The 72,089-nt window shown below is 31.7% G+C and overlaps 1 protein-coding gene across 2 annotated transcripts; it reads left to right on the top strand.

The window, feature by feature from the left end:
* Positions 1-17,813: 17,813 nt before the first annotated feature.
* LOC134695189 (cyclin-dependent kinase 14-like) lies at positions 17,814-69,531 on the top strand. 2 transcript variants are annotated; one of them, XM_063556400.1, is made up of 18 exons: positions 17,814-17,977; positions 34,064-34,129; positions 44,399-44,439; positions 45,302-45,488; positions 46,851-47,002; positions 48,993-49,078; positions 50,598-50,677; positions 54,094-54,188; positions 55,350-55,412; positions 56,044-56,105; positions 57,543-57,604; positions 58,347-58,467; positions 59,274-59,367; positions 59,815-59,878; positions 61,401-61,501; positions 63,377-63,467; positions 64,440-64,462; positions 66,676-69,531. In XM_063556400.1, exons 1-18 carry the CDS (start codon positions 17,929-17,931, stop codon positions 66,703-66,705), a joined length of 1,467 nt encoding a protein of 488 aa, XP_063412470.1. In that variant the 5' UTR covers positions 17,814-17,928; the 3' UTR covers positions 66,706-69,531. The 2 variants fall into 2 exon arrangements, with proteins under 2 accessions (XP_063412470.1, XP_063412469.1); XM_063556399.1 differs by lacking the exon at positions 64,440-64,462.
* The last annotated feature ends 2,558 nt before the right edge of the window (positions 69,532-72,089 follow it).

The raw sequence follows: 72,089 nt of genomic DNA, 5'->3' as shown, positions 1-72,089 counted from the left end.
ATACCAGGTGTTAAGACAACCCACTACAATAACATGAATTAGTCATTTATAATGCATCTAATCTCCATCCTTCACATAAAGATGGCTCTGTACCAGGAGCATGACAATCACTTTTAAAATTACCCTACTTGACCAATTTCTAGACGTTTTTTTTTTTAATTGATTTTATCGGTCATTCTATTTGAAACGGAATTCGCTCATTGAATGTTTTATGCTTGTTGTATTGTTTGATTTCGATTCAGCGTACTTTTGAAGAATGATTATTCCATAAAAGGTGCACATGCAGTGCATCAAAATTGATTTTAGTCACGGTTATTAAACTTTTTCGACTTCTATCACTATTCAGAGAAACTGTAACATTTCTTTGATATGATTTTTTTACACAATACAAAAAAAAATAATCAGCAGAAAATCCACACAAATTAAAACAAACTAAAATTTGCATAAAAGTATGATTAACGCGGCTTAAATGAAACATTGAAAGCATTTTACATGCATAACACAACGTGCTATAGCCCCTCCCACATTACACAAAAGAAGCGACGTCACTGAAGCCTTTTGTTCGACGTCAAGAAAAAAACATCGGCCGAAATCGACCCGTGGCAGTCAACGTAGTATATCCAAATCGGCCTAAAATCTGACCATGGCACAGAAAACGTTAAATTCGGGACCTCGGGATTTCATGTTTTTAAGCCCGGGATTTCAGGATAAGGACCCCTTCGCTAATTTTATTTTGTATTCACAAAACTTCCGTAAAATAACGCATCCATAAACGGGCACTATACGAACATTTTCCACAATCAATATAGTGATTTTTTTTAACTTTTGCAATATTTTAACATGTGATGGTTATGGCTAGTTTTCGAGAGCAGCCGGGGAAAATAATATTGTGCACAAAGGTACCCTTTACAATTGTTTACAGAAAAGTGCAACATTTTAATGTATGTCCTTGCGACTTCTTGTCGATCTTGATATTGTCTATATATCTCATGTCTATCAGAATTAATGAAATATACTTTCAAGACCTCTTTTCAATGATTCCAAAAGATCCGTAGATTGTAACACTATAACGCTTAAATAATTTCTCTAAGAATACATGTAAATAAACTTTTGATAAGGGATTCCTCTGACTAACCTAAGGGGGCCCGCTCCAGACATGCTTCAGTGATTCCCTATATAATCAACATTTTTTTTCCAGAAAAGGGGGAGATCACGCGAACCAACCCCCCCCCCCCCCCCCCCCTCTTTGGGTGCACATATGCATTTGATTTTTCGGTACAAAATTTTACAATTTTAAGACGAATTTAACAACGTTTTACGTCGATTTTGTTTGATTTGTATACACATCTTCACCTATGCTAACAGATTTCAGGCAGTAATATTTCAGAAAATAATATATAGATCTATAGTTGAATGTATTATTTTTCCGATTTCTAGTTATAATTAAATGACCCCGATTTGTATGCAAAAGTTTAATGAATTAGGTTACTACATGTACCTTGACCTCAAAAGGTTGTATATACATATAATCATACTTTTTCACGTTTTCTCTTTCAAAGAGAAGACCGCGAAATGAAATTGCCATTTCACAATGAACGATCGAACAATCAAATATTTCTTGCACGTTGTTCTTTTTACCGATTTCACGAAACACGGTGAATAACGAACCTTCTTCACGGCTGGTAAAATGGTATATCTATAGACACCAGTTTAATAGAGCACAGCTGAAGCAAGCACCGCGTCACAAATGTCAGCGTGACGTCATATTCATTTGACGTCACTCAGCTAAGAAACACAATCGTAACTACTCGGCCATTCTCGCTACGCAGTACAATAGCTATTTCTTCGTGCAACCAGAAAGGCCGAGTTGTTCCGATTGCTAAGAAACATAAGGCTTATAAGTATTTTTGATTTATATTTCCAAAAATGCCGTACGCCCAAACAGATGTTCATTTAGTCTTACTTATAGTGATAGCACATTCAACATTGACGACAATTAGGTCAACATGACATCAGTCTTACTTGAATTTTAGTAGTTACATCGATTGTAATTTAATGACATTTTGCACACACATATATATATATATATATATATATATATATATAAACGAGTCTAAATTGAAAACTACGTTCAAACCTATGACTGCGTTGGATAAAAACCGCAGTTTTTATACGTGTGCATGTCAAACAAATTTCGTTGTAGAAGGGTCTAAAAACAGCACAAACAACATTTTCCAAAAGACCAAAAGAGTGAAAAAGTATATTTAAACAAAACGCATTTGACTAACAGGTCGAACAACTGATGTTCTTTAACCCTGCTGACTGCCATTGGCGATTGACAAATAAAATTGATCACAAGATGTAACAAAATGGATCCTAATATAAATTTAATACGTCACAGAAAAAAAAAATTGTTAACTTGTGGACAGGATGTTGTGCCACAAACATTCGGTGTCAATATTTCTTTAGTACACCATATCCGGATTTCGACAATAAATGTCTCTTCAGTGATGTTAGGGATCGAAACGGTATTTGGAAGACCATATAAAAAGTATCCTCATTTTTAGAGAAAGTACCCTCATTTTTAGATTAACTCTTGAATTTTAAGAGTCAATTTATAGGATGAACGGATCATATGAACCGGAGGGAAAATATGATACATGCCCAAACAAAAAATATAAACGAGTCTAAATTGAAAACTACGTTCAAACCTATGACTGCGTTGGATAAAAACCGCAGTTTTTATACGTGTGCATGTCAAACAAATTTCGTTGTAGAAGGGTCTAAAAACAGCACAAACAACATTTTCCAAAAGACCAAAAGAGTGAAAAAGTATATTTAAACAAAACGCATTTGACTAACAGGTCGAACAACTGATGTTCTTTAACCCTGCTGACTGCCATTGGCGATTGCCAAATAAAATTGATCACAAGATGTAACACAATGGATCCTAATATAAATTTAATACGTCACAGAAAAAAAAAATTGTTAACTTGTGGCTACGATGTTGTGCCACAAACATTCGGTGTCAATATTTCTTTAGTACACCAGATCTAGATTTGGACAATATATGTCTCTTCAGTGATGTTAGGGATCGAAACGGTATTTGGAAGGCCATATAATTTATATATATACTAGTATACAGGAAATAGCCTGTGGAAAAGACGGAAAGATCAATGGTGACAATATAGACATCTATGTAACCACAAATGATATACGGATGACCAACAAAAACAAAGACTACCATTTCTTTGCCTCAGACTGGACTGCTGACAGAGTAAATTTACACAATATTGATGACAAAAAGCCACTTTTAGATGTTCCAGTAACACATGATTTGTTTCTATTATCAAAGGAAGAAACCTTCAGATACAAAAATTCTTTGAAAATTATGCTTGGTCGCATTGTTTCCCAATTCATTGATGCCTTTAGTTGGATGCATTCTATCATTCCAAAACACATTCCACATATGACCTAGAGGCTTCTATGTTATCAAAGTCTTCAGTACACTGGATGGGTGTTCTACTTAAGAATGAAGCTTCATATTCTGATTGCATTCAAATTATGGAGGAGTATGAAAACCTAATATCAAGATATTACACACAGGCAGGAAGAGGTATATTTACCTTTAATATAAAGGTAACATATGCAACTATTCCAGTCATAATTAGGTTCGATAACTCTGTATGTGACTGGTTTAATTATGGTTATGTAAAATGTACTGGTTACCCAAGTAATAATTTCAAAATATATATATATAGATATTGCATCTTTGTTTCAATCCATCCGTGGTTTCCTTTCGTTGATATCAAATATTATCATACAATTATTTCATAAACAATCGTATAATACTAATATATATATTAAGTCTTGTCAAAATTTACATCGTGATTAGGTCACGTTGCCATGTTTGTTTTGTTTGATTACGTTGATGACTTAATTAATATCTCCTCAATCGTGCTTTATCCTTAATTATCAAATGAGTTACAATAACGTGTCCGTTTATATAAACGACTTAGCAGAACATATCAACGCGCTGAACTGTGGCGTACGTATAGACGATACTATGTTGAGCATTTTACTATATGCTGATGATATAGCATTGATAGCACCGGATGAAAACAGTCTGCAGCAAATGCTGAACGTTGTTACGGAATGGTGTGAAACATGGAAACTCTCCGTTAATGCAGATAAAACAAAAGTTGTTCATTTTCGTCCTCAATCAATAGCGATATCCGAGTATAGTTTTGAATGTAGTGGACACAACATAATGAAAATAGATTCATACAAGTATCTTGGAATATGGTTAGACGAGCATCTAACATTTCGGAAGAACGCGAGAGAACTGTCAAAATCAGCCAGTAGAGCATTAGGTGCATTGTGCGGTAAAGTTGTGGCTGCTGGTGGAATGACACATGGCGTTTACACGAAGCTTTATTCAACAGTTGTTGAGCCGATACTTTTGTATGGAAGTGGAATATGGGGAACAAAGACTTTCAGTGAAATAACATCTGTACAGAACCGTGCGTGTAAATATTTTCTATCCGTCGGTAAAAACACTTCAAATTTATCCTCTCGAGGGGATATGGGTTGGACATCTTGTGAAACCAAACAGAGGAAGTCCTGCACACGTCTATTGTGCAATTTATATAGATTGGACGAAACGAGAATGTTGAGCAAAATTTGGAAATATTCGGCCCGTCGACGCAAAGGATGGACATTCATGGTAAACAAAATGATAGACAAGATTGATATGGACTTATTGGTACAAGACACTACGCTATCTACTAAATTAGTGATGAAAATTGCAAATGAAAAACTCTTAGAATTAGACAATCAGGAGTGGAAAAAAGATTTATTCAATGACAAAGCCAACGAGATAAACGGCAATAAACTGCGCACATACAGACTCTACAAAAACAATGTATCTGTGGAACCATGTGTTCGGCAAAATTTACCAAAATCGCAAAGAAGACTTATGGCTATGTTCCGCGCGGGTTCGCTACCGTTAGCGCTTGAAACAGGACGTTACTCCAGGCCGCCAGTTCCAGTTCAAAACAGACTTTGTCAATTCTGTAATTTAAGCGAAGTTGAAACCGAAAAACATTTTCTGATGAAATGTGACTTGTACAGTGATTTAAGATTTGACCTTTTTTATGAAGCTTCAAAACATATTGTTAACTTTCAAAATATTAGTATGGACGAAAAATTTATTGAAATAATGAATTGTGATACGATTCAAAAACTATTATGTAAACAACTGCATAAATTTTTCACTCGAAGGAAACTGTATGTAGATATCTGATCTAAAACTTTTGTAAACAACCTTTTATCGAAGAATTTTTATTCAAAAGTAAACAGCATATTTTTATTAACTTATTAATCTTGTTTAGTATTTAACTTACTTGTCTATGAATTTTTATCATGAAAATACTCTGTCAATCACATATTTTTAATATTTTACTTTTTTTTTTCTTTTTACATTTTATTCTAAACCTGAAAGTTTGTTTTTTTACCCAGAATTTTAAAAAGAATTTTGATGAAACAATTCAATGAAATGAAAATGGTTATTAGTATACATGTTTATAACTTTGTAATATATTTTTACAGTGTCTCATAAGTCAATTTGTTTGGCTGGGTGTTGATTATTTTAAATATTGTATATGTTTTACTGTATATTGTTCAGATGTTAATCAATACGTGACACTTTAAATAAATGATTTATTATTTATTATATTATACATATTTAATTGCAATACAAACAGTTAAATCTTATTGAATTATTTGCATGTGTAAACTAAGTGTCGAACATCCTCTACGTTTGAAATTATTTGGTCGCCATTTTGTTATATGTAACTTCGAAATTTTATCAAAACAAATAGCATGTATCCACTTTCAAAGAGGGAAATAGTGTTTAAATCTATGCTGCATTAAGGTAAGACAATTATTGAAAAGACATGCATCTAACAATTTTACGATTTTCCTCGTACAAATCTTCAAAAATATATATGTCCATGTCGCCCCACGCTATCGAATGTAGAAAAAAAAATCACAGGAAAAAAAGTCAGGGAAAAAAAGTCACAGGAAAAAAGGTCACAGGAAAAAAAGTCACAGGAAAAAAAGTCACAATATATATATACGGCTTGCTTTGGAAATTTAGATATAAATCGCAAATCATCTAGATGGAAAATGTATATGCTGGTGTACTAGATTGATACATGTTTTCAAGGATTAGTTGTAATTATTTTTGTTTTATATCTCTTAGAGATGTGAGTTTAACAGCAACAATTTCCTTCACTTTGAATACAAGTTAGAAGTTCAGTATATAACTTGACCACATGTTTTTTTAAATTTTTATAAAGATAAGTATTCTGTAATTTAATGTTAAACAAACTACTCATTGCCATTAATAATAGCTTAGCATTTTTATACAGATATATCTAGGGACTGTTGATATTGATGTGTGGCTTCTTGTGGCACCTTCCCCCTTTGTAGACCTTTCATTTCCTGTCTTCGTAAGAAGCCATATCAATGAAATACAACTTCTGTTCAATATATTAAATAAGTTTCACATGCATTCCAACATATTTCTGACAAATACGTTTACTTAAACAAATTGTGACTTTTTTTCCTGTGACTTTTTTTCTTGTGACTTTTTTTCCTGTGACTATTTTTCCTATAGGGATATTGTGACTTTTTATCCTGTGACTTTTTTTCCTGTGACTTTTTTTCCGTTTACCACGCTATCAATGTTCTAAACTGCATGGTCGGTGCATGTAAATCTTTATTTTTAGTGTGAGAGACTGTTTCTAATAAATATATTGAAGAACATGTGAAAAAAGAAATTTCTCAAGTTCAAAACGACACACTTTGATAAATATTTGAAATATTACTTTTTGATTTATAACTAAATGAATACCGGCATGTCGTGTCGTTATGAACCTTCAACAGTGTCCGCCATTTTGAAAATATTGCTGAAGACTGCCAAAATATGAACTTTTCAAACAAATTTCGAAGCAAAAAGTTTAATAACTGAACTGATATGGTTTGCCATTTACTTTAAATAAATATGTTGTCGATCTTTTTAGAGGTTGGAAGGATATAAGTAACAATAAATTAATTGAGAAAATTGATTTTACAAAAAGGTCCCATTGCAATTTTGTCGAGTTTTAACGAAGATGTCAACGGAGGCTGTGTGGCTATGTCACCTCAATTTTCAAACTTATTTCGAAGCACGAAATCATATTTCTGAACTGAAACTTAAAACATATTTAATTGTAAAAATTTATAAAATGTAAAACGCGGGGTTAGAAGGAAAAATATACTTTATAACAAAAAAGTTATGACCGTTTTATCTATGTACCCCGTTCACTTTCATTGATAATCTATCGGCCATTAATGATATACAACAGAAGTGTAAAAGTCACGTGATGACGGAGATAGTTGGATATGAAAGATGTGGTATGATTGCCAATGAAACAACTCTCCACAAGTGACAAACTGACAGAAATTAACCACTATAGGTCATCATACGGCCTTCAACAATAAGCAAAACCCATACCGCATAGTCAGCTATAAAAGGTCTTGAAATGAATTCAAACAAGATAACTTACGACCTGATTTAAGAACAAAATAATAAACAAAAAATTAATATGAGATACAGCAACAAATGAGAACCACTGAATAACAGGCTCCGACAGGGCCGTAACTAGCCTCTTGTAATTGTGAGGCAAAATATATTCGCCAAGCGAAGCGAGGCGAAAAATTTTAGGCGAAGGGTCTGGGGGCCGCTTAAGGTGGTATGGGTGTCTTTCGCCATCTTGGATTGTAAAAAACAGAGAATCTAAGGTCCATATTTTCTATCAAATTAGCAAAATTTGATGCAAGAATGCAGATATTTCATGTGTTTTTACATTTAAAAGATCCAATTTATAAGAATATAACTTATAAATATAAATATATGTACAAGTGTAGATTATTTTTGGTTGTTTTTAAATATTTTGAAATTGTCATTTTAAGGGGAGGTAACTCTAAAACAGTGCATTTTCTGTTGGATTGTTCATGGAATTTTCCTACTTTGTATTTTAGCCGGAAAAAACGCACGGTGACCCTATCTTTTCTTTTGATATTATCAAAGCATTGTTTGAAAGCTATATTTTCCTAATTTATCTTACAATTCTATCATTTCGTTTAGTTTCTATTCACAAAATGGTGTTTTTTCCTGTATAATCCATACAAAATGTGTCATTTTGTCACGACCCGTAGCTTGAAAAAATGCACGGTGACCCATCATTTTTATAATATTTTTTAACATGTATCAATAGATACTACATTTTGGCAAAGTATGAACAAATTCTATCATTTTTATTTTAGACTCCCATACCACCTTAAGGCCCCCAGAAGCTATGAGCGAAATAACGCAAAATCGTGCATTCTGAGCGTTTCTCGGACTCACTTACATTTAAACATATTGAATTTTAAGCTATTTTTTTCCGACAATATTCTGGTCTCCAAGCAAAAACAAAGATTCATTGTAATTTAAAACTTCAAGTCTTTTAGATTTTAGGGACACCATTAAAAGGCCGATATGTAGGATGAAGCAAATATCGTAATTCTGATGATTATCGTAATTCTCATAATCATCAATACCAGATCTGTCTGTCTGTTCTGGTCTTGTATTGTGCTTAGACTTTGGGGATTTTAAATGACTAGATTAAAAATGATAGTGACAGTGCAGTATTATACTTTAATATAAAAAAAAGATGTGGTATGATTGCCAATGAGACAACTACATTAACAATTATAGTTCACCGTACGGCCTTCAACAATGAACAAAGCACATACCGCATAGTCAGCTATAAAAGGCCCCGATAAGACAATGTAAAACAATTCAAACGAGAAAACTAACGGCCTTATTTATGTAAAAAAATTAAAGAAAAAAACATATATGTAACACATAAACAAACGACAACCACTGCATGAATTACAGGCTCCTGACTTGGGACAGGCACATACATAAACAATGTGGCGGGGCTAAACATATTAGCGGGATCCCAACCCTCCCCTAACCTGGGACAGTGGTATAACAGTACAATAAACAAAGAACTATAAAATCAGTTGAAAAAGGCTCAAACTCATCAGATGGACAAACATACAAGTAGACGTGGCCGGGTACTTATACATCCCGACACAAAAAGACACAATGAACAGATCTGAGAGTACTCGCAGTTATCTGACAGCTAGTCCAAAGCCACTAATAAATAATAAAAAATCATGCGTTTAAGTAATTAATACTTTTAAAAATATACTGCTTAAATCGACAATAGGGACCATCTTGACCGTGTTTTACGCTATTAATGGTTGAAGACCCTCAAGCAACTTTCAAGATAATGAACAGGAGAACAGGAATACAAACTTTGACTATTGAGCATTTGTATTTTTTCTATGCATTGATAATCTGTGGGATAAGGCCCGTGCACGTTTACTCCATATTTCTTAATTTTCTGTTTAAGGGTCTGAACACGACTAAATGCAAGTTTAACAGGGCTTCAATGTAAAAGGTCATATAGCAATACATTGGTTTTTTTTTTTCAAATTATCTGAAACCAGGAATTGGGTGACCTTACTTTAATTTAAACCATGTCAGCTATCTAGTCTTATCTGCAAAAAAAACAGTTTTGTATTCTTTGAAATCAAATTCAATTCCCCATGAAGGAACGACCATTTTTATTATCTGTCCTGTCAGCAGTAGCATCGTAAAGTCTTAAAATATTTTCTCGCATAATATCTGGACATCAATGGACATGCAACTTCGCAAAATCTGACGTTTACAAATGGAAGTCAACACCCAGACTATATATAGTAATACAGTACTGGACAATAAATGAACAAAGACAATTTTTTTTAACTTTTTTTATTTATTTTGAAATTTCAAGCATGAGGCATTTGCCTCATTTGCCTCGATGTAGTTACGGCCCTGGAGCCTCCTGACTTGGGACATGCACTTACAGAATGAGGCAGGGTTGCCTAGTTTGAAGGTGCCAACCCTCAGCTAAACTTTTGTCTTTCAATGATTACTTTTTATTATATTCAACAACTAAAAAAAATAATCTAGAATATCAAATGATAATTGTACATCTGATTATGACACATGTACTATACAGGGTCTGTGGGTCTTTATTTACAAAATTGATTTTAGAGAAGAAAAGAAAGAAAAATATTTCAGATGTATATGTAAATCTCCAGGGGTATGAGAAACTAGAGGTACAATTGCGTATGTATATAAAGGGTAATTATTCAAACTATAATGATAGAAGGAGAGAAGCGGAGTCACCCGAGGATTGCCGATTGGCCACACCTGTTCTCTGGGTTTTATATTCGGATTGTCTTTTCCGATCTTTGAGAGGATATAATTTGCTGAATTAATATTAAGGCTAATATCAAAATATCCCACTTGAAAATATTTGTTGGTATAAATTGTGATGAATGACTTAATGTATACCAATGCAAGCTAGGTAGTGTCGTCAATTAAACTTTGCACGATGCATCTAAAAATTGCATACAGAAGCTCTGAAATGTTGCCCTACCGTCAGATGAGCAGTGTATTAAACCAGGAAGATGTGGTGTGATTGTCAACGATGCAACTGCCTATCAAAGACAAAGGACATTGAATGAAACAACTAAAAATTACAGTATGGCCTTCAACATACTAAGCAAACCAGGTACCGTATATTTTAAGCAATAAATGGTTCCGGTATTACTTAATGTGAAACAGTTCAAAAGAAACGATAAACAGTATGCATACGGAAACCAACTATTAACTCTGCGTCTTAATAATTCTCAAAGGTACCAGGGTTCTAATTTAGTATGTCAGACGAGCGACTCATCAGTGACGCTCAGATCAAAATAGTTATAAAGCCAAACAAGTACAAAGTTGAAGAGCATTGAGGACCCAAAATTCCAAAAAGTTGTTCAAAATACTAGTAGACTTACTTGAGACAAATAAAGATTAATATTTCCAGAACCATACAAGGTAGCTAGGATGTTCGTCATGGAACAGTACAGTTTCTAAAGCAATACAATGATAAACACAGCGTAAATTATAATGGCCAACTGTCATCGGACAGCTGTAGTATTTCTGGCCAATAAAATGTTACAGGCCATTCTGATCGATTCACAATGTATTTGAAGGGACAATAGAATTGGTTAGACCATGACATTTTTTTTATGAATTAGTGACACACTACTATATGCAGCTTTCTGCGAGTTTCGAACACTTGTCAAATTTCAAATGAATAAAACTTTAATACCGAAACTGGATATTGCTATATGATATTTTGATATTAAGATAAACATGTCGGAGTGATGAAGCAAACATGTAGAACAAACACTGATCTTTTTTAAAGTAAAATCACAAAAGATAATGAATTCCAAGGAAAATTCAAAACGGAAAGTCCCCAATAAAATGTAAAATCTTTGATCACAAATAAACCCCAATGTACGGTAAAAATAAGAACATTGTTTTATTATTTAGCATACCAATTTTATAGAAATGTGTATCTTTTAATACAATATTGTGTTCATACTTTCCATTATTGTCATTTCAATTTTCTTAAGTTTAGCAGTAGTTGACAGCAATTGTTTTGAGTGAGAAGGTGTACCCATAAGTCCGAGGTGCATTGCTATCAAAGAAATAATACCATTGTACATTCTTGCTAGACGCATTAGGAGTCAGGTTACCAAAATTTTGAAAAAAAATCCGCACTTCATACCGGTTCCTTAATTTGTGTCTTTTCCTTATTCATACTGAACTTCCCCCCCCCCCCCCCCCTAACATTTAATTGGGGAACTCCAAAACACGTCCATTATTGAAACATACCCTGTCAACTACATATTTGTTACAATTACACTAATCGTCGGCGTAATTTTCAGGCCCGTAACAACTATATTGTAAAAATTTATATAAAATGTATGGTATTCATGGTAGAATCACTAATAAGGGTCAGGGGATGCTATTAAATCTTAACATTGATTTTCAACCAAAAATAGTTTAAACATATTTGTTTATATTGAATTGGGAAACAAGTTTTTACAACTTATATTAATTCCTTTCCACTTTGCTGTTGTTAGTGCTGGCTTGTAGCGGCTTAGCCTGCTCTTTTTCGAAATCTGCAAGGGTGTCTTTATTGTTCTCTCTCTCTCTCTTAACACGGTTCATCGATTTATCGTCCTTTTCCATCATCACTGGTATTAAAGAGATAATGGTAACTGCAATTACGATTATCCCAATATGGCGACGGTAGATATAGGTAAAATCTTTACACTCATTTTTCTTACATGTAGAATGCTTTTGGCAATAGTTACTCAGCTGCAAGGTTTATCTATACCATTACATCATATTTGAATCGTAACGGTGCACTGGAATTGTCTAAGCGCTGTGAAAATAGCCGTTGAAAAATTCGGGATGATAATCGTAACTCAATGGTATTTTTCTTCTTTGATAATCGTAATTTTCTTAATCGGATAATAGTAACTGAAACATAATAAATGTGTCTTTCAGCATTTCAATGGTATTTTGTGTGTTAAAAATGTAATTTAATAGAAAAGTACGAATTATATGGCAAGCATGCAAATACAAAAATGTTCCTTGTTTAGTACCTTCAATATTTTTCTCTACAATATATTCCATGCATATGTATGCAGCATATTTTTCATATACCGAGTATTTATGAATTTTTAATAAGTTTGTTTCTTATTTTGCGGAATATGGGTTATTCAATTATTCCCAATTTTGCAGTCGTTCTTTGAATAAGTATTTCTTGTAAGAAAATTCAAAGCCACGTCAATTTTATTTCTTGATTTTCGGGCTTTTGGCCAAACTATAAAAGAACACAAATCCATGTTTGTCAATGAACTCCACGTTACTTAATTTCATAATACACAAAGAATCCCATGTAGGGCCAATCTTTCTCTAATCTTATTTAAGAATTGAATGCTTCTTTTTGTAAATTTATTGGGGTGTAAAAGCGTTGAACGAAGTACATTTTGTATGAAGTGCGGAAGCGCTTCATTCTAAAAATGTACGCACGGTCAACGCTTTTACAACCCTATAAAGTTACAAAAAGAAGCATTCAATACTTATAATTACATTTTTTAGCTAGGATTATAAAAACACGATTTTCATGAAGTTAAATTTTTAAATTCACCTGTGCACTTTATTGTGGGACCTCGTGTCATCATGAGTGAAATGTTATTGTCTCATGCAACTGCTTACGGAATAACATGTGATGTGCAATTAGCCAATCAGAATAACGTATTATAATGAAACATACATCTAATGTAATTTTATAGCATTAAATGTTTTAAGGATGTCATATTATCATAATTCAAAATTAAATTTGATTTTTTTATAGTTTATATCTGAGATACTGAAATTTCAGTGACAGTCATGAAGTAGCCAATATAAATAAGAAGAAGTGGTATGTTTGCCAATGAGACAACTTTCCACAAGAGACCGACAGGACTCATCATTAACAAATATAGGTCACCGTACGGTCTTCAACAATGAACAAAGCCCATACCGCATAGTCAGCTATAAAAGACTCCGAAATGACACTGTAAAACACTTTTCAAAGTTTTCCCTTGTTCATCATAGCTTTTAAGTTATGATATAATCCATGAAAAATGATCGAAGTGACATGAAAACTGTAGCCACTAATTCCTCGGTTTTTGATGAATACTAAATGTCTTTCCTACTTCGTTATGGCATAATAGGGTATGTTCTAGAATTAAATCACGGGGGGCAGAAATAGCACATATAACCACCTGCAATAAATGAATTTAAACAATATTAACTATATTTACTATTTACTTCAGAAATTAATTTTTGTTTACTGTCTTAATCAGAAATCTGATATAAGGTGACACATGCGTGTTGCCTGACAATTATTATCATGTATCATAATTTCCATCGCTCATTCACATATTGTGTGGCTTACCTAGTGTTTGGAAATTTCTGTAAATTAACAAAGTTCGTGTTTTCCCATTTCCAAATTTCTTGAAGCTTGTTCACCCTTCCAATTGTATGATATACTAGTATGTAGCTGTTTTCATAAGAACTATTAATTATATATGCATAAAAAGAAATGCCATAAGATGTTGGTACGTTTCGTAAATAATTCATCGCCATAATTTCATAATATGCTATCAGATTTACGTTTTTAGTGTCAATATTAATAAAACAGTTTCCAGTTACGATTATCTTTTTTATTTTTAGATACATAATTACGATTATCTTTTTTTCCGAGTTACGATTATCATCCCGAATTTTTCAACGGCTATTTTCACAGCGCTTAGACAATTCCAGTGCACCGTTACGATTCAAATATGATGAAATGGTATAGATAAACCTTGCAGCTGAGTAACTATTGACAAATACATGCTACATTTAAGAAAAACGAGTGTAAAGATTTTACCGTCGCCATATTGGGATAATCGTAATTGCAGTTACTATTAGACATTTGCGAAAACTCGAATACACCTACGATTAGTATTACGATTACACTTACAGGTAACATTTAAACTTTGGTCGTCTCAAAGTGTAAATACAAACTGTCGTTCCAAACAAATGCTATCTCTTTTATAATGAATTGAGTTTTCAAGCAAAACATGTAACCATAATTAACATATTTAATACAGGCGCGGACCAGAAGGGGGGGGGGGGGGGGGGGGGGGGTCCGGGCCGGGGGTTGGAACACCCCTTTTTTTCGTCGATTAATGTATTTGAATGGGGACATGTAGTTGGAACACACACTCTCCTTGTTGTCCTGGGTTAGAAACCCATCCCCTTTTATAATGGCTGGATCTGCCCCTGTAATATTGGTCGTTGTGTTAAACTATAGTTTAAGTATGCCACTCTAAAGCATGCATATGTTGAAGGCCGAACAATGACCTATAATGGTTTACTTTTATAAATTGTTATTTGGATAGGGATTTGTCTCATTGACGCTGATACTACATCTTCATATATCTTTATATGGAAAAATGAACAAACATCATTTCATAAAATGATCTGACTGGCAACTGAGATTTTTATTTAAGGAGAATAAGAATCAACAAGTTGTTGTTTAAGAGCTACATGTACATGTATATATAATATTTTGTGCGTGGTTTTTCATTTCCCTTTCGGTAAATTTTTACAATCTAACTTTATCTCAATCGAGAAAACAGTTTGTTTACGTTTTCTCTTTCAATAAATCAAATCAAGTATCTTATCCCTTTCGTCATTTGCAGTTGATGGGCCAGGGACACTTAGATGATCTTTTGTCAACCTGGTCTCCAATATTTTTACTTTAGCAACCTCTTCCCTACAATTTTAACCCCAAAAAAATAAAAACATATTTTCTAAGAGGATAGAAAGTACAAACATACAACAGTTGAAACGTTGATTGTGTGCTAAATTTCCAGTGACAAATATTTCATGCATGTTCAAGACGATACAATAACAAAAATATCAGCAAGCGCAGTTTAGTCGCGAAATATTTTTTTTTAAATGTTACACAAAGATTTGTTTTGGTGGGGAAAAAAGTGGGGCGTAGAAAAAACCCATCTTCATTATATGAATTTCAATTGTTATAGCAAAACAGGTAGTTTAATAATGTTTGTTTCTGGTTTGTTTTTTTTAATTTAGAATTTGTCGGACGCTATAGCATATATCTATAACAAAAGATTGTAACAAGTTAGCATAAATACATACTTGACCATGATATTCTTGATCTTATCTGCCGGAAGGGCCAATAGTTTGCCCAACTTTACTGATAATCTAGTTCTGATTTGTTTTGGTGCAACTTTGGTAGAGATCTTGTGCATCAGTTGTCAGAGTATGGATGTTTTCCTTTACTGTGTCAATGATTCTTTAGACAGCAAAGTGTTAGAAAACCCCGGAATATGCAGAGAAAATGTAGAAAATTAAATAGGCTGATAACCCACTATAGAGTTAAGGTTGAACACGCAATCGGAGAATTAAAAAATTATAAAGTTATGGGGACTTTGTGAAAACATCCAAGACAGAGATTAACATCTGTTGTGACCATATGCGCTGCCTTCGTTTGCCGCCGTAAAGACTTATTTACATAATAAAGAAAATCATTTTACTATGTATCTTTATTTTTATTTTTTTTTCATTTTGATATGACCCTTTGTTTTTGTTAACTGTAATCGTAAGTCTAAGGTGTAATCCTAGGTGTAGACCTAGTTTCCGCAAATGTCTATTATCTCTTTAATACCAGTGCATCATAAAGTTGGTACAGAAAACAAGGTACGTACTTGACTACTTCATGGATTAATGCTTGTTTCAATGTTTTCAACCACAAGAGTGAATTTCAAAACTATTTACCTTGAAAGATATAAAATGCAAACCTGGTATTCGTCATCGCCATGCAAATAAAGAATACGTTCTGATGCAAGCACTGGGTACCTTGGAATCATTAACAGTAAAAATCTTGGAGAGTTGTAAAGTGGTTATTTATTTCATGTTGTCGTTTACCCCAAGACCTAAATGTACTTTAACATTGCAGTCTATGGATTATGAACAAAGGGAAATAACTCAATCGTCTTTGTTATCACACCTTCTAAGTAACTTACAACAAAAACATGAAGGCATAATGTATAGATCGTATTTGTTTAGCGTTTTGGTTTGGAGGAATTTCTAAAAAAAAATAATACCATGTGACCAATGCCATAACGCATTATCACAGTTCTTTTTAAGCACAGCACATAAAAGCTCATATATGAGAGTCTGGATGGAGTTTATAAAATTAACAAACATGTCACCGAAAAGGTCAGTGGATTCCGAAATGAATCGAAAATTAACAAAAAAACAAGAATAAAAAATAATTACTTAGGTATAATAGCAATAAGAATAACTTGAAAATGTTAATAACTAGGTAATATAATACCAATTACAGAAATGTACGATGTACGGAATAAAGCAATCATGCACCGTACAGGAAAAAAATGATAGTACTTAAACTTATTATGTACAGTGACTTACAGTCAGTTATGTCACTATATAGCACTTCCATGATATGCACTTAATATCGCTATCGGACTTACTTGGGGTGCACTCTATGTCACTATCGTGCCTCCATGTTGTGCAATATATTGTTTTCCAGTGTATGGTGCGTTCTCTGATTGTCCTTCCGTAATGAGTATGCTATCATACATGTATACTCCCATGGTGTGCCCTCTGTAAATATTGAACAACCATGCGGTCATATTGTATACTTCTATGACCAAAAGTTTACTTTGTCGTTGATAATTTAAATTCATAATTATTGCATGCATTTATTATTGTGATTTTCTGAAGAATACACAGCAATGCGAGATTGATTATTGCGATTTCAGGAAAATATATTAGAATTCAGCTGAATTAAACCTTGCAAACAATTCTTAATTTTCAGAGCAACTCTGTCAGTATATATTATACTTCTATGCGGTGTGCACTTTGTCACGAAAGAGAGACCAACAATATTAAAGGGATACGCAACATGAACTGAAAATGCCATAGCAAGAACCGAAAAAAACCGACCACAAATAAAATAGCAGTATACAAAACACAATATAGAAAATTAAAGGTTGCGGGAATTTTTGGCTACATTGAAGACCTGTTGATGACCTTCTGCTTTTGTTTATTTATTTTGTGTTTATAGCTTTAAGCTACTGTTGCCTTTATTGATTGCAATATATTTCATTATCAATTCTAGTTAAATTTCCCGCGGTTTTAACTAGACTAGAAGAGTTCCGAATGAAATTTATTGACAGAAAATCGAAAATCAAAAAAAGGTCGCCAAACAACAATGGAACATTTTCTTACAATGAAATGAATTATAATGAAATTTAATCATTCAAAGGTGAATTCACACGGAGAATATGGCGACCGAAGTCCGCTGTAATGGCGAAAAACCGAAATCCAGAGACGGTAAGTTTTTTCTAGATGTTTTTGTGTAACCGGATGAGTCATGTCGCATAAAAAAGGGGTTCTTCATTGACAAAAGAATGAATGTTCTTGTCACACTTATTGACATCTTGTAAAATAAATGTTCATATAATAATAACATTTTGCATTTGGTAATAGACGCCTGTCATATTTTATTTGTTTATTAGCGAAGAAATTTCATATATGTTTTCAGTTTCAGTTCAGCCGAACAGCTTGACAGTGCCGGCCTACATGTAAGCTCTATTCATGTAAGAAGATGGTCCCTTTCCGAACCTCTCAAGTAATGATCTTAAAGTACATAAGTACATGTTTTCTTGAACATTTCTTAGCAGTCACTCTCAAAGATCAAGTCATCATGTGTTTCAAAGGACCACATGTACAGAGTTGCATCATTTATCAGCATTGATAAATTGGCCTAAATTTGATTGTTTCTGGGGGACTATTTTCCATATTTTATATTTTAGGGACCACCTCAGATTTTTTCTACACTGTTTGGTCAAATTATTTGCTATCTTGTGCTGCAACATATTTAATATCATGTTAATTAAATATCGTAAGTTAAATGTAAAAAGATGGTGCCATTAAATCATACATGTACATTGTGCATGTTATACATGTACATGTAGTTTGGCAACAAATTTTCAATACTACATGTAATATAAAATGAGGGGGATGGGGGGGTGGGGGGTCGGAGCTTCAAAACATGAGATCCTGAGGTTCCAACTTTAAAGAAATTTAAATTCGACATTCCAGACATTGAAAAAAGATCCTGAAAAGATTAATCCCTAAATACCAAGTTTAATAACACCTGATCCAGACGTCCCGAAAAAGATTCTGCCCCCCCTCTAAATGAGGCTTTGATGTTATATGCCACAAATTGAATTGGAACAATAACTACATCATGTAACAGAAAAAGAATGTTAAATGGTCTATTATAGTGTCATACAATATCTGCCCTTTGATAAAAATTAATATATTTACAAATGTACATGATTGGAGATTTTTTATCATTATGAAATTTTCAACTAAAAAGGCTTACAAAAGTAAGGCCAAAATAAAATATATGTCTGTTTCCTGCTGCCAAGGCAAATAAATCAGGGTCGGTAGGTGTTTTTTTTTTAATTTTTAATTTTTTTAATTTTTCCACTCCCTGTCAGTTTGCAGTCGGTTAAATGTCATGTTTGGTTAGGGTCCTGTACCCCAAAATGATTTAATTCCTGTAAAGAAGCTTTAATTGAATAATCCTCCCGGTTCCGTCATTTTTAAACCTTAATTGAAGCACATTTGTGCTGGGAGCAGCCATTTTGATTGTTTGGGCATACTAAGATACGGATCTGGATTGGATCAGAAATACATTTTCCGAACCAGAAACGTTTTTTCCTGGATTTGAATAAAAAGATCTAGGGTCGACGTAAACTGAACCCCTGTTGTGTTCATTTATTGCTACACTGACAACAGGTATGGCCTAAATCCTGCGGTCAGAATTCTGACCACGGGATTTGATAATTCCACGAGACTAGTGCATCATGTGCTATGTTTATTAGGTGTTATACTGATAGGAAATCAAACAAGAAATGATCACATTTATAACCCTAAGTAGACTGAGTTCTTAAGATACTGGCTCAGTTTGTCAAGAACATGTTAACACACTCATGGTCATTTATCTGCGCCAGCACCATGGGGTTAATTAACAGATTTTATAATTGGTAAATTTTATTAGCGAATCATTGAATTTGTAATCTCGTCCAATTAATGCCAATGTGACAATGGCACCAACCCGTTCCTTCGGTGCAAAGCTAAAGATGGAACGGCAGATCAGTTAAGGGTCGGGGGTTGAGTCAGGGTCGGTCCAGAAACAGGAAACAGACATGGTCATTTTCTCGCTTGAATTGTTTTACATTGTCTTATCATGGCCCTTTATAGCTGACTATATGCGGTATGGGCTTTGCTCATTGTTGAAGGCTGTACAGTGACCTATAATTGTTAATGTTTGTGTCATTTTGGTCTTTTGTTGATAGTTGTCTCATTGGCAATCATACCACATCTCTTTTTATTTGTACATATATATTTTTTTTGGCCTAAAATATCTTTCATTTTCATTTACATTATTCAATGTGAGGGGAGATAATCACCAATTGCAAAATATCAATATCTTTTCTTTGGACTCAATCTATTCTACATTTGTACATGTTTATGGTTACAGGTACATTTACATGTAGATACATGCATATATATGTATATAAATTGTACAAGTACATAAATTGTAATTTTTAACAATATTAGTTTTTACAGTAATAAATTTGAGGACCATCATGCCCATAATTGACTGCCATCAATTGTGTCATTGACACTGAGGTTATTAGTTGAAAAATGAACTTCTAAGGTACTTAAATAAAATTAAAATTGTTTGACGTTGCCTTTAACTTATGATGATGGAAGCGTTTAACGACCTCGACTGGCTTTACAGCCCTAGCATGGTCGGTTGCCTTCTTACAATATGACCTACAGTCCTACACATACCCACCTTAAAAGCAGTCTACACTAAAAAAAATCCTATGGTACCTACCTATCCAATCCTTAAAGGCATGTATTTCCATTCTCAATTTTAACATTAAAGAAAAAAATTGTTAAGGGTGGGCTAACAGCCATACAGCATGAACAGATTAGATTAAAAAAACAAAAGATCTCACAAAAAAGATTAAAAACTTATTGTAAACAAGGTAAAGTTGGCTATAAAAGGTCAAGATGTGAACAAATTAAACAATTCAAAATTGAGAAAACTAACAGCCTAATTTATAATATTTAAAACAAATAACCAAAAAACTAAATATGACCATAATGAGAGACTTAAACCAAAGACAACCACTGAACTTCAGGCCCATGACTTGTACACATGGTACAGGCACATACATGCATGTACATGTACAGTAGTTTTCGTTTGTTTATGTAATTTATACATTTTTCTCGTTTCTCTTTTTCTTTATATAGATTAGACCGTTGGTTTTCCCGTTTGAATGGTTTTACACTAGTAATTTTGGGGCCCTTTATAGTTTGTTGTTCGGTGTGAGCAAGGATTTGTGAAGGCCGTACATTGACCTACAATGTATAATGGTTTACTTTTTTAAAATTGTTATTTGGATGGAGAGTTGTCTCATTGGCACTCACATCACATCTTCCTATATCTATGGACAGGTTAAACATGTTTTAAGGCACCAACACACTATTGTAATAAACTAAGGAGAGAAAAAAAGAATTGTACTGTGTACATGTATATATTTTTGACAACAAGAATCAATCAAACATATTTATACAACCCTGCCACATTTTTGTCCCAAGTCAGGAGCCTCTGGCCTTTAAATTGTTAGTCTTGTATTATTTCTAATTTTAGTTTCTTGTGAACAATTTGGAGTTTAGTATGGCGTTCATTATCACTGAATAAGTATCTATATTTGTTAAGGGCCAGCTGAATGACGCCTCGGGGTGCAGGAATTTCTCGCTGCATTGAAGACCTGTTGGTGACCTTCTGCTGTTGTCTGCTTTATGGTCGGGTTGTTGTCTCTTTGACACATTCCCCATTTCCATTCTCAATTTTATATAAATTGTACAAGTAAATAAATTGAAATTTTTAACAATATTAGTTATTAATAACAGTAATAACTTTTAGGACCATCAGGGGCGGATCTAGCCATTTTAAAAATGGGGGGTTCCGAACCAAGGATAAAAGGGGTGTGTGTGTGTGTTCCAGCTATATGTCCCCTTTCAAATGGATTGATCGGCCAAGTTCCATTCTCAATTTTATTATGATTCTCCTTTGGACAGCCCCAATATATAATTAAATTTGTATAGGATACATATCAGCTAATTACTTTTAATTATTTAATATACAATGTATATATTATAAGATTGATTTTACAAGCACCTAAGCCAATATAATCATCCTCACTGTTGTGTTTACATATAAAATAAACCAACTTAATATGTTTATTTCCTTTGAAAAGATATTGATCTAGTAGTATTTATTTACATAAGAGAGGGTTTGTAAATACTTAAGATGTGGAAATAATACTGTGTGTATGTAAAGAGAAAACAGGTGCATGTTAAATGCTTAAAGTCAACTTAATTCCAAAATTTGAAAAGGTTTTATATTTAATTGTAGCTGGAGGGAGAAAATTTGAAATATTTTAAATCATAAACATGCAAGAGTTCATCTCTTTGTCCAGTTATTGAACCTGGTCAGGTTAATATGTTCTTTGTTTTTAAAAAGTCAGCAATAGAAGAGAACAAACATGATTTTCTCACTGCATTGTAGATATTTTGGCTGTTCTCTTCTCTTTGGTCAGGTTGTTGTCTCTTTGACACATTCCCCATTTCCATTCTCAATTTTATACTTATTTTTATACATTTTTGTACATGTGCAGTTATAAGGGTCTAAGGCATGAAAAATTACAAATGTAACATAAATAAGGCCACACATTAAAAAATATTTGTTAGATGTTTCCTTCCCATGCCTTGTAAAATTTAGTATATATAGAAAGGGATTTTTTTCTTGGCCAAAATTGGACTTTGAGACCTAAAAAGTAAAATAACAAAAATTAACCGAACTCCAAGGAAATTCTCAAATAGAAAAGTCCCTTAAATCAAATGGTGAAATCAAAAACTCAAAAACATCAAACATATGCGGATAACAAAGTTCTGTCATAATCCTGACTTGGTACAGGCATTTTCTAATATAAAAAAGTTAGATTCAACCAGGTATTATCTATTATAAGCTAGCGAAACCTTCCACTTGTATGACAGTCCCACAAAATTCGATAAACATACAATGTATAGACAACTACGTTTAGGACTCTTTAGAGTTTCCCTCATCTAGACGAGATTAGCAGCAGATTACAGATTGTAATTTTGAGTTCATACTTAGCAATGCTGGAGTTTTTTCTAATATAAAGATGACTTTAGCTGTAAATGAGTCCATACTTTACAATACTTAAAGCTGCGGATCAATTAGAGGATATTTGATGTTTATTCAATGAGTTATATGAATGATTTCATTCTGGTCTGTATCTCAGATCATCTTCTATATTGCTTCCTCAAATCAATAAAAATGTTTCAAAGATGATTTATTACACCAATTCTAGTACATTATATATATATGTTTTAATTAGTATAAAACTAGATGTGTATAAACTGTACATCACAGATCAAAGATTTGGAAATGAAACAGAATTGGGTATTATGAAGCGGGGATGATTATTTACATATTGGAGGGTGGGCGGAAGAACTTATTGTTGATTGACAATTCATTTTAAGTCTGTTCCTATGCAAGTTTAATTTTGTTTTCCTGCATATTGAGTTGCAGAATACTCATTTTCATTGTGTCTTTTGGAGTTATTTATTTAGCTCATATCAGGCCAGACTATTCATTTCTAATATCCAACTACCCCTTTCAACCATCTCTCCCCCCCCCCCCCCAAAAAAAAAAAAAAACGAGGAAAAAAAAGAGACAAAAGGCAACTGTCCACAAAACTAAGAAATAAAGATTAAGCAACACAAACCAGAACAAAAAATGAATTCAGATGCTCCAGCCTCCAGAAGGGGTCCAGACAAAATATATCGCCTCCATTGATATCATCTGTGTTACTAGTGTTCAAGATTGAACTATGGGCAAAAGGGTGCTGGTTTTGGTTAAGAAGACAAGAGGCAGAAAGGGGGGAGACAGAAACAGGGGGGGAGGGTAATAGGACCATGAGCAGGACACCCTTCTATTTTGAGCAGCTGGGAATACCGCATATTCAGTTATTTAATACTTATAAACATAACCAAATTGCATCTAATTTGAATAAATATTAATTATATGTACCAATAGACATGATAGATAGCCAATTTTAACAACATGAGCAATTATTTCATATTACAATTGATTCATGTAAAATTTTCTAAATGTGAAAGTTTGAATTGAAAATGAAGTGAAAAACACAACAATTTTCTTTGCTGTCAATTATTGAATGAAATGAAGAAATTTACAATTCACAATGCAAACAAACAACAAATCATTTTGAAATGAAAACAGACTCATAAATAAACATTGCATTGGCTTCTATCTTTGCTGTGTTGAGTGTAATAAATGTTTTTTAAGGAGAACTTGTCAGTTCAACTTCACAGGATTAGATAAAAGATGCTTCACTTATCTAAAACAGTAAATCAGAAATATTTATTAAATTGCCTATTAAAACAGATTGATGACTTTTGTGTTTCTCTCACCCTTCCATAAGGTATTTTGAAGATGGAATGTTGAAGCTAAATCATGATATATATTTAGAAATTAAGAAAAGTGAACTTTTAGATTTGCTCAGTTTTGATTTTAATGCTTTCAAGCTGTTAGAATGAACACCTGTGCATGCTTAATTAGAATTCATTATTACAAAATCATTGGCTTTGATAAGGGAGCTACTTTTTTTTAGGGGGGCTAAGATGAAATTTGAAAAAAAGACAGTACAGGAGTTTTGAGTACATATATATACATGTGAAAACACAATCTCAAACGTGTGCAAGTGTCATCAGTCTATTTGCATAGGCGGATCTAGGGGGGCCCCTCTTTTGTGTGAAAAATTTGTTGATTATATAGGGAATCATTGAAGCATGACTGGAGCAAATCCCCCCCCCCCCCCCCCTAGGTCAGTTAGCAGGCCCCCCTTAGGAAAAATTCTGGATCTGCCACTGATTTGTCAGTGTTTTATCTCGGGGATGCAACCAGGATAATTGTTGTTTCAGATCACAATACAATTTGAATAATTACATTGTTTACTGATTTCTGGTTGCATTAAAAATCCTCTTTTCTGCTCTTTGGTCTCACTGGTTGCTTTTTTTTTGACACATTCTTGTTTCCATTCTCTATTCTAAGTTCAAATATCCATGATATCATCTTGAATTAAACTGTATAATCAACTCTTGCATTGATGTTAAATCATTATGTTCTATGATATAAACATTGTATACATAGGCAATTAAAATTGATTTCTTTCACTAATGTCAGTGTAGGTTGTAGACTAGTTAAATGATTTACATGTAGATTACAAAATTAGATTATTGATCTTTTATAATTAGTTTGTAACAGGATATAGTAGTCTATAGTACATACATATACATGTAGGTAAAGAAAATTAGTGCATTTTGATTGTGGTTACAACATGTACATTTGTACATGTTTTTATTTAGCATTTACTTGTACATTTGTACATGTTTGTATTTAGCATTTACTTGTACATGTTTATATTAATCTTGTACATTTGTACATGTTTACATTTAGCATGTACATGTACTTGTATGGTGTATACATGTATATTGTATATGTTTTCTAACATATTGTGTATATAAAATATATAAAGAAGTTGATGTTTTATTTTATTCCAAATGAGGGCCCAACAGGAAATGGCATTAAACATAATTGAAAATTAAAACATGATTAATCAATTAAATTATGTTAAATATTAGTTGTAATATATTTCTTTAAAGCTCTTAAATATATATTTTCACAGCTTAAAAGATATTAGAAATGTCACAATGCAAGAGGGTATAGATGGGGTTACCTTCATTTTTGAACTATAAATATCTTTTAATTTAAAATGGCCATTTTATTTCTCTTTTCTTTAATTGTTTTGTTTATTTTTCTGTATTCCTCCCTCCCCTTATGAAAAGTTCTGGATCTGCCACTGTAAATTTAGATTTTATGGTTTCAAGCTTTATTCTGCACTCTATTTTTTATTCTGTAAACCATAACCAAACCCTAATGCAATTGTATTATAGTTCACAGTGGGGGATCCAGGAGGGAGGGTCCTGGGGGTTGGAACCCCCTTTTTTTTTTAGATAATCAATGCGTTTGAATGGGAACATATATAGTTGAACCCCCCCTTTGTCCTGGGTTGGGACCCCCCCCCCTTTTATGGTATATAAGGAATATTGTTCCTTACTCTGTTTCAAAATGTCAAGTGTTTTAAAAGACGTACTGTTATACATTGATAGTATGTGAATAAAGGAATTAAAAAATCAGAAAAAAATCAGGGGTTCGTGTGCTTGTTTTGGAGATACAATGAAGCCATTGCAAAATTGTCAGGAAATGATTCTCTCCAGATTTTTCATATATTTAACATTTTGTCACCTTTTTCCTTTCAAAAACATTGAAAAAATAACCAGGAAAAGTAGGGGTTAGCGGGCAAAATTATCAAAGGCATATTATATGGATAAAATCAGAGGATTCCAAAAATCTGGAAAATATTCAAAAACAAGAGAAGTTAGCATCCTTAAGTGGGAAAGATTATAGGATAAATATAGATCATGTATAAGCTCTATTACAGGTTACTACAGTGAGATTTGATTGACCGACTAGCAGCTGAGTGACAAACATCAATAAATTCACTTTGTAATATATTCATAGGTTTTGAAATAGCAACACAAGTCATTAGAGCAACAGACTAATAGCTAGGACAGTGTAAAAGATAATTACAAAATTGATTTTCCTGTATTATACAATTATAATCAGTAGCTGATTGGGGAGGGGGGTTGAGAGCATATGCCTCTCCTCATTGATCAGATTTTTTTTGGCGAAAATATATAATATAACTATACAAAAATTCTTTTCACCTTAATATATATAAATTTTGTGTTTTAAAATTCTTCACCCCTTTCATAAATGCTGGATTTGCCCCTTGTCAAAATTCAATAATGACATTAAATTTAAATAGTCTAAAATTCTTTTCACTTTATTATATTTTGTGTTTTAAAATTCTACACCCCTTTCATAAATGCTAGATTTGCACCTTGTCAAAATTCAATAATGACATCAAATTTTCTTCTGATTTTGTTATCAGATGTTATGTTGTTTAAAAAGTTAACCATGTCTGATGATGTCACATCAGAATATTTTTATGCTTCATTTATGGGCATTATGTTTTCTGGTCTGAGCGTTCATTCCTCCGTCGTGCTTATAAGGTTAAAGTTTTCTGTCAACGTAGTTTTTATACATCCGCAAATTTTGAAAAAATTTTCGTCGTATATTGCTATCACGTTGGCGTCGTCGTCGTCGTCGTCCGAATACTTTTAGTTTTCGCACTCTAACTTTAGTAAAAGTGAATAGAAATCTATGAAATTTTAACACAAGGTTTATGACCATAAAAGGAAGGCTGGTATTGGTTTTGGGAGTTTTGGTCCCAATATTTTAGGAATTAGGGGCCAAAAAGGGCCCAAATAAGCATTTTCTTGGTTTTCGCACTATAACTTTAGTTTAAGTTAAAAGAAATCTATGAAATTTTGACACAAGGTTTATGACCACAAAAGAAAGGTTTGGATTGATTTTGGGAGTTTTGGTTTCAACAGTTTAGGAATTAGGGGCCAAAAAAGGGCCCAAATAAGCATTATTCTTGGTTTTCGCACAATAACTTTAGTTAAAGTAAATAGAAATCAATGAAATTTAAACACAATGTTTATGACCACAAAAGGAAGGTTGGTATTGATTTTGGGAGTTTCGGTCCCAACAGTTTAGGAATTAGGGGCCAAAAAGGGACCCAAATAAGCATTTTTCTTGGTTTTCCCACCATAGCGTTAGTATAAGTGAATGGAAATCTATGAAATTTAAATACAAGGTTTATGACTATAAAAGGAAGGTTGGTATTGATTTTGGGAGTTTTGGTCCCAACAGTTAAGGAAAAAGGGGCCCAAAGGGTCCAAAATTAAACTTTGTTTGAGTTCATCAAAATTGATAAATTGGGGTTCTTTAATATGTCGAATCTAACTGTGTATGTAGATTCTTAATTTTTGGTCCCGTTTTCAAATTGGTCTACATTAAGGTCCAAAGGGTCCAAAATTAAATTTAATTTGATTTTAACAAAAATTGAAACCTTGGGGTTCTTTGATATGCTGAATCTAAAAATGTACTTAGATTTTTGATTATTGGCCCAGTTTTCAAGTTGGCCCAAATCGAGGTCCAAAATTAAACATTGTTTGATTTCATCAAAAATTGAATAATTGGGGTTCTTTGATATGCCAAATCTAACTGTGTATGTAGATTCTTAATTTTTGGTCCAGTTTTAAAATTGGTCTAAATTAAAGTGCAAAGGGTCCAAAATTAAACTAAGTTTGATTTTAACAAAAATCAAATTCTTGGGCCTCTTTGATATGCTGAATCTAAACATGTACTTAGATTTTTGATTATGGGCCCAGTTGGTCTAAATCAGGATCTAAAATTATTATATTAAGTATTGTGCAATAGCAAGTCTTTTCAATTGCACAGTATTGTACAATGGCAAGAAATATCTTATTTCACAATATTGTGAAATAGCAAATTATTTTTTAATTAAGAGTTATCTTTCTTTGTCCAGTAAAGTAAGCAAGAAATATCTGCAAGATTTTTTTTTTAATTGGAGTTATCTTTCTTTGTCCAGAATCAACTTAAATCTTTGTTATACAATATACAATGTATATTCACTTTTTACTACCAACTGATAAATTAAAATAATCTTTACCATTCAGTGATAACAAGCAGTTTTTTTACATCTTAATATTTTATGATGTATTTAAATGAGTAGTAATTGTTGCAAACTCCATTAGAATATTTTAATTGAAATTAGTTTTGGAATAAGGGAAAGGGGGATGTGATTAAAAAATTGGGTTCAATTTTTCTCATTTGAAATTTCATAAATAAAAAGAAAATTTCTTCAAACATTTTTTTGAGAGGATTAATATTCAACAGCATAGTGAATTGCTCTAAGAGAAAACAAAAATTTTAAGTTCATTTGAATACATTCATTCTGTGTCAGAAACCTATGCTGTGTCAACTATTTAATCACAATCCAAATTTAGAGCGGAATCCAGCTTGAATGTTGTGTCCATACTTGCCCCAACTGTTCAGGGTTCAACCTCTGCGGTCATATAAAGCTACGCCCTGCGGAGCATCTGGTTGATGAATTGAAGTCCGATCAACTTGGAACTTAATATACATGTTCCCTATGGTATCATCTTTCTAATTTTAATGCCAAATTAGAGTTTTTATCCCATTTTCACGGTCCACTGAAGATAGAAAATGATAGTGCATATTCGGCATCCCTGTACTGGGGACACATTCTTGTTTATAGATAAAAGTTTGTCTCAATCTATATGCTCAAGTTTATGTTGTTTAAAAAGATGACCATGTCTGATGATGTCACATTAAATCCTTTTTTTTTTTTACAAATAATTGAAAAAAAAGATAAAGTTCACATGAAGTTGAACTTCATGCTATGATGGAATTCATTTCTTAATTTACAATGTACAGTAACAGTCATTAAAGATATACCAACTCTTTAGACATAATTAACTTAAAACGGACAGACACACTACTGGTTCATAGTATGCTGCATCATTGAATTAACAATAAAGAATATCTTCAAACCAAGAAGATTAAAGACAAAATTATAATCTTTAACATCTGATCTTTGAAATAATGTAAATTTCGTGTTTCACCATGATTAATATATCTACCTCTATACATGCTATAGATGTCCAATACACATCCTACATTAAAGAGGACTGGATCCCTGATTAAAATCTATTTATCTTAGGAAACCAGATAATGGCTATCCATGTAATTTATCATCAATACAAAATTACAAAGTAAATGAAAAATCTTTTGTAGTGTTTGAAATTATTCATCTCATTTTATCTATCTTGATATTGGCAGTCTGGTAGAACAAGAAAACAATTAATCAAGGGTAATACACTGTGTTTAAAAAGACCATCGAAATTATTCATCTAATTTGACCTATCTTGATATTAGGAGTCTGGTAGAACAAGAAAACAATTAATCAAGGGTAATACACTGTGTTTAAAAAGACCATTGAAATTATTCATCTCATTTCATCTATCTTGATATTAGGAGTCTGGTAGAACATGAAAACAATTAATCAATGGTAATACACTGTGTTTAAAAAGACCATTGAAATTTTTCATCTCATTTTATCTATCTTGATATTAGGAGTCTGGTAGAACAAGAAAACAATTAATCAAGGGTAATACACTGTGTTTAAAAAGACCATTGAAATTATCCATCTCATTTTATCTTTCTTGATATTAGGAGTCTGGTAGAACAAGAAAACAATTAATCAAGCGTAATACACTGTGTTTAAAAAGACCATTGAATTATTCATCTCATTTTATCTTTCTTGATATTAGGAGTCTGGTAGAACAAGAAAACAATTAATCAAGGGTAATACACTGTGTTTAAAAAGACCCTTGAAATTATTCATCTAATTTTATCTACAATGAAATCTGATTAAACCGAACCCTGAATAAACCGGAAACCTGTCTAATCCAAACTTGTTCTGAAGACCAATCATATCACATTTTATGCACTGTGAGTCTGATGAAACGGAATCATCTGCTAAAACTGAACAAAATCTCAAGTCCCGAAAGGGTTCGGTTTAGTCAGGTTTTACTGTAAGTTTTGTAAAACAAGAAAACAATTAATCAATAGGAAATACACAGTGTTTAAAAAGACCTTTGAAATGATTCTGATAAATAAGGCTATGTTAACTAGTAAGTTGATCAGTTGATTACATGTATAGGTCAATATTTATAATTTTATAAGAAAATCTTATTTGTATTCCAGCATTCATCAAACAAAAGTTTATTTAAAATTAAAAATATTAATTAAAACATGTAATTTTAAAAGCTTGGCCTTAAATATAACTTGAAAGAAAGAATAAAAGCATGATTCTGTTTTATTACTTGCTAATTATAATGAAAATTGAAGCAGGTAATTTCAAAAGCTTGGCCTTAAATATAACTTGCAAGAAAGAATAAAAGCATGATTCTATTTCATAACTTGCTAATTATAATGAAAATTGGCATGTGGCTTTGAATATTTTCACATGTGATGTAAGAGTTATGTTGTTCTGAGAAACATCAGAAGCTCCTTTAATTTGACGTTAAATGTCTGTTATTAGACAAGTATGTGTGTAATGATGAAAACAGAGGTGGCAATGAATAAAGGCATGATTATATCTGAAAAATAAATAAGGTGGTGAATAACAGCAGGATTTTTTTGGAGTTTGAAATTAGACTAAATTAAAGGCAAGATTTTTTTATTAACTAAAATTGTGAACTTTGTTTAATGTTGTTTGATTGTAATTAAAAAATAAAAAAAAACGGGATTTTAGGTTTTAAATCTTTGAGCTCAATTATCAATATCTTTTTGTAAGAGTGAATAAAAACAAAGATTTTTGTACATTCTAACAAGGTTCAAAACTATTTGAAAAAATTAAGGTTGGGGAAATCAATATTCCCTAGATTTAATTTATAGCGCTAGTTTAATTGTTTTGAAGAGATTATTTAAGAATGGTCAAGATTTAACTGGGATTATTATACATTTGAAATAAGGTTTTACATTTCAACCTTTTATAAGAACCTTTCAGAAAGCATTTGCAGCAGTGTTGTCCGTGTCTTCACTCATGAATCCTTGTCTTCACTCATGAATCCTTGTCTTCACTCATGAATCATTTAACCATAGCTTATAAAATTTTAATATGTTGTTAAATGTAGGTCAAGTTCAGCAATGATATTTATTACTTTTATCATTGAGGAGTTATGCATGGTTCTTGAAAGATTGAAAAAATGGTGTTTCTCTTGATATTGAACCTGATGCTTCAACCAAATTAAGCTGTTCAAATTTTGATATATATATACTGTAAACCAACTTATTTTCACAGATACTTTATTTCGCGTTTTACCCTTTCTTGACCACTTCACAGCTTTTTAGCTCACCTGTCCCAAAGGGACAAGTGAGCTTATGCCATCACTTGGCGTCCGTCGTCGTCCGTTGTCTGTCGTCTGTCGTCTGTCGTCCGTCGTCGTCTGTCGTCGTAAACTATTTCAAGAATCTTCTCCTCTGAAACTACTGGGCCAAATACTTTCAAACTTTAACTGAATGTTCCTTAGGGTATCTAATTTATAAATTGTATCTGAAGTTTTGATCTATCAACAAATATGATCGCCATTGCTAAAAATAGAACATAGGGGTAAAATGCAGTTTTTGGCTTATAACTCAAAAACCATACCATTTAGAGCAAATCTAACATGGGGTAATATTGTTTATCAGGTCAAGATCTATCTGCCCTGCAATTTTCAGATGAATCAGACAACCCGTTGTTGGGTTGCTGCCCCTGAATTGGTAATTTTAAGGAAATTTTGCTGTTTTTGGTTATTTTCTTGAATATTATTATAGATAGAGATAAACTGTATCCAGGAATAATGTTCAGCAAAGTAAGATTTACAATAAGTCAGCATGACAGAAATGGTCAGTTGACCCCTTTAGGAGTTATTGCCCTTTATAGTAAATTTTTAACCATTTTTCGTAAATCTTAGTTATCTTTTACAAAAATCTTCTCCTCTGAAACTACTGGGCAAAATACTTCCAAACTTTAACTGAATGTTCCTTAGGGTATCTAGTTTGTAAATTGTATCCCAAGTTATGATCTATCAACAAACATGGTTGCCATTGCTAAAAATAGAACATAGGGGTCAAATGCAGTTTTTGGCTTATAACTCAAAAACCAAAGCATTTAGAGCAAATCTGACTGGAGTTATATTGTTTTATCAGGTCAAGATCTATCTGCCCTGAAATTTTCAGATGAATTAGACAACCTGTTGTTGGGTTGCTGCCCCTGAATTGATAATTATAAGGAAATTTTGCTGTTTTTGGTTATTATCTTGAATATTATTATAGATAGAGATAAACTGTTAACAGCAATAATGTTCAGCAAAGTAAGATTTACAAATAAGTCAACATGACTTATTTGGTCAGTTGACCCCTTTAGGAGTTATTGCCCTTTATAGTCAATTTTTAACCATTTTTCGTAAATCTTAGAAATCTTTTACAAAATTCTTCTCCTATGAAACTACTGGGCCAAATACTTCCAAACTTTAACTGAATGTTCCTTAGGGTATCTAGTTTGTATATTGTATCCGAAGTTATGATCTTTCAACAAACACGGTCGCCATTGCTAAAAATAGAACATAGGGGTCAAATGCAGTTTTTGGCTTATAACTCAAAAACCAAAGCATTTAGAGCAAATCTGACATGGGTTATATTGTTTATCAGGTCAAGATCTATCTGCCCTGAAATTTTCAGATGAATCAAACAACCTGTTGTTGGGTTGCTGCCCCTGAATTGATAATTTTAAGGAAATTTTGCTGTTTTTGTTTATTATCTTGAATATAATTATAGATAGAAATAAACTGTAAACAGCAATAATGTTCAGCAAAGTAAGATCTTCAATTAAGTCAATTTGACCAAAATTGTCAATTGACCCCTTAAGGAGTTATAGCCCTTTAAAGACTTTTTTTCACAATTTGTTCATCATGTTGACTTACTTTAAAAAATCTTCTCCTTTGAAACTGCTGTATCAATTTCAGCCAAACTTAGGCTAAATGAGTTTCAGAGTATCTAGTATAAATTTTATATTTTATTTCCTTGTATGTCAAGAAACATAGCTACTATGGCTAAAATAGAACATAGGAGAAAATTATTATTTTTTTTGGCTTTTGAAGAAAATAGGACGATCCAAAAAACATTTAAATAAATTGATAAGCCAAAATAATCATTGATGAGAGATTTAACCAAAAGAATTAAGGTGAGCGATTCAGGCTCTTGAGAGCCTCTTGTTATTTTCGCGATCTTCTGATTTACTTGATGCAGTTTAATAAGGAAAGCTCCAAGGTTTGCATATTCGCGACGATTTATATTGGCGTTATTTTTCTACTCGCGAAAAATAAATCGCTCGCGAAAATAAGTTGGTTTACAGTATTCAATATCGATTCAAATTTATAGCCGTTTTAAGCTTATATGTTGGGTCTATACTTTCTCAACTGTTCAGGGTTTGTCCTGTGCAGGAAAATCTGGTTTGCTCTCTCTCTGACAGCCTTATTGTTTATGAATGATCGATCCGCGAGCTACACCAGTGGCATAAAAGACGTCATCCAAAATGTAGGTTCCTTAACTGTGACGTGTATGTAATATTACATAATTATTAATTTTTCTACTTTCAGGAAAAAGACAAATCAGTAAGATTAAAAAGTTAAAGAAGAGGTTATCAGCAAGCTTTGGAAGATTGTGTAAGTCTATATATATATAAGGGAAGATGTGGTATAATTGCCAATGAGATTGTGTAAGTCTATATATAAAAAAGGGAAGATGTGGTATGATTGCCAATGAAACAACTCTCTACAAAATAACACAGAAATTAACAAATATAGATGTGGTATGATTGCCAATGAGACAACTCATCAAGAGACCAAAATAACACAGAAATTAACAAATACAGGTCACCCTATGGCCTTCAACAATGAACAAAGCCTATACCTCATAGTCAGCTAAATAAAGGCCCCGAAATGACTATGTAAAACAATTCAAATGAGAAAACTAATGGCCTTATTTATAGAAAAAAAAATGAACGAAAAACAAAGATGAAACACATTAATGACAAACACTGAATTACAAGGATCCTGAATTGGGACAGGCTTATACATACAGTAGTTAATCAAAAATGATAAAACCAGATCCAGATACTCAAGGTTGAATTTCTCCTTAACAGATACATTAGATTTTAATTCTTTATAATTTAAAATGTTGATGCTGCGTAATTTGAAATGTTATATCGATCATCAATTAACGTGCAAAGTATGTTAAAATTATAAATTTTTAGTTTGATCATCTTTATTTGGAAATTTTATATTATTATGATCCTTCACATGGTTTTCTTCAAATTTTACGATCAAATTAAAGAGAATATTCAATTTATTAAACAGTATAAAACTTTGAATTATCTAAATTATTAATTTTAAATGCAATAATGCAAACAATAAAATAGTAAACTGATATAAATATAAATGTAGATTTAGATATTAATATATATGAAATAAAAAAAAAAAAATGAACTTAAAAAGAAATTCCCAGAATTCAAAAATATATGGATGCCAACTGATTGCTATTATTTGTACAAATGCATTAATATCAACAATGTTCATGATGTTATTAGAGTGGCTTTATAAAATATTAATTATTTTTAGTAAAAATATTATTGGAAAGATGTTAACTATTGTTGATTATAATTGATAATTCACAAAACCTTTCCAATGGGAACACATGGCCCTTTTAAGTGTAAACTCATCCAATTTTTCTGTCGGTAGGGGACATTGCAATTTGCTGATGCAAGACCTTCAGAATAATTGGCCTTTCCAGAAACTAAAGGACTATGGGTAATCTCATTGTTCTTACAATAAAACGAAAACAAGGTTTAAAGGTCACTGGGTAGATTGCCATTGTTTAGAACTTTTTTTAAATCAATCACAATATTTTGGTGTACGGGTTTAAAAAAATTACCCAGAATGCATTAGATTTTGAAATTGCAAATTGTTCTTAAAAGAATAAGGAGGTATGGTATGATTGCCAATTTGATATACTTGTAAGCCACCATACTTTTCAGAGGGGGATATATATAGAATAACCATACATTGTCTTGAAATATCAATGTTATTTGTACAAGGCTTAGAAAGAAAGCGAGGCTGTGCCGAGCATTTCTATCTGTTTCGAGCCGAGTACAAATAACAGATTGATATTTCCAGACAATGTATGGTTATTCTTTATATACTGCAACTCTTATAAATGTTCAAAATGAAGTATTCAGGGGGAAAATCAGCATTCTTTACTTTTGAGCGGACAACGTAAAATTGCTGCAAACTTGTATGTTTTGTTGACGTCATAGATAAAACTCTACAGAAACTGCGTTGTCAACGTCATAAACAAAGTGATATATATGATCAGTGACTGTATATCACATATAAATATACAGTCAATGCAATTTGACTGCTCTAAAAGGACAGCTGCAGTATATATACATTGTATTTTCATTTCAGCATGTTGAGTTGATTCACATAAAGTTCTTTGAGCTTTTGTTATCATGAATTTGGCAGAAATCTTGATTTATTTTGAATATAATTTACTTGATTGGCATTTTACATAATAGATTTTGTAATGCCTTACACTTTTAACTACTGTAAACCAACTTATTTTCGCGTTTTACCCTTTCTTGACCACTTCGCGGCTATTTAATTTCCCGGTTTTCTTATTTCCTTGATAAAGTTTAATATGGGTAGATCCAAGGTTTACATATTCGCGATGATTTATATTCGCGTTATTTTTCTACTCGCGAAAGTCGCGAAAATAAATCGCTTGTGAAAATAAATCGCTCCCGAAAAATAAATCGCTCGCGAAAATAAGTTGGTTTACAGTAATTAATAACTCAATGCTTTGTTTAAAATCAACAAGATATCCTATGGGAGAAATTGTATATAGGTATATATTTAGAAAATTATATTGATTTAAGTTCGGATGTAAAATCATTACTGACTATTCGTTTGGGGTAAGATTATGATTTAATAGGGGGGGGGGGGGGGGGGGGGGGGTATTCTCAAACTTGTTATTTGATTATAATGTTGCTAATACATGTTCTTCAAATACACTCATGAATTATTAGAAAGTACTGTTAATTATTTTGAGGATTACATTTTTTTTAACCAGAGTAAAAAATTGTTTGTAATAAATTCTGGTGAATATGTGGCCCTTGACTTCGGCATTGATGTAGACCGAGGCGATTCAGGCAAAAGTTGTCCAACTTAAAGAATATTTTGATAATTTACCTAAAACAAAAATGACTACCTTGCTCCGCTCAAGGACAATTTAAGTTTGCGCACCTGGGCAGGCATTTACCTAAAATCCTTCATTTTAACCATGTACATACTATATACAGAAACATTTGTAATTGATATAAAGTTGATGTACTTTTAGACATTTTAATAAGCCTCTTTAACCAAAATTAATTAAAGATTTAGAAGCATGTTAATAGGTTTAATATGTGTTGTTTTGTTCACAAATCCTCGTTCATTTTCTATGTTTAGACTTCAATTCTTTGGCAGTTTATATTTTAAGCATGTACATGCATTTAGCTGGCAGGTATAATTGCATTTTGCATGATTAATTGAAAAAATGGATGCTTTTTTACAGAACTTTGAGCAATTAATTAGATGGATATTGCAATTTGACCCATCAGACAAATTACATGTGAATAAATATTTGTGTTGCTAAATGCACTTCATGCAGACAAAATGTGCATACATCATGCACTTTGACACGCAATATGCAGCATTTTTCAATTATTCTCTCATAATGTCTAGCCCATTGGGAATTTTAAGGCTGCGTTTCAATTTCAAATTATTCGCAGTTGCAGACATTTTTCCTTTGATTTTATTTCTGAGTAAATAATAAAAACTTGAATTCTTGAGAAATAATATTTATATTCATTTTCAAAATGATTTTATGATTATGAAGTATTAAAAATTTGTGTCTGTTATAACAATTGAAAGGATGAAGTTTGTTTTATTTAAAATGCAGACCCTTTTAATTCAATGAAATGAGGGAGTACAGGACTAAAAATAATATTCTTTTCTTTAACAGTTGGACTAAACTAAATGTTAGAAAACTTTTACACAACACTTGATTAAGAAACAACCAAAACGAAAATTTGGCAGGTTTCACTTTCACCATTCTCAAGTTTTGCCCTTTATAAATTGAAAATTTACTGTGCAATGTTTACAAGCTCTGTGGGTGTGTGGCATATTTATCTGGTGGACACATTCTTTTATTTGTACCAGTTTCTGTCCAAATGGGAAACAATCTTGTATTTGAGTGACAATATACTCAGCGGTTTTAAGATTCTCTCATAGCCTTGAAACATTGGGTGTTAACCCAATACAATAGTTTTATTGGACTTTCAACCTGGGAATTCTAAATATCTCAATCTTTATAGGTATGACAGATTAGCTGCCAAAAACAACCCCTTTTTTGGACCTCCAATGCATGTGAATGGGGACATATGATTGGAAGTAATATTGGAACCCCCTCTTTTAAGAATGACTGGAAAAGCCCCATTGCTTATTTAACCAGCAAACACTGATAAAATTTGAATTTTGGTGGCTTCACTTTATCTGTTCTTAAGATATGTCCCTTCATGATTTGAAAATTTACTGTGCCATATTTACAAGCTTGGTGGGTGTTATCTGGTTACAACACATTATTTTATTTGTACCAGTTCATTTCCAAATAAACAATCTTATATTTGAGTGACAATATTTTCCAGCTTTTAGAGATTCTCTCATAGCCTTAATTGAGAAGAAGTTGGGTGTTAACCCAATACAATAGTTTTATTGGACTTTTGACATGGGAATTCTAAATATCTCAATCTTTATAGGTATGACAGATTAGCTGCCAAAAACACAGTTTGGTTACAAGTGATTATTTTTCGGCAGTTGTGGTTACAAGACTTGCAGGAAATCATTATTTCTCAATCATCTTAACAGCTGTATTATTTACCCCAAGGTGAAGGGCGTAATTAATGATGTAAACACACTACTGTTTGTATTGTAAATATATATTGTTCCTGGGGATGACAGAAAATTAAAAGGGAAGAAAAAGGGAGTGGGGGTAAATAGAAGGAGGATGACAGAAAAATTAAAGGGAAAAAAAGGTGGGTGGGTAAATAGAAGCGGTGAACGGAATTTTTAAATGTCATTTTACATAATATGAAGTTCTTTTTTTTTAATTTTAATTGAAGTTTTAGCAGTTTTAAGAACTCAAATTTTGGTCATTGAATTTGTGATTTGAACTTGTTATCTCCCTGCAGTGTTATGTAAAATCACAAAAATACAGAGCTCTGAGGAAAATTCAAAACGGAAAGTCCCTAATCAAATAGCAAAATGATAAACATAAAAAACACATCAAACAAATGGGCAAGAACTGTCATATTTCTGACTTGGTACAGGCATTTTCAAATGTAGAAAATGGTGGATTGAACCTGGTTTTATAGCGCTAAACCTCTCACTTTTATGTACAACCTTAATTGATTTTTCCTGTAAAATACCTTGACCAATATATTGAGCTGTAACAATTCTGGGTTCTGAATCATATATAAGTCAAGCCACAGTAATAAAGTAATATAATAGTCAATTCCCTAGACAAGAATATCTAATGTAATATTAATACTGGTCTAATGTTAGTGGGCTATTAGGGCAGAGCAGAAGCCTTTCTATCTATTAATTATTCAATAAATGTTTAAAAAGGAAAATAATGAGATTTATATTGCCCACAATTTGGTAACTAATTTCATGGGGATTTAATTTCGTGGTTTCCTTAAACTGTAAGTGGTTTTATATGGAGGTTCAATTTTCATTGGGTTTCTTATTTTGTAGATATATATTTTCCACAAAATTAAATAAGAATAGTGGACCACCAAGGTCGATCTTTGAATTGTATAAAACAATATGATAAACTTGATTATCTCAAGTTTATTTTCCTGTGTCACTTTTGAATTTGAAGCATCTCTTAATCTATTCTAACTGAGGTTTGAGGGTCTCGTTGTGCAGTTTTAATGCCCCACCTACGATAGTAGAGGGGCATTATGTTTTCTGGTCTGTGCCTCTGTCTGTTCATTCGTCCCTCCATCTGTCCCGCTTCAGGTTAAAGTTTTTGGTCAAGGTAGTTTTTGATGAAGTTGAAGTCCAATCTTATGCCCCACCTACAATATAAGAGGGGCATTATGTTTTCTGGTCTGTGCCTCCGTCTGTTCGTTCGTCCGTCCGTCTGTCCTGCTTCAGGTTATGTTTATTGGTCGAGGTAGTTTTTAATAAAGTTGAAGTCCAATCAACTTGAAACTCAGTACACATGTTCTCTATGATATGATCTTTCTAATTTTAATTTCAAATTTAAGTTTTGATCCCAATTTCATGGTCCACTTATAACATGAAAAATGATATTGCGAGTGGGGCATCCATGTACTATGGACACATTCTTGTTCTTTTTTTTTAGAATTTTTATGCCCCTTAAGCTTTAGAAGAAGGGGAAATTAAATGTTTAGATTGACTATGTCCTTCTGTCAGTCTTTCCATCTGTACTTCTGTCTGTTCATCACATTTTTATTTCTGCATGCACACCAAAGTAAGCTATTCTCAATCAAATTTAAAAAAACTCGTACTTACTGCAAACAAAAAATGAAACTGACCCAAATATACCTGCAGGCGTGACTATTGACAAATTAAAGATGCAGCTAATATGCGTAGGAACGATTTTGTTTAAAATATGTCCTACTTTCTTGTATGTTCTTTCAGACTGGGCCAGATGTCAATCAGTGGTTCTATACCCTATTCTATGTTTTTGGCCATAATATCCTTTTTTCCACGCTTTGATATTCTCTCTCCTACAACCCCCATCAAGACCATCCTAAATTTAAAGCAATTCTAACTTCAAACTGAAATATATATGTAATGGACAATTAATGACTACTAGAGGTTACATAACTACTAAGCAAGTTAAAAGATGTTTTACGTAAGTTATCTGTGAGTAATTGCTATATATATATATATATTGATCTATCAACTGTCTGGCCTCGTTTAAATGACAATTTACTGTGAAAACTGAGGTCGAAAAACTGAGGTCAGTATTTCAATAAGGATTGAAATTTTTTTTGTTTATCGACATTTATTGAGTACATGTCATTATAAATATGCTCTTCATTGTGTCTATATACAATAAAAAAATCACATATTTTCTTTTTCTTTTTATGCCCCACCTACTAGAGTATACGTAGAGGGGCATTATGTTTTCTGGTCTGTGTGTCGGTTCGTCCGTTTGTCCATCCGTCCGTCTGTCCCGCTTCAGGTTAAAGATTTTGGTCAAGGTAGTTTTTGATGAAGTCCAATCAACTTGAAACTTAGTATACACATGCCCTGTGATATGATCTTTCTAATTTAAATGCCAAATTAGAGTTTTGAACCCAATTTTAAGGTTCACTGAACATATAAAATGAAAGTGCAAATTTCAGGTTAAAGTTTTTGGTCAAGTTAGTTTTTGATTAAGTAGAAGTCCAATCAACTTGAAACTTAGTATACATGTTCTCTTTGATAAGATCATCTGGGAATTCTTGTTTTCTAATTTCGGGACGTTGGGATGTACTTTATTTAAATTCAGGACCTCAGGATTTTGTGTTTTTAAGCCTGGGATTTGGGATCCTCCTTTCCCCCCTCTCCCATTCTTATTGCATTGATTGGTTTGAATAGAATACTTTGCTAAGATGTGGACCACACTTAATATGATATTTCTGTGCAATAAAGAACACATTCCAAGGGGTAATTTAGTAAATTATCAGTTAATTATGAATTATATATCTGGCAAAGTAATTTAACAAATGCTGTTATAAATTGCTCAACAATCTCCCAACTTAAAAATCTATTAGAATTTAAACTATGCTGACAGGATAACTGTGTAAATAATAGCTAATGATTCAATGTTACATTGTAGTTCAATAGGGTTGATTGTGTATACTGTCAAATTTAAGTACCTAACAGAAGTTCCTTGGAAACTTTGTTATAAACTATATGCCATACTGTGGATTCATTTATTTTCGTGGATACCAATTTTCATGGATTGAGGAAAACTTATATGTTTGTGGATATTTAATTTCGTGGTTTTGGAAAAATCTGCATACATTAGCCTATAAAAAATTTGGTATTCGTTGAACATTTAATTTCGTGGTTCGTCTGTTCTCACAAAATCCACGAAAATTGGTATCCAAAGAATAATAATGAATCCACAGTATTATGTATGAACAGTTCCTGTTACGGAACAAATATTTTCTAATCTTTAAAATAGAATTGAGAATGGAAATGGGGAATATGTCAAAAAGACAAAAATCTGAACAAAGATCAGACAACAGCTAGTGGAAGGCCACCATTTTTTGGCTTTTCAATGCAGTGAGAAAATCCTACACCTGAAGGTGGTAGCTCAGCTTAATCAAAAAGTAACAAAAATACTGTAATATTTGTTCCATGCAGTGGAAATAATATGACAGGATAATTTGTCCATTTGGAACTGATATTTGATAAAAGAACTACTATTTTCGTGACAGTACTGATATAGAGAAGTAGATTATAAAAAGACAACAACATCCTGAATTACTAGAAGGATACACTTTATTCTGGTCTACACAGTTTGCCACTTACCATAGTGTCTTCAGGACCATTTAATGACCTAGGAAACATTATACTGAAGTTTAGTCACATAATGATTGAGGTTCATATGGGGTTAGAAATGTTAACTTACTTGTGGAGGGTTTTGAAAGGTGTAATATTACAATTATATGTTTGACAATGTTAAAATGAAAGTGAAAGTAAAAATTGATAATGAATTAATTATCAGTATCTTAATTTTCTAAAATGGACAACATGGTTAGAGATTTTTTGGGATTTTCTGACTCTAATACATGTAAATATGACCAGTAGCCATACCTGCCAACTGTCACTATTTGCGGGGGATTTCCCCATGGAGGCTACCAAATTGAAATTTTTAAAGAGCAATTATGTCCACAATTTTAACAAAACAATTAATTTTACAATGAATTGGGCTTATAAAAGTATGAAGAAGCTAAAAACAACATTACACTGTATTTGAAGGCCCCCTTGAAGGTTGTTTAGGAATATGGCAGCCATCTTGCATGCAAAACCCCCATGGGCATTTTAATAACTTGGCAGGTATGCCAGTAGCAGATCCAGAGAAGGGGGTTTTAACCCCCATTTTTGTATGATAATCAATGCATTTAAATTGGAACATATTATATAGTTGGAACCCCTTTCTTTTATCCTGGGTTGGGAAATCCCCTTTTAAATGGCTCAATCCACCCCTGTACATGTACTTATATAGAAAGACTTGTAACATAGAAATGTTATAAGTGTTAGCAATAAACATTCTTAAGTTTAATTTATCACCAACAAGAACATTGCAATATAAACAATGTAATTACAATTGATCACAAGATTACATAACTTCACAAGATTACAGACAGATCAGTCAAATGTAACTCTATCAAATATTCATCAATGGAAAGTACATTGATTGCACTAAATGCTCTTACTGTGGGATACCAGTTTTTGTGGATTTTGAGGGGAAATGTCCCCCATGAATCTAAATATTCCAAGAATTATAATTAATTGAATTTGGAAAAATAAAGTCTTCATTCTTCAATTAAGTTGAATGCAGGGTTGATAAGATAAGATAAGATAAGATAATTTTTATTAACCAAGCATGGTGCCCAAAATTTGAGCTATACAATCAAATGAATGAATTACAAAATAAAGCACAGAAAATGATTAGAATGATTAAAGTACATTTAAACAACAAAACAAAAACACATGAATACACATTTACACTAATTAACCTGATATAAACCAAGTCAATTGAAGTAATTAATAAACAAATGCATTGGTTTAAATGTTTTAACACTGGGCTTGCCCGCCAATATTCACCCTTACCTGAAAAAATAGTGTTCAAACCTCACAACATTGATAGACACAAACACTATAAGATATCATTTAAAATGGGGGATAGGACCTTTATCAGGACTTCGGGATCGGCTGTTTTTAAGCTCAAGATTTCGGGATTTACTCCTTTGGGATCCGGGAATTCTTTTTTCAAATTTTGGGATTCGGGACCTCAGGATTTCGGGATCAGGACCCCTCCTACCCCCAATTTAAAATGGTTTTAAACTCAATGGAAAGAAGTTAACAAAGTCAAGTGAACATTTATATACACTGAACGAGTAAATTCGATCTAGAACACAATGTAAATACAAATTTTAAATCACTAAAATAAGGAGTGAGATTTAAAAAGATATCAGAAAGACAACAAATCTACATTCTTATATGTATCATCTGCTCTTTGGTTTTGGTTTCTTTGACATATTTTCCACATTTCCATTCTCAATTTTATTACAGCAGATTCCATTGAGTGTGTAGTTAAAGGTAATATATTTGATTAGCTTGCTTGTTAGCTGAACCGTGAAGTCATTGTTAGGTTAGGTAAACTACCCTATTTTCGAAGTAGCATAGTCCAACAGACAGATTGATTTGTTTTCTGTAGAACTAGTCTATTCTTAAAGTAGGGTATTACCTTTGGCTACACACTCAATGGAATCAGCTGTATCAGTTTTTAAAAGAGAGTTTCTTTTATTGCTGTATACCAGTCGATTTATTTTTATTCACATTAATTAAATTATTTTTGAACTAGTAATAGAAGTTTGCATATATCAATTGGATCTCTTTACAAGAGAATCAATTCTTTAAGACCTTTATTTACTTAATACAGTCCTGACAGTAAGACGATTAAATCTTGTGTGGCTCCTCCATTTAATTGTTGAAAAAGAAAATAATTGCAAGTGGAAATGTAAACATTAGAAAACGCTATGTTAAATATATAATTTAAATGTTTTTTTTTTGTTTTTTCAGCTATATCTAAAGAAGATACCATTCATGAAAGTGATCTAGAGGTAAGTGCTTATAAATAACTGTAAATTTTCTACAGATATTGATCTTTGATATATTATATAATTATGTAAACAAAATACTTCATTTAATTTGATCTGGAATAAAGAACTTAATTATTACTGATTTTATAGATAGTGCTGAGGATAAAAGATACAAGCTCAGCATGCAAATACAAATATTGTTTTATTGAAGTCTGCAGTTATAAAAAATAATAAATCTTAGCTAATCTTGTAAAATCAAGGAATGTATCTCCCTCATGTAACGCTCTCATACCAAGTACTTTTTGTTATCCTTTTCATTTTACAAAAGTATTTTTTTGTCCTATGATCTAATCAGTCAAAGTTTGTAAGGAACGTAAATTGGAGAATAATGGTTTTGGACAATATGGCCAAAAATTAAAATTTTCAGTGTCTCTTCTTGTTGCTGATTTAAATCTAACAGGCCCGTAGCCAGGAATTTCCAAAGGGGGATTCGTTGGACTCACAAACTCGACTTTAACAGTCACAATTCGAACAGAACATTGACTTTAACAGTGCTTATTTGTTTTCCGAACCCCCCTGGCTACGGGTATGTCTATTTGCAAGACTTCATATTAATACTAGGAAAACTGAATTTATTTAAGATATAATTAAGGCATTATAGAATAATTGAGACCTAGTGAAAAATGTTATAGTAGAAAATTATTGAAGAAGTAATATTTAAAAAAAAGTCAATCTCAGAATTTAAAATCTCAAAATTAAACGGCACAAAAATGACAAACTTTGTTTATAAAGAACTGCTATACATCAAAATTATTGATTTGATAGTAATATGTTACTTGATGACCAACTTAATATAGAAAACGCATAAATTGTATATTTTTAGTCCGAAAATACCAAGAATGGTGACAGCGCCTCCTACAATACAGTACCGCCTAACCTTGCCCTTAGCCGATGTGGTTTGAAAGATGATTACGGCTTAATAAATACCACTTTAAATCCTGCCAACTGTCATGAGGGTGGATATCATACACTTGGAAGGCCGTCGTCGAACTCAATCAAAACCAGTGCAAGTAAGTTACTGGAGGCTATCTCCCTTACATGTCTTAAAATTGAGAATGGAAATGGGGAATGTGTGAAAGAGCTAACAACCCGACCAAATAAAAAAACCAACAGCAGAAGGTCACCAACAGGTCTTCAATGTAGCAAGAAATTCCACACCCGGAGACGTCCTTCAGCTGGCCCCTCAACAAATATATACTAGTTCAGTGATAATGAACGCCATACTGATTTCCAAATTGTACACAAGAAACTAAAATTCAAATAATACAAGACTAACAAAGGCCAGAGGCTCCTGACTTGGGACAGGCGCAAAAATGCGGCAGGGTTAAACATGTTTGTGAGATCTCAACCCTCCCCCTATACCTCTAACCAATGTAGAAAAGTAAATGCATAGCAATACGTGTATGTATTAACATTTCATGGTTTTCTACGGTTTAAAATGGAATTTAGTATTAAATTATAAGAAATGACTGTTATATTTTTTCTGTTTATTTGAAATATCATAAAAAATGTGGTGCACACTGTTAAATAACCCGCTACACATTTTATTCAGTGTTCACCTATTTTTTTTATGTTATTTCTTCATAGACAGAAAAAATATTATAGTCATTCCTTAAAAACCCTAAAACATTAGTGTAGCATTACATTATAGAAATACACACTATAAAATATGAATTGATGTGGCTTAACTCAATCAAAAACATATTAACAAAAATAATCAAAAACAAGTGAACATAATAATACACTGAGTGAATAAGTTTGATCTCTGACACAATTAATGAAAATACTATAAAAAAAATATCTAATACTATCAAGATATAGTATATGATTTATTCAATTCAATTCAATATTTTATTGGAATGAGCACAATAGAGACGTGATCCAAATACAGACAATTATAATATTAAAACAACATATAAATGAAATAAAGATGCATAATGTAACAACAAGTCATAAGCCAATTCTATATAACCATTACATTATAAACTGCTATTGATACCATAAACTTATAGATCAGTATTATTCTAAATTTTCATAAATTTACTTAAAACACACATTATAAGATATATGTGTATATGCACAAACTACTGTAAAAGATTGTTATCTGATTTATAAAGAGAGAATAAAGAGAGATGTAGGATTATGTGGTAAGACTTTGTTGAGACAGCAACCCAATGACTCAAATATTCAATAGACAACTAAATGTCATTTCATGCATAGAACTACTGGATTTATTATTATTAGGTAAAGATTGAAAGAAATGAAATCAAAACCTTATGGGACTGACTTGATATCTCAATCTTCTAAGACTTATCACTTCTGTTTTTGCTACACAAAATATAGTTCATTGATTATAATTTGTTCAACTTCAGTAAACAGTCATGCACCAGTGAAGCGGCACCACTCGGCTGGTGATATGTTAGATCAACTTGATCAAGAAGAGGGAGATAACAATCAAAGGCCAAGGTCAGAAGGTCATCGATACATGAAACAGTTCTCACCAAAACGAACCTCTAGTTATGGGGTAAGATAGAACAAAACCTGAGAATCAAATATAAAAAAGAAGATGTGGTATGATTGACAATGAGACAACTGTCCGCAAGAGACCAAAATGACACAGAAATTAACAACTATAGGTCACTGTACAGCCTTCAACAATGAGCAAAGCCCATACCGCATAGTCAGCTATAAATGGCCGCAGTGATATTGTTTGCCTTAAATTAGTGGAGAATAAAGGCTTTTTCCCCTGGAGAAAAATCCCAATTTGAAAAAAAAATGGCTTAAAATTATTCCCAAAAAGACAACTTTTTTCCCAACCAGTGCAGTCTTAGTAGTAATTGTACATAAATTCAAACTGAAAAACACTCATTTAAATATTTTTCATGCCTGAAATGACTAAATGTGCAGATATGAGGGTCTATTTATGAATAATCACTGACAAAAAGGGGTCTTATTCCAAAGCAAGGGTAGACTCTTGAAAGGGGTTCTGTAAATTGAAGTTTTAGTCAAATTTTTGGTTTATTTTAAATTTCCCAATTTGATGAAAATGACGCATATTTTCTCAATAAAAAAGGGTAGAGGTAGTTTTGATAAAAGCCAACAATATCACTGTGGCCCCGAAATGACAATGTAAAACAATTCAAACGAGAAAACTAACGGCCTGATTTATTTAAAAAAATGAACAAAAAACAAATATGTAACACCCTTGTTTTCAAAATTCCAATAGGGTACATACTTTATATAATTGTATAAATTATATAAATATGTAACACATAAACAAACGACAACAACTGAATATTACAGGCTCCTGACTTGGGACAGGCACATATATAAATAATGTGGACTGTTTTTTTTTTTGCATATTTAAAGTGGAAAATACATCTTCAAACATGATAGGGTCATCTAATACATTTGCTTTATATATAAAAAAAGATGTGGTATGATTGCCAATGAGACAACTCTTCACAAGAGACCAAATGACCAAAAAAAATGTAACTTCCGGGTATAGGTCACTGTACGGCCTTCAACAATGAGAAAAGCCAATAGATGTACCACATAATCAGCTATAAAAGCCCCTGAAAAAGTCATTTTGATCAAGGCATATATAAATCATTCAAATGTATCATAATCAGAATAAGCTGTTGTACTATAAAAGCTTTTTAATATTTATGAATATGAGTTATAAAATGTTTCTGTTCTAATTGATTAAGAGTTTTCTTATTAGGGAGTTCGCTTCTCAATTTTAAAATAATTAAATTTAAAAAAACTAGTTTATATTGATAAGGGATTAATAAAGGAATCAAAAGAGTAAAAAAAATATGTAGGTCAATGTGCTGGCTTTCGAGATATAAGCCATTGAAATTTTGGCGGGAAAATATTCTCTCTTGACTTTTCATAGCTTTATCATTTACAAGTGTAAGTTCTCAAAAACTATTAAAAAATAATTAAAATTTTATAAGACTTTTAAAGATGGCTTATCATTATACATGTAAAAGATTTATAAGAAAAATGGGGGTCAATAGGCAATTTTTTTAAAGGCATTCAAATGGATAAAACCAGAGGATTCTGAAAATCTGACAAAGGTCCCCAAACATGACAAGCGAACTTCCTTAAGATTTATATTTTCATCTAGTAAGTAATGTTTGAGTTATCTCCCATATATATACTTCAAAGATTATTTCTGTTTACACCTGGTCGGAGTTTCTGTAAACTTTGGGAGTAGAATCTTCGAGTAAATTGATACCAGCAAGTGTGAACTATTTCCGGAAACTTTTTCTTTCCAAACAAGCTATATAATACATAATGTATTGTTGAATAAAAAAATAAAAAAATCTTTGAGGAACAACAAAACATGTTCCCAGATTATTTATTCATCATGTAAAAAGTAATATTTGATAATACATTGATAATGTTCTTATATATTAAAATGATTTTCAATATGGCATACCAGCCATAATATATAAAGCTGCATGCAACTATATTGGATGTTTGATGTTTTATATGTTGTATTTTAGGGACAGTTTGGAAGACAGGATTCCTACCAGAAACTTGAACAGTTAGGAGAGGGATCTTATGCTACTGTATATAAAGGCTTCAGCAAGTGAGTTTGTTGTTTGAAATATTTTTTTATTTTACTCCTTCTACTGCTTTCTGTACTGTTTTTTTTGCAGAAACCTTGTCAGTAGAGAAATATTGTTTAAAACTTTCAGAAACTTGAACAGTTAGGAGAGGGATCTTATGCTACTGTATATAAAGGCTTCAGCAAGTGAGTTTGTTGTTTGAAATATTTTTTTATTTTACTCCTTCTACTGCTTTCTGTACTGTTTTTTTTGCAGAAACCTTGTCAGTAGAGAAATATTGTTTAAAACTTTCAGTAAAAGAGGGACGAAAGATCCTAGAGGGACAGTCAAACTCATGAATCGAAAATAAACTGACAATTCTATGGCTGAAAATGAAAAAGACAAATAGACAAACAACATAGAAAACTAAACAATAAGTATCACAAACCTCACCAAAAACTACGGATGATCTCAGGAGCTCCAGAAGGGTAAGCAGATCCTGCTCCACATGTGGCACCCGTCATGTTGCTCATGTTATAACAAATCTGGTAAATAGTCTAAATTATTACAAATGACAGTAAACCAGTGCTGGGTAAATTTTCAGTATGATAGAATAAGTGGATACCTTGTGTATGCAGTGTTGTTACAATAAAAAACTCAACATGTGAAAGCAGTTATAAACAACAAAACAATGCTTTATGGATTGCTTCATAATTTTTATAAGATCCAAAGTTTCCATACCCAGGGAACCTTCACAGGATTATTACAATATTGTGGATTAATTTATTTTGGTGGGGACCAATTTTTGTGGATTGAGGAATTATATTAAAGAAGATAATGTATGATTGCCAATGAAACGACTATCCACAAAGGACCAAAATGACACAGACATTAACAACTATAGGTCACTGTACGGCATTCAACAATGAGCAAAGCCCATACCGCATAGTGCAGCTATAAAGGGCCCCGATAAGACAATGTAAAACAATTCAAACGAGAAAAATAACGGTCTCATTTATGTAAATAAATGAATAGATATAGGAAGATGTGGTGTGAGTGCCAATGAGACAACTCTCCATCCAAATATCAATTTAAAATGTAAACCATTATAGGTTAAAGTACAGCCTTCAACATGAATGCCTGTTTTTTGGTTGATATTTGATTTTTGTGGTTTTGTAAAAGTCTGCATTCATTCCTTTAGAAAATTTTAAATTCATTGAATAATTAAATTTGTGGTTACCCTGTACCCACAAAATCCATGAAATTTGCTATCCTACAAATATTAATGAACCCACAGAAAAGAAAATCACATCTGAAGTGAAAAAATCAGAAAGGTATAAGTAATGTTATAATGTCACATTGGTGAGTATAAATAGAATGTGAAAGTATACATGTACGGAAGAAAATTTTAACAGAATGGGATTTGAGATTAAAAAATATTTGAACTGTAGACAAAACAAAAACAACATCAAGAAGGCATCAAGAGGTCAAGATACAGTTTGACAGGTGTAATAGAAATAAATTCACATGTGATATTATTTTTTTTTCCATCCTTTTCAGTTTGACTAATCAGATAGTTGCATTGAAGGAAATCCGACTTCAGCAGGAAGAAGGAGCTCCATTTACTGCAATAAGAGAAGGTAAAAAACCTCATCACAGGGGCAGATCCAGCCATTTTAAAAAGGGGGGTTCCAACTAAATGTTCCCATTCAAATGCATTGATCGTCCAAAAAAAGGGGATGGGGTCCAACCCCTGAAACACCTCCCTTCGTCTTGAAAATACACATCAGTGACGCTCTAATATAAAAATGTTAAAAAGGCCAATTAAAGTACGAAATTGAAGAGCATTGAGGACCTAAACTCCTAAGGTAATCTATTCAACAGCAAAAAAAATTCTAGGCTTGTACAAGATTTTGACCAAAGTATAAAATCAGATTTAAGTTAAATTAAAAATGCACAGTACTAAATAAACAGTACTAGGTTGTTTTTAATCTATTTTGTATAACCATGATAACAAAGCGTGTAAAACCACTTTGCAGAATGGATACATTTTTAGCAGTGATGGGCCATTGGTAAATTGTATGTTTATCTTTGATACTTGGAAACATTATTAAACAGAAATTATTATTATTTTTATCATTCAATTTTATGATAAAGCAAATGTACTTTTTTGCACCTATCTATCTGTATGGTTGATTATGGACCATCTAAAAAATATCAAAATGTCACGAAAATTGTACACATTTGTTATTACCACCATACAGAGATCAATTTTAAATTTTGGTGGCATCATTTTCACTGTTCTTGAGTTATCTGGGTAAGGGACGCCATCAAAAGAAAAATGTAGGATAAAAAAAAACTTAAATCAAATAGTTTGGGGGTGAGGGGTCAACATTGCTGCAAGTTTTGTTAATCCAAAATCGATTTTACATATATCCCTATTGGTCAATCAATTTTTCCAAAATTAAGTTAAATTAAATGGGGGGTGGGGGTCAATAATTTTACCAAAAAACTATGTGAATGAAGTTTTTTTTTTCCTACATGGAACTTTTGATGTTGTTCATAAGTCCCATTATATACAGAACAATTGATGATTTTTTTCTGTTTCCACACTTAAAACCCCTAGCAACTTCTTAAAACAACATATAGAAACAAATTTCATTAAGTTTCAAAGAAAACAAAACTCCAGTTGTTTTGAATTAGAATATACATTGACTCTTGCATAGTTACAAACACAGTATATCTTTGTCCCTTGAACATATGGGGACACATTCTTTTATATTTCTAAAGACATGCACAACAAACTAATTATGTTATTGGATCATTAAGTAAAAAGCTTAAGGAAATGAGGACAGACATTTCAACTGTACTCTAACTTATTCTGAGAGCTTAATGCAAAATTATGAGTACATTTAATAGTTACATACCCAAATCTTATGAAATAAAACAACAATTATAGGTATATTATAGGCAGAACATTAAGCAGGAATAATTAAGGAATTTTATGGGATTTTATTATCCAGAGAAATATATATATAACTCTTGTGTAATAAGTAATAAAAGTAATTTATTTGGAATAAAGTAGAGAAATAGGTACCTAATGGATTTCCAATAATTTGTAGAAGTTGAAACAGATGTTACACTTGGTATAAAAATACTATTGAAAAATCCTATAATTCTTCAATATTTATCTTCTTCTTTGAGGAAATAAGATGTCACACTAAATATGAAAATGCAGTTGAAAATTTTCATAATTATATAATGTTCTTCTTAGTGGATGGAAATAGTTGTTACACCTGGTATAAAAATACAGTTAAAAATTTCCAGAAGACATTCTGTTATTTGTATTATTACTTTGTATAAAAATACAATTAAAAAATTCTATAATGTATAGGAAAATAAATATTACATTTGGTATAACTAGCAGTTAAAAAAATCAAACAATTCTATTATGTCCTTTGTCAAAGGGATAAAAATATATAATAGACAGAACATTAAGCAGGAATAATTAAAGATTTTTTTGCTTTATCCAGAGAAATATATATAATTCTTGTGTAATTGGTAATAAATGAATTATATATGGACATGTCTGACCTAGAAAGACATTATTGTAGGTTTTTAGTATCTATTATTTTGATAGGTCAGCTGTGCAGAGTAATTTATTTGGAATAAGTAGAGAAATAGGTAGCTAATGGATTTCCAGTAATTTGTAGATGGGGAAAATAGATGTTACACTTGGTACAAAAATACAGTTGAAAATTCCAATAACTCTTCTTTATCTTCTTATAATTCTATAATGTCCATCTTTGTGGATGAGAATAAGATGTCACACCAAGTATAAAAATACAGTTGAAAACTTTCTTTTTCCACTTGCATAAGTTGTAAAAAATTAATCGACGGGGAAATTTCAGACTGACTACTGTAAACCAATTTATTGTCTCAAGCCATTTATTTAAGTGACTTTTGTGAGGAGAAAAATATTGCGAATATAAATTGTCCTGAATAAGTAAATCTTTCTTAATCTACATCAAGAAAATAAGAAAATCGTGAATTTTAAAAGCCGCGAAATTGACTAGAATTGGTATAATGCAAAATTAAGTATCCACGAAAAATAAGTTGGTTTACAGTATAGACTTATGTATATGTTTGATCAACCTGTGATTTAGTCAATTATACCATTAATCTTTATTTTCATGTGTAACAGCCTTTAGAAATTGATTTAAGTTCCCTAATTAGCTAATATTGACCTGTTATCTGGAAATTGATATGAATTTTTAATAAGATAGGATTTATCATTGTTAGCTGAGAAATAGGTTTGCAATAAAATCGTTTGAAAGTTTTTATTGAATATGAATAAAATGGAGATAAAATTAAGTATTGGTCAGACTGACTTCTTGGCCAGTGATACTTGGTATTAAATAGATTATAAAGGCTGGAAATGTTTGTAATTTTAGGTAACACATTACCTTTATTTCTATTTTTCTCAACTTCTACATGTATAGCTGTCAATGTACTCACTGTAGTGTCTTTAACTATGATCAATTAAGTCTTCTGTTGTATCTTTTCCAGTGACGACAAAAATGATTTAACTACAACCCTAAACCTCCTGAAAAAATTAATTCTAGATTAAATTAAAGTAGGATGCCTAATTGTGGTTTGACTATTTAAGGTGGTACCAAACACCTTGACTAAAATTTATGTGGCTCGTTTATTTTTTCTTAAATTTTGACAAAATATTATACTGACCCTTTGACAAAAATATAAAAAATTCAATAAATTTGAACCTCCAATTTATCAAAAAAATTACACTCAGTCTGGTTATATAGCAGTTTGACAAACACTAATTTTGATCATTGAGAAGCTTAATATTCCCTTAACAACACAAAGTAATTTAAACGTTAAGCTGATTTTACAGAGTTATCTCCCTGTAGTGTTAGGTACCATCTTAAGTCTAAGCACATTACTCTAAATACCTCCCATACCTGGTTTGCATGGTTAGGGGCCTGTTATTTTAAACATTTGTCTGTATTAAACTAAATCTTATTTTTACTTACAGCTTCATTGTTACGAGGACTTAAACACGCCAATATAGTCACACTACACGATATAATTCACACGAAAGAAACATTAACATTTGTCTTTGAATATGTGGTAAGTAAAAAATCTATCTTTTTGTAAAATGTCAGTTTTAGAGAAATAAGAGTTATTTCCCTTTAATTAGGTTTAACACTGCAGGTAACATATTTTTACTGTGGATTCATAAATTATTATGAGGTCTATTAATAGGAATAATATGTCTTGTTGAGTATCTGGAATGATAAGAACTGTCATGCTGAGATCTGATATGTATACTGTTTCTTTATGCAATTTTTTTGGAAATTGCAATAATTAATCTAGCATTTTTGTCCATACCTAAAACCTTGCAATTAAATATCTGTAAATGTGCATAGCAATGATAATTAGTATGGTTTCAATTTACTGTTTTGGGGTTTGTGTTGCTTATTCTTTCTTTTTTTCTATGTTGTGTTTTGTGTACTTTTGTTTGTTTGTCTTTTTCTTTTCTAACCATGGCGTTCAATGTCAGTTTATTTTATGCCCTATTTATGGGCATTATGTTTTCTGGTCTGTGCATCCTTCCATCCCTTCATCCGTTCGTCTGTCCTGCTGCAGGTTAAAGTTTTTAGGCGAGGTAGTTTTTGATGAAGTTGAAGTCCAATCAACCTGAAACTTAGTACACATGTTCCTTATGATATAATCTTTCCCCAATTTTCACGGTCCATTGAACATAGAAAATGATAGTGCGGATGGAGCATCCATGTACTGGGGACACATTATTGTTTATCTATGAGTTTGAATAATCCTCTGGTATCTTTTGTACCTTTTCTTTAACTGTTTAGGCCTTGGTTCACTTGATTTATTAATTTCCCCGCTTAATAATTTAAGATTGAGCCTCATGTATGGTTATGTTCTAATGTTTAATAATTTAATTTTGGATGTAACACGTCTTCTGATTGGCTGATGTTATTTTTTTATGAGCCCATAGACATAATTTAGTCATGTGACCATGGCATCATCAACGTTTTTCTATGGTTTTCTACGATTTAAAATGGAATTTAGAATTTAATGTTAAGAAATGACTGCTATATTTTTTCTGTCTATTCGAAATAACATAAAAAATTTGGTGCACACTGTTAAATAACCTGCTACGCACGTTATTCAGTGTGCACCAAATTTTTTATGTTATTTCTTCATAAACAGAAAAAATAATACAGTCATTCCTTAATTAAATATGTCTTGATATTTATTTTCCAGCATACAGACTTAAGTCAGTATTTAGAGAGACATCCAGGAGGTTTGACTGCTTTTAATGTAAAGGTATGTTGTAAACATTTCAGCAACAATAAACATTGAAAATTTATAAACACAAAGGGGGTAACTCAAACATGATCTCTTGTCATTTATTTTTCACAGTGAATGTTAGTGATTAGTTTAAACATATTTATCTATAGTGGATTGGGAAACAAGTTTTGCAACTTAAATTTATCCCTTTTCCACTTTGCGGGTGCAAGTACTGCCTTGGAGCGGCATTAGCCTGCTTTTTTTAAAAATCTACAAGGATGTCTTTAACGTGCAAGATATATGGCTCTCTTTTAATACAGGCCAGTTATTTATTGTCCCCTTCCAACGAACTATCATTGTTTCCTCAAGACCATACTCTCAAATGTATGACAGATTTTGAATGTATGATATGAAGCTTTTTTCTGTCAGTTTCATTAGAATGGATATAACAATATTGTATTTTAATGCATCACCAATTAACTTAATTTGCAACCATCAAATCACCATTAGATGCCTTCATATAGCTTAAAATACAATACAGTTTTCTTCTGATTTAAATGGCTGTTTTAAATTGCATCCCCAATTTCGACCAAACTGACCTTGAATATTTGTATATTTATGATTTCATTTATGACCAGAATATTGATAACTTACTTTTTTTTTACAGATATTTTTATTCCAATTACTGAGAGGACTGCGATATTGTCATACGAGGAAAATTTTACATAGGTATGTACTAATTAACAGGTTGTCTGTTTCTTCTTCTTTATGTAGATCCCTCCAGCATTGGAGCACATACACCTAGCTGTGTTTCCCTTAATGGATTAGTTTTAAAAATGTTGTTTGCTCTATGGTCGGGTGGTTGTCGCTTTGACATATTCACCATTTCCTTTTTCAATTTTATTCACAAGTTATTCCAAATTGTAAAGAAATCCTCCACCAGAACGTTGCACATGCACAAAATTTATTTACAGAAATGTACATATTGTATACACAGATATGAATCCATACGTTGTCCAGGATGCACATGTTGATTTTACAATATTATTATGCAAATAACATGATAATCAATTTATTGGACTGTTTTTTGCGTCTTTTGGAAGTGTTTCTTTAGTTTCACAAGCAACCGGAAGATGACTTGATAAGTTCTGGTCAAACATCATGAGTTCAAAGTTATTAAGGATGTTCGCTTTTCTATTTAAACATAACAAGCTTTTCAAAAGACTGTTATAAATTGAAAGTAGATAAATAAAGAAACTAAAAGAGCAGAAAAATGGAGGGTCCTTGTGCTTGTTTTTGAGATATAATTAAGTCATTGAAAATTTGGGGGGAAATAATTCTCTCTAGATTTTTCTTTCACTTAACATTGGCACCTATTTTGTTAAAAACTATGAAATAATAACAAGGATTTTATAAGATTTTGAAATATGGCTTTTTAAATAATATGTAATAAAAATATGAAAAGAAAAGTAGGGGTTAGTAGGCAAAATATTTTAAGGTTAATACATGGATACAACCTGAGGATTCCGAAAATCTGGCAAAAATTTAAAAAGTAGAGGAACAAACATCCTTAAGTCAGGGCCATAGTATTATACTTCAAAAAGCAGTGTAATGTAATTTTCTTAAGAGCTGAGCGGAGTTATAAACACAGTGTGATGACCACTAAAGGTCTATTGTGTTATGTAAGGAATAACAGTACTATAATTGAAGAATTGTGACCGTCCATTGGTCAATTTGACTGGTAATACTTAAAGGACATAATAAAACAACATCTATGGGACAATACATGTTCAGTCTCCTAAAAGAGACAAAGTCCCAGAATGTTAAAAGTATTTGAAAAGATTTTACGAGCAATGAAAATTCAGCAATCTTGATTTTTATGCCCCATTTATGGGCATTATGTTTTCTGGTCTGTGGGTCCGACTGTTCATTTGTTCGTTCCTTAGTTCGTTTGTTCGTTTGTTCGTTTGTCTGTTCTTTAGTCCATTTGTCCATCTGTCCTGCTTCAGGTTAAAGTTTTTGGTGGATGCAGTTTTTGATGAAGTTGAAGTTCAATCCACTTGAAACTTATTGACTCATTTTATATATATGAATCATGTTATTTATGTGAATCATGTTATTATGTGAATCATTTTATATATCTGAATAGTGTTATTTTAATTTCAGGGATCTGAAGCCTCAAAACTTGTTAATAAGTGAACAGGGTGATCTCAAGTTAGCTGATTTTGGTAAGTTGTGATAGGTGAGATTACAAGGTGCAGAAAAAACAATACTTAGCGGAGATAACTTTTATTTCTCTAATTCTTACACGATTTATCCCTTTCCTGACATGTTGATCATTTTGATTTAATCAACGTGTGGATCGTTTGATCTCACTTCTTCATTGGTCAAAATTCTATTATAACATCAAATTTTCTTGCTTTCCTCTAAATTTCCTATTGTGACTGTATGAAAAAAGGCGACATCACATAGAAAAAACATCTTTTTGCAGGTCATTTGAAAAGAAGGCATAATTAAGTCTGCATTTTGTTTGTAAATCACTAGAGAAAATAAATTCTACCAACAAATCTTGTATAATACAATATTTATCCACAATCGACAGCTAAATTTTGAATAGTTAAAATGATTGGCAAGCCTCACGTTTTGAATTTGAAAATCTTAGGGGAGACGACTTTTATTTATCAAAAAATTAAAAAAACAAAACTCATTATGAAAAAAATTACCAAACTATCTCATTATTAACCCATTGTTTAAAAACCTCATAAGTTTAATGCATTTAAACTTTCTAAAAAGCATATGTATGTTTATGGTAAAAAATAAAGCTGTCCAAGAAAATAAAAGTCAGTATATACAGTCAGAGATAAAAAAAATGAAGTTATTGTCTGATTTGAATAAAAATGTTATCATTAAATACAGAATTTCTGTATTTTCTAGCAATGATTAATAGATTTTTTATATTTTATATTACAGGTTTAGCTAGGGCTAAATCTATTCCTAGTCACACATACTCGAATGAAGTAGTCACATTATGGTACAGGCCTCCTGATGTGTTACTGGGGTCCACAAATTATTCAGTGTCTTTAGATATGTGGTGAGTTTAAAGAATAGAATATTTTTAATTCCAATGTTACCTTCTTACTAAAACAATAGAAATCTGGTTGAACCTTTTGTATAGTACAATGCAAGGTTCAAATTAAGGTGGTACCCAACACCTTGATAAAAATTAATTTAAATCGTTTATTATTAATTTTCATAAAATTTTGACAAATATTTGCCTTTGAAAAAAATGTAAACATTTCTACAACAAAAACAGTCACTTTCTCACAAAAATTGGTTGGATATATTGCAATTTGACAAACACTAACTTTTAGCATTTAGAAGCTTAATATTTCCTTAACAATACAATGTGATTAAAACATTTCTGTGATTTTAGAGTTATCTCCTTGTAATGTTAGGTACCACCTCGATATCCATTAACAAATTTGCATCCTGATATCAATAACATATTTTCCACTGGAATTTTAACACCAATTTGAAAAGGGTTTGCAAAACTTGCTTTTTTTTCTGTTTGACGTAGAACTGACAGGACTCAAGATTTTGAAGGTTTTTTTAAAAAAAAGATTGTTATACATTTATTTTGTTGGGGTGTAGGTTGTTTATTCACGGAGTTGATAGGAGGTGCTCCTATTGTCATAGGAGTTATTTATTGTTATACATGTATTTTGCAGGGGTGTAGGCTGTATATTTACAGAGATGATAGGAGGTGCTCCTATTGTCATAGGAGTTATTCATTGTTATACATGTATTTTTAAGGGGTGTATGCTGTATATTCACAGAAATGATAGGAGGTGCTCCTATTGTCATAGGAGTTATTTATTGTTATGCATGTATTTTTAGGGGTGTTGGCTGTATATTCACAGAGATGATAGCTGGTGCTCCAACATTTCCTGGTATGAAAGATTCCTATGATCAGTTAGATAAAATATTTAGGGTAAGTAAAAATAGGTTGATAATTTTTCAAGGGTTTTATCAGTTATGTTTTGTAATTATGATACTGTTTATTAGTTAAGGAATAAGAAAGATAACTCAATTCAGTGTTTTGTCAGCACTAAGCTCTACTTTGGACTAATTATTAATGATGAAAGTACTTTTATTTTTGGGTACATTTTTCAATGGTTCAACCTTTCAGGGGCAATAATGAATAGTATAGTAATATTGATTGTTTATATTTATCAAAATCCAGTGTTATGACTCAATAAAAATGGAATAATGACTATCAAATATATTTTAACCTTTACAGTCTGATTGCCTCATCTAAACAAATAAAAAACCGTTGCTTAAATAATTCAAATTGTATTGCCTAATTAATACAATGACATGATCAATTCTTTTTACTATAAATGCTAAATTTAGATCTCATCATGATGTCTATTTTTAGGTGCTGGGAACCCCAACAGACAACACTTGGAAGGATGTCTCTAAATTACCTCAGTATGATAGAAGTAAGTTAAAAAAAATAGGATGCTGCTTGGAAGTGATCCTAAACGAGGTTAGGAAGGGTCATGATCACGAAAATCTGGGCTTAAAAACACCAGATCCTGGAGCCTCGATAAAGGTCCTATCGCCCCTCACCCTAGTCAGGAATATGACAGTTGTTGTCCATTTGATGTTTTTAGGTAAAGATTCCATGAAATGCAATCAAACCTTATAGGACTGACTTGATAGCTAAATCTTCCAAGACTTATCTCTATCTTTTTTTGCTACACAGAATATACTGCATTGATCAGAATATGCTGTACATCCTATCCATGAACATTTCCAGTAATTTATTGATGTAATATATGATCAGATATTCAAGGCACTAAATGATGTTACACTTGTTAAGAAAATTACATTACTTTTGCAAGGTGCAGTAATCTAATATATGTTCTAACTATAACAATGAAATCATTGTTAAAGCTATTTTCAAAAATTGGAGTTATCTTCCTTTGTCTAGAATTGCTGTTTAATCAACAACAACCAATTGCAATATTTAATTTTACTTCCCACTTAATAAATTGAAGCAATCTTTACCCCTCAGTGCTTACAAGCACTTTGATTAAGCTTTGATTTTACCATTTGATTTTTCCTTATTGAAAATAAGATAATTGTATGAAGGAGGCAGCATGGATCCCAACGAAAAACTTAACATTTGATTTGAAATTAACCTGTGATTAGAATTGTATTGGTGTTTCATTAACATAGTTACTTTTTCTTATGTTCATATCGTAAAGTGTTGTGTTTACATATAGGAAGATGTGGTGTTAGTGCCAATGAGACAACCCTCAATCCAAATAATTTAAAAAAAAGGTTAACAATTATTGGTCAATGTATGGCCTTCTACACGGAGCCTTGGCTCACACCGAATAACAAGCTATAAAGGGCCCCAAAATTACTAGTGTAAAACCATTCAAACCTGAGAACCAACGGCCTTATCTATATAAAAAATAAATAAATCTTGGTATGAAGGGAGTAAAATGTGAATGATGGAGTTTTAAATTGAGAGGCTGTATGTTACATGTTTATTATACCTTCAAAAAGGTTTTCATGTACTTTAAAAAAAAAAAATCTTCTGTTCTAAGGGAGATAATCATATGTTTTAAATATTATTATCTCCCTTAAAACAATAAACAAATTAAAAAAAGTACAGGAAAAACTATAAATATAATACAATGTAATGTTTAATAATGACACAAAGATTACCTTGTTTTCTGTAGCTTTAGTTGTAGATTTTAAATATCTCTGTTTCAGAATACAGTGAAACCTGTTTAAACCGAACCTCTTTGGGATTGTAAAGATTTTGTTCAATTTGGCCGATGTTCGGTTTTATCAGGTTCACAATACATACAATTTGATATGACAGTGCTTACGAACATGTTTGTTTTATACAGGTTATCACTTTAAACAGGAATCATTTTAGTCGGTTTTCACTGTATGAATAATATTATAATATTATATTACTGACATATTTGTTTTATTTTACAGAAAAGTTTGTTATGTATGAGAGAGTGTCTTCGTTGTCATTAGCAATTCCAAAACTGTCTTTCATTCCTAGTGCTGAAGATCTTGCTAGTCAATTTCTGCAGGTATGAATGATGTTTTATTTATCATACTGTAAATTATATATATTTGTAAGGATTTTATGCCACACCTATGATAGAGGAGGGGCATTATGTTTTCTGGTCTGTGCATCCCTTGGTTTGTTCATCTGTCTGTTCGTCCGTTTGTCTGTTTGTTTGTTGTGTCTTTTAATCTGTTCATCCATCTGTACCGCTTCAGGTTTTTCAAATTAGAGTTTTCACCCTAATTTCACTGTTCACTGAACATAGAAAATGACAGTGCAAATTTCAGGATTAAGTTTTTTGTCAAAGTAGTTTTTGATGAAATTGAAGTCCAATCAACTTGAAACTTGATATACATAATCCCTATGCTATGATCTTTCTGATTTAATTGCCAAATTAGACTTTTTATCCCAATTTCATGTTCCACTAAACATAGATAAAAATCGTGTGAGTGGGGCATTCATGTACAATGGACACTTTCTATAAATGTGATTATTGCAATTTATGGGGTATTGCAATGATTAGATCTTGCAGGCGGATATTTGTATTTGTATGCATATTTTTCTAAAATCGTGATAAGTAATCTTGAATTTTTATCCATTCTTCAGAAATCTCACAAAAAAATGCATGTGAAATTACCGTACGGTGTGGTGTCTCTGTTTAATTTCATAGAGGAAGTAATATATTGAGACTTGGGTAGACTGTGTTTTTTGTACAGATAATTAAGAAACAAAGGGATTGATCTTATGTGCTCAAAAATAGTCAGCAGATTCTGCTCCACGTGTGTTTGAATTAGGACTAAACTTTTACCACAAACATGATGAACATGCCAAGAAAAAAACTTTAGGATGAGGGAATGTGTATAAATTTTGAAATCACTATCAAACAGCAAAAACAAACATTTTACACCTCCAGCATGGTAAGAGCTACTCTACAGCTCAGGTGGATTTTGCTTTGTCCATCCATCCACAGTGGGAGTGGACACCGGATGGGCAATATTTCTAGCTTGTCCACTCTGCCCACCCTTAGGAGTGGGCATGTAATTTCTTTTGTTTAATCAAAAGACTTGCAAGTACAATCAGTTGTAAAAAGCAGATAAGCATTTGTAATCAATATTTTTACAAAAAGAGAGATTATAGCTGGAGTGGGCATGGGTGGGCTGTCCACGATGGGTCGGTAGAAAAAGCAAAATCCACCCGGGCTGTTGTGTAAGGACAAACAATTTATCACAATACTGTGGATCCATTGTTATTTGTTGCATACCAATTTTTTGTTTGTTTCATGGATACATGTGTTGAACAACAAATTACAAATGTTCAATGAATTACAAATTTTCTATGGGCTTTGTATGCAAATTGGCAAAACATCAGAATCAAATATCCACAAACATGCAAGTTTTTATCAATCCACGAAAATTGATACCCACAAAAACAAAAAAAAGCACAGTGCATTAAACCATCAACATAAGACCTTGACTTCAAAAAAGTATATTTTGTAAAAGTATTTAAGAATTCAAAAACAATTAAAAACCTCGAAAATATTTGGTTAGGTATTCTTTATTCATTACAAGTGTATTTTATTTTGTCATGTAGCCACGAAACAAAATATTTTTACTTCGGTACTGACATGATTTAACAAACCTTTCTAAAATTGTCCGTTTATAAATTTTGAAATTATTAAGAAACTAAGGTTTCATCTCCCTCAGGCAAAGTTGACTTTAGTTGAATTTGGCTGTTTATTTTAAATGTCTTTTACATATAGCTCTTCAACAGTTTCGGTACTTATACATCCTCGGATTCAAATGTTTAGGTTTGAGCATTTCTGATGAAGGTAAATCCAGAATAGCACTTTAGGACGCATGAAATTATTTAACATGTTGTTTTCAAATTTTTTTTTAAGATGTGTCCACAGAAAAGGATATCAGCTCAATCAGCGATGAGACATGAATATTTTAACGATCTTCCTCCAAAAATTCACGAGATTCCTGATGGTAAGTTATTTCATGAGAATGAGATCCTCTATAGGGCAACCCACAAATTTTTTTTTTACGATGTTGCCTACCTATGCCTCATAGGGTTTGGGAGAAGAGAGAGACTTTTTTTACCGCCCAACACAATTATAAACATGTTTTATACAAGAAAACAAGAGCAAGAAAAAATCTTAAAGACAAAACTTGAAAGAATTTGTGTCCACAATAATTTTCCCAAGTCATATGTTTAGAATGGTAGCATTAAACAAAAAATTTAAATTTTATTTTTGGCCTAACAGATATTAAAAAAAAATCATTATACTGTCGTTTGTGAATTGTCTCACTGGCAATCATATCAATTAATCTTTTTTTTGTAAAGTTTGGGTAGGACATAAATATGATATATTAGACCATGTATTTTAATGTTTCCATTTGCATTAACATTTGGATCAAACAATAGTTTTATTGCCCCTACTACTTTTAGAGTTATGTAAAAGAAGGACGAAAGATACCAAATGTCAATAAGCTAAGATGTAGATTGTGTGAACTCATCCTCACAATAAACATTTATGAACACAATATATAGTAAAATGACAGAAATTGGAACGAAAAAGAAACACATATACCCCTGTCACTATTTGGGGGGGGGGGGGGATTTTGCCCATGGGGGCTCCCAAATGGAAATTTTGTAAGAGCAATTTTGTCCACTATTTTAAAGAAAACAATTAATTTAACAATGGCTATGAGCTTGTTAAAGCATGAAGAAGCCAAAAAAACACATTAGAATATATTTGAAGGCCCCCTTGAATGTTTTGTAGGACTATAAAAAACATCTTTCATGTAAAACCCCAATGGGCATTTTGAATAGTTGGCAGGTATGGAAACATAAAAGGCAAATTTTGAATAAATTAGGATTATGTTGTTGAGTCTGTTGTAAATTTTGTAATTAATTATAGTGTATTTAATTTTTCTTGTTTTTCTTTTTTGGCAAAGGTAAAAGAATAAATATGAACTTGGTAAGATTTCTTTTAATGGGGTTGACCTTGGTTCAGGGAGATAACTCTTCAAATCAGTTATGCGTTTGTAAAAGTCAAGTTTCATCAATGTGTCCTAAGCATCTACCTGAAACAGATTGGAAATAATCTATTTGACCTAGAAGCTTAGAATATATTTTAATGAAAATGGTTGACACAAACATACTGATTTTAAGAGTTATCTCCCTCAACCTTGGTTTACCTCCTTAAATAAATAGAATTTGTGTGATACTTAATACTTTAATAGTTTTTCTTAATTAGGTAATGGAAAAAATGAAAACTTTGTTCAAATCTTAGAATAAATAAAAAAAATGCTAATCACATGTGTGATAAAATAATTTTTGAGGGTATTGATGGGTTTTACAGAATAGAGAGGACTTCTGGTTTTAAGCTCGGGATTTCAAGATTGAACCTTTCAGGATCCGGGAATTCTTTTTACGAATTTCGGGATGTCGGGATTTAATTTTCTTTAACATAAGGACCTCAGGATTTCATGTTTTTAAGCCAGGAATTTCAGGATCAGGACTGAAAAAGACCTTTCGTTTACAATATTATGATTACAAAATTGTAGTTAAAGTATTACATATGTTTGTGTTCAAAATCAAAAGCTCAAACACATCACAAACAAAATGATAACAACTGTCATATACCTGACTAAGGCATTTTCTATTTAGGAAATTTTGAATTAAACCTGCATTAATAGCTTGTTTAACCTCTTAATAAGGTACACAAGCTTTGCTTTGCTTAGTAAGGTCTAAAAATAAATCCAGATGAAAATGGATAGGGGATCAATATTCTGATATAAAAAAAATATTTTTCAGTATTTATTGGTCTTTAAATTATTGAACTTAATTCTTTTGTATAGTCTCTCAGTTACTTTTAAGTACAGTAAAAAGATTTCCAGTTTTTTTAAGTCAAGTGAAAAATGTTGAATATATTTGCGTGATTTTTATGTTGACAAAACGTTCATTATTGTATTCAAGAGATAAATTAGAGAATATTTACATATTTTTTTTTTTTTTTTTCTTAATCTTTCTAGTAGTTTTGATCACTAAAATCTAACTTTATAATGCACAACTAAACTTATTTATGTATGATAATACCATTAATTGATTTCAAAGCATTTAAACCTGTAACCATGGTAACCAATGTATCCATAATTATTTATTATGATAATCAAAGAAAATCATTAAGGTGGGCAATGACAGGAACTTTTGAGGCTGAGCACGAAACTCGTGCTCGAAAGTTTATGAATGCAAGCCCTGGTGTAATGTCTCAAACTTGATATATACACCTGGAAAAAAGTAACACTTCCATTGAAAACAATGTAAAATGAAATGATTGTAGAATGTGTATAATTTTGGTTTTACCAAATACTTTTAATCTGTTTATTGTTTAAAATTGAATTTGTGGTATTAACTTACTTTTCATCCAATATTAATTCTACATAGATAGGACAGAACAGCTGCACGCAATTTTGTCCACAATTTAAACAAAACAATTAATTTTCCAATGAATTTAGGCTTATAAAAGTATGGAGATGTAAAAAAAAAACCAACGTTAAAATGTATCTGCAAGCCCCCTTGAAGATTTTTTAGGGCTATGACAGCCATCTTGCATGCAAAACCCCCATGCGCATTTTGAATATTTGGTAGGTATGTGCACGAAAATAAGTTTTTCTGGCATTTAACAAAAAATGCAAATTTTGCAGGACTTATTTTTTCCAAAACATTGGTTCTGCAATGAACTCTAGATCTAATGATGCCTGAGATGTAAGCCTATAACACAAATTCAATTTACAACCATTAAGGTGGTACCTAACACTACAGGGAGATAACTCTGTAAAGTCAGCTGAACGTTTTAATTACATTGAGTTGTAAAAGGACACAATGATCAAAATTGGTGTTTTTCAACTGCTATATAACCAGTGTAATTTTTCTGACAAAACGGTTGTTTCAAAATTTTCAAAATTTTTGATATTTTTGTTAAAGGGTCAAAGTTAATACTTTGACAAAAATTTTATGAAATTAAACGAGCCAAATTGATTTAGTGAAAGTGTTGGGTACCACCTTAACAGATTAAAAGTATTTGGTAAAACCCAAACATTTTCAAATGAACCTCACTGACAAACCACCTCCACTAAACATCAGCCTCCTGATTCATTCATAAATTAATTTAACTATTTGATATTTCAGCATCGTCAGTGTTCAACATTCCCGGATTAAAGTTGATTCCTGAAATGGACGAACTTTTATTAAAATCATCATCTCCTTCAAGACCACGTCCTAGAATACGGACAACAGTCAGAGTATAGTCTTTAATTGTAGCGAAATTATTTTGTGTGAGGAAATTTTACAATAGGAGTTCTATATGGTTACAGTAGGCCAGGCTAGCAATTCTTTAGGCTAGATAGGAATAAAAGATGTACAAGAATGCTTTTACAGATTTCTGGAGTCTTGACAGCCTATACACCTTAGCAAGGAAGAAACATACAGTTTTAATACACAAATTTCAGAAGGTTTTGCCTATACTGTGGATTTTTTTTGGGGGGTACTAACTTTCGTGGATTTATGTAAACTTGTATTTGCATAGATATTTGCATTAATGGCTTAATTGGCCAAATCCATATACTGCATATGAAAAATGTTGAACATATGATTCATCTGTACTGAAATTCACGAAAATTGGAATTCAACGAATAATTATGAATACACAGTAACAATTTCAGAAGGTTCTGCTAATAATTTTTTTTGTTAATAAAAAGTGCACCAAATAAGAAGATCTACAATACTAGAATGAAAAGATATAGACCTTTTTTTTTATCTCCACAATTGGTATAACTGGTGTTGATTGGTTGTTAACATATAAGCCAATGATAAGCTTAAGATTTTTGGCTTGTATTGACATATTTTTTTTTTTTCGGATGAATTTTTGCTGATTTTTTTCTTCTTATGGTACTGAGATACTGTATTTAAATTTTAAATTTAAGAAAACAGACAAGCAATACCTCAAAATTTTTATGGTTGTACATTTTCATTTTGTTTGCATTTGGAAAAAAGGTTGGTGAAAAATTAAGAAAACAATGAGAAGATATATGCAAGATACAATTTTAGGCAGATATAGATGGGAACAGCATTTTCTTATAGAAGATTTTGCCATAAAATTTGAATATGAAAACATTTCTTGAGTAGGCATTTTAGGAGAATTTTATTGTAAGGAAGTTATATGAATTGTAAATTTCCTTTCACATTGTTGATCATTGTTCGTTACTTATTTTAAAATCAAATATAAAATGTTCCACCGAACATAAAAATCATATAACATTTTTAAGTCATTCATGTTGAAATATAATTGTTATCATATTTGAATATTAAGAATGCACTTTACCATTGTAACACAAATCAGTTCTTACTTTTCCATGTAAATGAAAAATGAAAAATTTCAAGATATACATACATGTTGTCATTTAAAATTTTTTTATATTTCAAAGATTATTTTTTATAAATTTGCAATTATAAACACTTTGCTTCATACCTGCCAACTGTCACTATTTGTGGGGGATTTCCCCCCATGGAAGCTCTCAAATGGAAATTTTGTAAGAACTTTGTCCACAATTTTAAACAAAACTATTGATTGTACAAAACCTATAGGCTTGTAGAAGTATGAAAAAGCCAAAAAAACAACATTAAAAATATATTTGAAGGCCCCTTTGAAGATTTTGTAGGACTAATATATGAGGGACCATGAGTGTAAAACCCAAATGGGCATTTTGAACAGTTGGCAGGTATGCAGTACAATTGTATGATTTTTACATATATGGTTCATGGAAGAAGTCTGATATATTTATTGCTTCTGTAAAGGTTGGGTACCAGGATAAATGGGCAATTATGTGAGATTATTTTCTTCTTAAAAAAAGTTCAATTTAAAATCGGACACAAATCCATCACATGATGTGAGCCAAAGTATTTTTTTTCTTCTAAGAACAGCCTTCAGTTTCAAACTAAGAATCCATCCTTTACCCTTAGTTTAAGAACTTCCAATAATGTTCTGATAAGGATTTCAAAGGGATTAGTTTGTCATCTAAATCTAAACATAGGACAAAAATGGTAATTCACTCCCTTTATTGAAACCTTAATGATTTAATAGTGCAATAGATTTGTAGGCTGATAATTGTTAATCTGGTAATTTCCTGTTAAAATATACATCTATTGTTTTGCCTGATAAAATGTAGTCACTTAGTTTTAAAATGTTTATTTTGTTTTCTAGTCAGAAGCAAAAAATCAGAAAGTGTTATTTTAATATAGTCATTTCATAATCAACATTGTAAATTTTTAACTTGTATGAAAAGGTCTGTTGTTTTAGTTAAATTAATAGATAACACACAAACCAATGACAGTTTTAACACAAATCAATGACATTATCCACACAAACCAATGACATTTCCCACAAATCAATTAAATTTTCCACACAAACCAATGACATTTTCCTCACATTAATGACATTCTTCACACAACAATAACCTTTTTCACACTAAGAATTATTTATTTTTCATAAATATCAAATTAAATCAAAAATTATTAAGGACAATGATAGTAAAAAATATAATTTCTACAAAATTTTTCAAAAATATAGCAGGCCTAAATAACTCAGCAATGTCTTTCTTTTGTTCATAGCATAATTAAGGAGTTTTGCTCACAATGGCGGTTGTCATAGTATTAGTGACATTTTGTACATTTATTTCTATATACAATGTGATATATATGTGTTGTGTAATGGTTACAGCTAATTTCCTAAAGCGTGTAGAGTAAAACTTTGGTTGACATGTTTGCCTTGTTTGTATGAATATTTACCTAAGCTTTGTACTCAAGATTCACATCTTCAAAAAATAAATATAGGCAACTCAATCTTGTTAATAGTTGTTTCATCAATTGGGCGTTATCTAAATTACTATTGTACAATATACAAACAAAACAAGCTAGCCAACCAATGTCTTGCTGTACATGCATTAGGAAATGAGCTATAAGTTGACAGATTAAAATCTGTTTATTGTCTGTTCAAATGTTTTTTTTAATTTGTCCTTTCAGTATCTTCAAAAGTTATTTCCCTTGCAAGGAATTGCAAGAGTTATTTCCCATGGAGGTAACAGGAGTTGTCTCCCATTGGAGCAAGAACAACTAGTTCAATCTTCATGTTTTTTGTTGTTTTCTAGACTTAAGAATTGAAATGGGGAACATTTGTTTTGGAGTTGCCTCCCTTTTATCAAATTATAACTGGTCAATCTTGCATGACTTTCAAAAAGGGAGACAAAAATTGTAAATTCTAATAAAACATGATAAAATAAATTGATTTTTTTTGTTTTTGTCTAAAAAAAAATTATTTTACAAATTCAGTTCAATCCACAAGACCTAGAGTGCTTATAGAATCAGGGTCATCAAATCCCTATGTGATCTCTCAAATAAAAGATGTTTTTTTCACACTTTTTTTATTACATGTATTAGTTCATTTCATATAAGAGCTTGTGTAGAAGATGGTGGTGTGATTGCTAGTTGCTAGTATTTCTTTTTTTCTTTTTTTCTTTTTTTTTTTATAGAAGACAAAGACAAAATGACTATTAGTCACACTATTTTGCCTTTGATTCTGAAATGAAATGATTTTCCTCAAAAACAGTATATGGCTTCTGGACATGGTCCTGGTGCTTGAGACACGAAGGCGACTAATTTTCAGAAGAGAGCTTGGGTGAAGGATGGGGGTTGGGGGCAAGGACCGTTTTCAGGACGTTGGGATAGTGTGTTTTTAAGCTCGGGATTTCGGGATTGATCCTTTCGAGATCCTAGAATTCTTTTTTCAAATTTTTGATTGTTGGGATGATTCTTTAAATTTGGGACCTCAGGATTTCATGTTTTTAAGTCATGATTTCGGGATCAGGACCCCTCCTACCCCTCCCCCTTGGGTATTATGTTAAGAAAAATCTGTTCTTTTTTAATGGACAACTTAATTTCAGGGAAAATATTTGGAAAATTATGGATCTTTGTGGAAACCCTATTGATTGGCTGTTATACTGTAAAGGGAGTTATTGTGGCGGTTGTAAAATTTCACTATTTTCATTGAATTAGGTTTAAGAAATATTTTGGCAGTTATTATTTTGGCGAGTTCAAATTTTTTATCAATACCTTTGAATGATATTTGGACTTAATATAGGCGAATTTATTTTGGGGATTTTGTTTTGCAAAAATTTACACTCTGCGAAAATAACCCGCCATACGGTAGTTAAAGCCTCCATAGGAAATTTTGAATTGGACTTCTCTAGGCACTTTTAAATGGAGGAGGTTAAAATGATATAACATTCATCAAACCACTGACTGATTTGACTTGGAAACCCAAGATCAATTGTGTGTGCAATATTTATGTTCTATATATAGATATAAGAAGATACTTACATATATGTATACTTTCCCTTAAAAAGGAGCATAGTCTTTTAAGACACAGAGTCACACAAACTATATATATAAACTTTTTTGTTTTCCATACAAATTATGTAGTTCTAAATATAGAGGTCTTATATATCTAACAGTCCCTTTAAATGGAAGATCTCATTTATATATGTGATAATTGAATTCAATTCCAAGTGTATGATCCAAAAATTTAACTCTTGATGAATTTATGAATAACATTTATTTTTCTTAAAATTATAAATCTTATTTTGCTATTGTTTAATAAAAAAAAATTAAATGCTGGATTCAGAATTATTTTTAAACATTGATTTATTTAATTTTTCTTACTTTTTCATATTGTTCCTAAAGACAGCAAGAGAAAAGGGAAATTCAACTTTATTTGCTTATGCTGTATTTGTTCCGTCATGTATATGTTTATTTGTTGTTATTTTGCTAGTACCTAAAATTATAAATAAAATAAATAACAAATTATTAGTTTAAAAAATATTGGTTTGAAAAGTTTTTCAAAATATACTAATTTTTTCTTCAATCAAGATAAGGAAAGTAAAAATCGATTCAATTTACTATAAATGTTTTTCTGCCCCTATGAAACTTGCAAAAATCTACGTTTTGTGTCATTAAATGATTTAAAACAAATGAAAACTGAACGTGTTTGAGGGTGTTGATTGGGTATACAGAATATTTGGCAAAAGGGTGTACAAAATACGCAAAAAAAATAAAGAGGGAAAAAGTACAAAAAATAAAGAATAAGAGATTAATAGAATGCTGAATCAAGAAAGATAGGCCAAAAATATAAAGAATAGAGAAAATGGCTAAAAAGATAAATTATAGAGAAAAATCACTGTTAAATTGCAGATCACAGAATTAAAAGACCCCCATCCACTCCCTTATAATTTGCTCATTTAAAATGGGAAAATATACCATTAAAGTATTATAATATAAAAACTTATCTTTATATGTATATTAATGTTGTACTTGTTAATTGATAAATGTACTAAGCTTATATTTTATTTGTTGTATTTTTTTTCTTTATTATAGTGTTATTTTTCTCATTGTCAATGTTATGATTTTTTTATTACTAGATTGGAGCCGTTAATTTTAGGGAATAGATTCGGAGGGTTATTTGTTGAGAAAAAAAATGTACCAATTAAAAGATG

The sequence above is a fragment of the Mytilus trossulus genome, chromosome 13 (genome assembly GCF_036588685.1).
Source record: "Mytilus trossulus isolate FHL-02 chromosome 13, PNRI_Mtr1.1.1.hap1, whole genome shotgun sequence".
NCBI lineage: Eukaryota > Metazoa > Mollusca > Bivalvia > Mytilida > Mytilidae > Mytilus > Mytilus trossulus.
The sequence above is the reverse complement of the archived record's forward strand: the minus strand, read 5'-3'. Positions and strand labels throughout refer to the sequence as shown.

Coding starts and splice junctions, on each gene's coding strand:
- LOC134695189 (XM_063556399.1), top strand. CDS start 17,929: ATGGCGACCGAAGTCCGCTGTAATGGCGAAAAACCGAAATCCAGAGAC. Junction 47,003..48,992: donor AACGAACCTCTAGTTATGGG/GTAAGATAGAAC, acceptor GTTGTATTTTAG/GGACAGTTTGGAAGACAGGA. Junction 63,468..66,675: donor AATTCACGAGATTCCTGATG/GTAAGTTATTTC, acceptor TTGATATTTCAG/CATCGTCAGTGTTCAACATT.